This window comes from Gossypium arboreum, chromosome 6 (assembly GCF_025698485.1).
Source record: "Gossypium arboreum isolate Shixiya-1 chromosome 6, ASM2569848v2, whole genome shotgun sequence".
NCBI classification, from domain to species: Eukaryota; Viridiplantae; Streptophyta; class Magnoliopsida; order Malvales; family Malvaceae; genus Gossypium; species Gossypium arboreum.
The window spans coordinates 27,591,742-27,663,830 of record NC_069075.1 but is presented as its reverse complement, the minus strand read 5'-3'; positions in this window follow the sequence as shown (position 1 = coordinate 27,663,830).

The following is a 72,089-nucleotide window of genomic DNA, read 5'->3' as shown; positions in this document are numbered from 1 at the left end:
TCGATGTTGTTCCCGGTATTAAATCAATACCAAATTCTACTTCCCTGACTGGAGGCAAACCGGGCAATTCTTATGGAAATACGTCCGCAAATTCACACACAACCGGCACTGATTCAACTTTCTTTTCAACTTCTTTTGTATTAATTACATACACCAAATAAGCTTCATAACCCTTTCTCAAATATCTCTGAGCCGACATCGAAGAAATCATACTAGATAATGCCTCTGATTTTTCTGGCTCAACCCGCAGAATTTCACCACTTTCACACTTTAATTCTATAACCTTTTCTTTGTAATTTATTATAGCATCATGCAATGTCAACCAATCCATACCCAAAATAACATCAAATTCATCAAACGGCAACAACATCAAGTCGGCCGGAAAGTAATGACCGAATCATTAAAGGGCATTTCTTGCTTACTTTATCAACTATCACGCATTTGCCTAACGGGTTCGACACTCTAATCATAAATTCGTGTTCTCACGGTATATTCATACTAGACACCGTTTAATGCATACGTATGAATGAGTAGAACCAGGATCAATCAAAGCAATAACATTAATATCATAAAGAGAAAATGTACGGTAATCACATCGGGTGAGGAAACATCTTCACGCGCTTTAATAGCATAAGTTCTAGCCGGAGCTCTTCCCTCGATTTAATCTGCTGCATCTCGGCTACATTCTTCTGCTTGTTTCACTTCCACTTTTCTCGGATACCTTCCCTCGAGTTTGCACCACAAGCTTTTACACTCAAATTTTTCTTTCTCGGCTCTCTCAGGCGTCTCTAATAAAATGATCCGGAGAACCACATCGAAAACATTCATTTGCTCGCACGGACCAAAATGATTTCTACCATACCTTGGCACTCGGGTTTAACAAATCTCGAGTTCCCTACATCGGTCTGAAGTATTTCGAGATTTAGGACCCACATTCGCTTCTTAAAATTTCCATATGATTGCCCAGCTGAAACTTGGGAACGAGGATTCATATTTCTTGACTTTCCGGGTTGCTTTGAAGGTGCCTTACTCATTGGCCTTTTCTTCCAATTTCGTGTCTCAACCTCTACCTTCCTCTTCTCTTTAAGTAGTTCTTCAGCCTTACAAGCTCGATCAACTAGAACTACCATTTCTTTCAGTTCAAGGATCCCGACAAATACTTTAATGTCTTCGTTGAGCCCATCTTCAAATCGTCGGCACATCTTGGCTTCGGTAGAAACATATTCCCTGGCATACTTACTCAATCGAACAAACTCTCTTTCATATTCTGAGACTGTCATATTACCTTGCTTTAGCTCAAGAAACTCTTTACATTTCTGATCAATAAATCTTTCACTAATATATTTCTTCCGAAACTCTTCTTGAAAGAATTCCCAAGTTACCCTCTCTTTCGGTACCACCGAAATCAAAGTCTTCCACCAATTATAGGCTGAATCTCTCAACAAAGATGTAGCACATTTCAAACATTCTTCAAGTGTACAAGATAATTCATCAAATACCGGATGAATTTTCAAGCCGAACTCGCTTTCTGCATCATCATCAATATTTGCTCTAAATTCTTCAGCCCCTTGTTTACGAATTCTATCAACGGGGTTCTGTGAAATTTTATCATATCCACTCCTTGAGGCATTAGAGGCATAGGTTGAGGAATTGGGGGAGGTGGGGGAGGTCGTACATTTGGGTTCGTCATTGAATGAACTCGATGTACCATGCACTCATCATTTGGAGAAAGGCTTCCCGATCCTTTCTCCTCCTCCCCGACCAACAACAAGAGGAGGTGGGTTTTCGATCGTGCGCCCTTCAAATGAGTGGCGCATTACTCTCTACTTCATCGCGCTTTGCTGGATCGGGATCCATTTACTATATAAAAATCATTTAAAAGGTCAAGTCGTCACACTATCACAATTCATACATATGGCATGTATAGCAAAATCCGTACATACAACACGTAGTCTGAGAACCGACTAAACCTACTCTGATACCACTAAATGTAACGCCCCCACGCCCTAGACCATCACCGGAGTCGAGCTTGAGGGGTTACCGAACATAATTTATCAATTTAAGAACTTCAAACCATTTGTTTCTACATTCATAGCTTTCTAGCTACTCGCATCACAGTTACAAGAAAAATTATATCTCAAGTTAGGAAACTCGAAATCAAGATCCGTAAATTTTTCGTGAATTTAGACTCATATATCTATTTACTAATTTTTTTATAAAATTTTTTATTGGGCCAATTAGTACAGTTTATTAATTAAATTTTTCCCTGCTTTGTGGTTCAATCGCTCGACCTCTGTGTATTACGAATCAGATATATCTCCATAAAAATTTCAATGACTATGAGGTTTGTTTCTATTAAAATTAGACTCAATAAGGAATCTGTAAATATAAATAACAACTTATAATTATTTTAGTAAAAGTTATTATAAATTTTTAAAGTCGAATAGGGATCCAAATCACTCGCCCTGTTTCGTAAAAGTTTAAATATCTCATAAAATATAATTTATATTCTGTTTTGTTCAATCCATATGAAAATAGACTCATTAAGCTTCAATTTCATAACTTACTCATCATTTAGTTCCATTTATACTATTTTTAGTGATTGTTCAAATTCATGTCATTGCTGCAGCAACATTCTGTTTTAAGGCAAGTTTCATCTTTCCATGAATTTTTATGAACTAGATAACCTATTAAACTTCTATGATATCAAACATGATCTAAATTAGCCATCACCATGACTTATCAATATCAAACATTTTCTCAACCAAACATGGCCATATCATAAAACTATTTACACAAAATAAGTATATTGCTATACATGCCATACTTAAGTAGTTGTACAAGCCATTTACCAAGATAAAAGTCCTTTGGATAGTGTGATCGAACTTTCGACTGTCCCGATTCTTGAGTGGCTTGTTCAAAACTACTGATGAATGAAAAGAAAGGAGTAAGCATAAATGCTTAGTAAGTTCATATGTAAATAACAAGTAACATAACAATACAAATATACCAAACAACTTTAGCATGGTACCACCAAAACATATATCACATCTTTAAACATCATTCAGCATCTTACCACCTTATCGTTGTTGTATCTATTTTCAACCCGAGGGTTAAGAACATACTTGCCCAAAGTGTCCATTTCACAACACTTACCCAAAACGTCACTTATATCTTAAGTGCTCTTCCATTAAACTAGAAATTTCACCCGTTGAACACAGCGGAATACAAATCGGATACATGGATAATTTGCACATAAGTGCCACATATGTAATCAAGAAATCATGTAACCCGCCCCTAAGTGAACTCGGACTCAACTCAACGAGCTCGGGCGTTCACATCCATAAATGAACTCGGACTCAACTCAATGAGTTTGGATGCCTAGTTACATCTTACGAACTCGGACTCAACTCAACGAGTTCGGATGCTCAACCATCCTAGTGACATGTCACTTGTATCCTAATCTATTCCAAAGGTTCAAGCGGGCTTTTTCCCTCGATCTCACATTTGCCGTCTTCCATGGAATATCGGAACCGATACTCAGTAGCAATTCATATTTATCAAATAGTAAACATAATTTGCATATTACTCAACCTTAACCACAAAGCATAATATTTCACGATTAAAAATCAGCATATCATATAATTAACATTAATAACTTAAAAATAACATTTATGCTACATTATTTACAAATGAACTTACCTTGGTACCAAAATATAAAGATTTTGCAATTTAGTCCACAATCTTTTCTTTTCCTCGATCACGACTTGAATCTCGTTTTCTTGATCTATAATACCAAATTAATCTTATTTAATACATACATTCATCAAAACAAAGATTTAATACTGAACTTTAAAAAATTACACTTTTGCCCTAAACTTTTGCATAATTTAGGCTCGGAATTAAACTTTATTCCTTATTCTTATGTTTTATAACATGCTGATCACTTTTCCTTCTATGGCAACATCAAGTTCTCTCTCTAACATATACTTGTGACTATTAGGTATTTTTGCCGATTAAGCCCTTTTACTCGTTTTCACTAAAACCGAGTAGCACAAGTTGTCTAACATAATTTAAAACCCCATATTCTATCATAAAACATCAAAATACACAAATTTCACCTATGGGTATTTTTCCAAATATAAACCCTAGGTTGAATTATTGCTAGCATAAGCTTAATCGAGCTTCGAGATTCCAAAACGTAAAGAACATTAAAACGGGCTTGGAATCACTTACTATGGAGCTTGGAAGCTTGAAACAAACCCTAGCTATAGAGAACCCATGAAATTTCAGCCTAATGAAGAAGATGGACAAAAATTGGCTTTTAATTTTGTTTTTAATTCATTTTAATAACTAAATGACCAAAATACCCTTACTACTAAACTTTCCAAAAATTCCTTCCGTGTCCTAATTTTGTCCATGAACTTAAAATTGGTCAAATTGCTATTTAAGACCTCCTCATTAATATTCCAAAACAATTTCATACTAAAAACTTCTAGAATGCAAGTTTTGCAACTTATTCTATTTAGTCCCTACTTTCAATTTAAGCACTTTAGGCATAGAATTTCATCACGAAATTTTCACACAATCATGCAATCATATCATAAACATCAAAATCATTGTAAAATAATTATTTCTATCTCGGATTTGTGGTCACGAAACTACTATTCCGATTAAGCCCTAATTCAGGATATTACACGAAATATAATGGTCCAATTGCCATTTAAGGACCTCCTCTTTAAACCCCCATTTCAATCAAGTACTTATGAATTAGAACACATATTTTGCAACTTTTGCAATTTAGTCCCAAATGTCCAATTAAGACTTTATCAGTAAAATTACTTAACAATATTTTTACACAATATTTTAATCAATAAATAAACCTTAAAACTTAATCGGAAAAAATTTTTTGACTTCGAATTTGTGGTTCTAAAACCATCATTCCGTTTAGGCCCTAAATCAGGCTGTTACAGTAACTTCTGCAAATAAGCCCTAATAGGCAAATTAAACATGCAATCTATAAAATTTCTTATCAATACTCTAACACATGCATCTAACCACTCGGTAAATCATAAAAATTAATTGAAATAAACTTTTCTATCTCAGATTTGTGGTTTCGCAACCGCTATTCCATTTAGGCCCTATTTCGAGATGTTACATGTATTCAATTTCTTGATAACCCAAGCCTAATCGAACCACTTTCATGCTTATAGTAGCCCATATTTTCCATTAAATAAGATTTTTACTACCCAATTTACAACTTTTTACAAATAAGTTCTTTTAAGCATTTTCATCAAAAATCACTTACTAAAACTTATTTATCTAACATCAAACATTCATTTTCTACCATTAGGCATCAAAATACACAAAATTCTAACATGGGTCAAACCGTAGACATCAACTATAACTCAAATTAATGGTATAAATAGATGGATCAGATGATAACAACTTCAAAAACGTAAGAGCATTAAAAACGGGGCTAGGATGCACTTACAATCAAGCTTGGAAGTTGAAGAAACCCTAGCTATGGTGAGCATGGAAATTTCGGCACATGAAGAAGATGGACACCAATTTTGACTTAATTTTCCCTTTTTATTCTTTTATTATTCAAATGACCAAAATGCCCTTAATGCATGTAACAGGCCGGTTTAGACCCTAGTCAGAATAGTGGTTTCGGGATCTCAAATCTGAGTCAGAAAATTATTTTAATATTATTTTCTGTGTTTACAGTATGTGTTTAAGCATGTGTGAAAGTTTCATATGAAAATTTATCATTTGTGTGCTTAATTTGCAAAAAGAGACCTAATCGCTTAAAATGCAAAAGTAAGGTTCCATATGTTAAAAGTGTCTATTTGCTATGTCTTTATAAAAGAGAGGTCCTTATGTTGCTAATATGCCATTTACATGGTAAGTGGACAATAATGACCCTATATGTTAATGTTTTGAATGTTTATTAATGATGGACAAAATGGTAAATGATGTATTAATGTAATTTAATTAAAAAAACATGAAATTAGCCATTATGTTCGTCATCCTTACTGAAATTATCAAAGAAAAAGAAAGAAAAACTCAAGCTAGGGTTCAGCGAAGGAAATTTATGATTAAGGTTTGTGTTTTGATCTGTTTTTGATAATTTCTATGTTTTTGTGATTGTTGCTTAGTGTTCTATCAAGCCCATGTCTCAATTTCTAAAATTGTTAATGATTTTGAGTTGAGCCATTTATGAAACTATGAGTTTTATGAAGTTTGATGATAGTATATGGAAGCTTGATGTTGGGTTAACATGTTTTATCTTTGAATTTTTGATGAATTTGAGTAATTTGGGATAAAATGTAAAAATGAGATTTTGAGGGAGTAAAATGTGAAATAAATGAAATATGTGGACTTGTATGAATACTATAAAAATTCGGTTAAGCATGGGTATAAGGAAATTTTGTGTATTTTGTGATTTTATGAATTAGGGGCTAAAATGTCAATATGTGAAAATGTGAGGGCTAATTTGTAAAATGCCCTAAATATGAATATATGGATTGAATTGAATGATTTGGTGAATAGAAGAGTTAAATTTGATTATGTTTAGATCAAGAACCAAACAAAATAGAATTAGATCAGGGAAAGTCGAAAGTCGTCGAGTAGTTGATTCCGTTCGTTCAAATTCGTACGAGGTAAGTCGATATACAAATAAATGTGTTTGAATCAATTTATTTATGCTTATATGCTATTCAAATGAAATGAATGGCTTTGGAAGATGAATATGTGAAATTTTGAAAGCATCGACAGTGTTTCGATGTCTGAAAAGCCCCATACGAACTATAGGAATAGTTAGGATACATATGTCATGACATAGGATCCGATATGTGTTTTCGTATAAGACCACGTCTGGATGTTGGCATCGACTTATGATTTATGTGTAAGACCCATGTCTAGGACATCAGCATCGTATTTGATTTCGTGTGAGACCCTGTCTGGGACAATGGCATCGATATTTATTACATGTAAGACTACATCTAGGACGTTGGCTTTGTATGAGCTTTTCGAGCTATCTGAGTATCCTTATTGATACGGAAAACATTACTAAGGCTAAGATCATACAAGTATTCCATTCTTCATGATAACATACTTTCACTCAGATAAAATCATCATTCATACTTGCATATAAACTATCTTATTATAAAAAATATCTCTAAACATTCATTTATTAAAACATATTTACGAATGAAATGATTGAAACATACTTGAAAATTTTTTTAGAAATTTGAGCAATTTATTTACCTTACCCCCCTTTAAAAAGAAGCAATGTCCTCATTGTAAGAACAAAGTAATGAATGAAAACTGAACACCAGTTAAGGTTGTAAAGAAAGTGAGGTGAGTCATTAAGACTGCTTAAATACCAAGTCTTTCCTAATAACCCAATCCTAGACATGTTCATTCCCATTACCACATCACTTATTCTTTTTCTTTCTAAAGAAGTGTTAAGTTTATTCATGCTTGCTATGTTTTATTTTACAGAAATTAAATCCTAATTACGAAAGAAATAAATTCCTAAGGACCTAAACATAAATAAATAATAAGACAAGAGTCCCACTTTTTATTTTCTTAATTCATTTCCCTTGTCTTTTTCAGCTTTATCTCTGCTTGCATCGTCAGTATCTTCCCTCCATGTCTCAAAGATAGCATCTAGGAACTTAGGAAAAAAAGTATTAGAGATATTCTTAAAAGAATTTCAAATTGAGTCATCTCTAATTTTTGCATATTTCCAGTAAGTTTGTTGTTGATTATGCATGAACTTGTACATATCCATCAAAATTGACAACTCCGATTTCTTTGAAGCACTTGCAGAAGTCGGCATAGGAGTTGCAGATTCAGGTTCAACACTAAGCCTGACTGGTTCTTCTGGCTGAACCCTTGGCTCAGGGTTTCCAAATCCTTCAACTGTTTAGGATTGTTAAGTTCCTTACCAAAATCTTCCTTTTCAATGTCTGTAATTGAATTAGCTTCAGTCTTGGTTTCATTTGTTCACTCCTTGGTATTTAGCTCAGTTGGCTCTTCTTGCTCGCCTTGATTCAGCTTATGTACCCTCTCTACTAACCTTTCAAGATCATAAGTTGAAATGAAACATTGAACATATCGCCCCTTCAGATTTGCTTTTGTTTTAACACGAACCCTTAAGCAAAGTGAAGTAATTAATGATGGGAAATAAGCTCTTCCTGCCTTCTTTTTAACACAATAGTGAATCTCCTTGAGGATAATTTTCCCAACATTAATGGACTTTTCTATCAAGATTTCATATAACAAGAGCATTCATTCCATTGATATGGTGGAACTATGTGAGATAGGCATAAAACTGTAGTGAACAAAACAAAACCACACATTTGCTACTGGTTTTAGGTATTCCCTTCGGCAAGAATGGCTCCCATACTTTCTTATAATCCATTAGGATCCTGGATTTGTCACAACACCAAGAACTTGTTAAAGAAAATCCCAATTGATATTGTTCATCATAGGGTAGTACTCATCTTTTTCAACATCAGGTAAGTTAAACAAATCATTGATAGACTTAGAAGTAAGAGGTACCTTTTCCTTTCGAACGATGACCTCAGTAGCATCTTGTGTCGTCAAACTTGCATAGAATTCTTGAACTAATTCATCATCGGAAAGTGAACAAGGATTACAAAATCGTTCCTATTTGAGAGCATTGATTATCTTTCTAATTGGCATAGGAACAACCATCAAATCCTTACTCTTCAAGTTAAAGCCTTTTTCCGGCATCATAAGTTGATGCTTGAAAATTGAATCAAATCTCTCTTTCACTTCTTCATTGATCAAAATCAAGTTTTCAGGAGTAGTCTTTGATGATCTAGTTCTTTTACGAGACATGGTATCTTTTCCAGAAAATTTTGGCAAAGTTTTTGCACAAAAGGAAAAAGAAAGAAATCAGCAAGGTGGTTAAGACTTGCTACGGAAAAAATCGTGCGACAGCAAGGATGGTGTTTCAAAAAAAGGGGAAGGCAACTAGGGTTTCTTTCAAGATTTGAGGTTGACGGCATAAGAGATAAATTTAGGGATTTTTAAGGTGTAAGCAAATTGCTTTGAGGAATATGAAATTTAGTAGAATGGAGAGGGGTTTATATAGGGAAAAATTAGGGCAACATGTATTAAAAAATTAGCTACATTAAGGTTACTTGGGCAGCAAGTAATAGGAGTGGTGGCATTAGGTTTGAATTTTTCCCTCCTTTATGTTGTCTTAGGCCTCAAATTCAATCTGTATTTTCATGCTTACTCAAGAGAAAAAAAAACTAATTAGTACTTGGGCCAAATTTGACCCCCTTTAAAAATTTAAAATTAAACAAAACAAATTGAACTTAAAAATTTTAAATCTTAATTAGAAAATTTCTTCTTAACAAATTACATTAAATTAATTCCCAGGAAAGTTTGGAGGGGTCACAGCCCGTTTCCGTCACCGGAATAGGGTTACGAGGCATTACTGAATACTACACATCAGTCACTTACATTTATGCATTCATAATCAATATCCATTCAACTCATCGACATTGTCCCTTATAAGGTCCTAAGAGACCTTAAAACATGCCTAAAAGTGGTTCGGGACTAAACCGATAACATTTGCAAACTTTGGGAAACTTAGAAAATTTTCAATCATTTAAGGGTCACACACCCGTGTGAACAGGCCATGTGCCTCACACAGCTACCAGACACGCCCGTGCCACAGGCCGTGTCAAAACAGGGCATACATTCTAACTTGCACCACACGGCCGAGAACACGCCCGTGTGCCAGACCGTGTTAAAACTGGAGGGGTTACTGACTTGGGTCACACTGCCGGTCACATGCCCATGTGCCAGCTCGTGTGTCACACACGGCCAGTAGATAGCCCGTGTGCCTAGGACGTACCAAACCTGTAGGGTATACTGACTTAATTCAAAAGGGTACCCTAGGGGACACATGGCCATGTAGCATGACCGCGTGTCGCACACAACTGAGACACATGCCCATGTCTCTGCTTGTGTGGACAAAAGTAGGCTATTTGCAAAGCCAATTTGCCACCCTTTTCATAAGCAGAGCTAGCAATTGATATGGTACCATTTCAATACATTTATAGGCAGCCAAAAAATGTCAATTCATACACATTTCATGCCATTTATAAACCATTCTCTTAACTACTCAAATCCATAACCAAAACATACCAAATCAATATGCCAAAATCATCAAACTTACATAATTTCTAAATGCATTTCCTCATCATCTTATCATCTATTTCATGTTTCAAATCATACCATTTCATCATCTGAAAACCAAGCCACAACATATCATCATTCAAGCATTAACTCACCAAATAACAACTAGTTACTTGAGCAACCATATAACCATACCAAACAGACCAAAACATATGACAACTTATGCATCATGAATTACTTACCAAACACATAATTCAAGCAAACTTAAATGGCCATACACACTAACATTTACATCATTTCACAAGCCAAAACAAATGGCTAATATCATATCTTAAAACTTATCATCAAACTACTAGCCTATACATGCCATATACCATATGTACAAAGCTTCAAAAATACCAACAAGATGATCGATAATGTGATGACGTTTCCCGAAGATCCCCAAGTCTGAGCTAGCTTCGATAATCTATAAAAATAGGGAAAGAACACACAAAGTACGCTTTAAAAGCTTAGTAAGCCATATACAAATAAAGTCATCATATGAATATTTGCATATCAATTAAAATATGCTAAGCATAGCTAAGCACATACAAGTTCACAAACCTTTCTCATTGTACACATATTAAATATCATAATTGAATTCATCTAATACTTCCCTTTTCAATACTCGTATAAATCTCATATGTACCTGAGTCACTTAACTCATTCACACATTCTTTCTTGACTTAACTCTGCCTGTTGAACTATTCGAAATCGTTAAGAATACTCGACAATCATGTATAGCTTGTACAATGCCATATCCCAGATATGGTCTTACATGTTATCACATATCGATGCCACTGTCCCAGACAGGGTCTTACACAAAATTGATTAACGATGTCAATGTCCTAGACATGGTCTTACATGTAGTCACAATACAATGCCAATGTCCCAGACATGGTCTTACATGTAATCACATCTCAGTAACCTAATGTTATGACATTCATATCCTATACTATTCCTAGGGTTCATACGGGACTTTCGGATATCATAACTTTGTCAATTCTTGCTCGTAATTGCTCGTTCAACATTCATAGAAATTCAATGACAAATGAACATTTATAAATCAATTTAAAGGTATTTATTTGCATATGAACTTACCTCGTAGTCAGAATAGAGGGACTAGATCGACTATTCGATAACCTTTGATTTTCCTCGATCTATATCCGATTTATTTTTTTCTTGATCTATATACATTCAAAATTAACTCATTTAATTACCTATTCATTCAATTTCATCCAAAAAATACATATTTGAGCATTTTTACAATTTAGCCCTTAAAGTTTCACATTTATTCAATTTAGTCCTAATCTCATAAAATTGCAAATTCATTCAATTGGGTACAAACCCATGATAGTAGAATATAATACTTGTTACTAGCAGCCCATAATTTTAGTTTATTCACACTTTTTACCATAACTTTTCACATTTTCACAATTTAACCCCTAATTAACATTTTTGTCAAAATTCACTTTACAAAACTTATATGTCTGTATCAAACATTCATAAACCATCCTCAATCATCAAATTACAGACACTTTCATTAATGGCAACTATTGACTTCTTTAACAACTTTACAAATGGACATACGGCCTAGCTAGTACTCAAAGCAACGATCACAAAAATGTAGGAATCATCAAAAACCGAGCTAAACAAAGCTTACTATTGAATCATGCATGAAATGAACACTTGAAGCTTTGATAATGGTTTCTCCTTCTTGTAATTTCAGTTGGAGGATGATGAAAAAAATTGTAACACCGCTAACTCGTACCCGTCGCCGACAGGGTTAAAGGCATTACCGGACGAATCAAAACATTTTACGAACAATTCATCTACATTATCCACAATCACAGTCAAACATGATCATAATGTCCCATATATAGGTAATTAAAACCTTAAACATACATTAAAAAGGGGTCAGGACTAAATCGAGCTCATACAAAATTTTTCAGAACTTAAACATTTTTGAAAGTTGTACAGGTCACACGCCCATGTGAATAGGCTGTGTGCCTCATACGACTTTAGACACGCCCATGTGTCTAGACCGTGTCAAAACAGGGCATACATACTGACTTAATCACACGGCCACAAGACATGCCCGTGTACCTTGGCCGTGGTCGAAACTGACTTGGATCACATGGCTAGCCATATGCCTGTGTACCTTGGCCGTGCTCAAGACTGACTTAAAATCGCAGGGTACCCCAGGGGACACACGACTGTGCAACATGACCATGTGCTACACACGGCTGAGACACACGCCCCTATGGACACAAATAAGCCATTTGAAAAGCCAATTTTCCACCGCATTTGGGTCAATCCTACAAGCATCAAACCAAGCACATTTGCACTAAAATTTCAGCCAATTTCAATACCAAAATATACATCATTCATGCCATATCATTGACAACAAATTTATATTTGTAACACATACCAAAACATGTCATCCCATAAGTTAAAATCATACTAAACATATGGTTTCGTAATCTCTAATCATATAATCAAATCTCATGCCAAAACCTTACCAAATTCCATACAAGGCACTTCCCAAAAACTTATCAAATTGACCAACTCTCTTGGCCATCTAAAACACTTCACATAGATAATATTGCATCACATAATTCATACCAAAAACTCATTTATATACATAACCAAAATAAAGCGAAATCACATGCCTAGATATATTCATTTCACAACACATATTCAACTACTTCTAGCCTATATATGCCATACTCCCATATTTACACTTTCAAAATGTACCACAATAGATTTTGATAGTGTGGTGATGATACTCGAAGATCCTCGAGCTCTCGGCAGCTACAATATCTATAAAACAATGCAAACACACACAAAGTAAGCTTTAAAAACTTAGTAAGCCATATACAAATAAACTTATCATTTAAAACATATAAACAACATAAAATACATATGTTCCATAGCCAAATACTATCACAAATTACATAGTTCATATACATTTCTCATATTTCCAATTCATTTACACATATAGCATATTTTCTCATACTTTTATCACATATCAACAATTTCATATGTACTTACCTTTTATTCTCAAATATAGTATACATATCAAACATACTTGAATCAGATTCACAATTTATATATTTATTCTTTTCTCAGAATGCCTGTTGAACCATTTGGAGTCATAAGGATACACGGACAGCTCGGAAAAATCATACAATGCCAACGTCCCAGATGTGGTCTTACATGTAATCAAATATCGATGCCACTGTCCCAAACAGGGTCTTACACGAAATCAGATATGATGTCCTTACCCTAGGCATGGTCTTACACGTAAATCAGAAGTCGATGCCAACATCCCAGATGTGGTCTTACTCAAAAACACATATCGGATCCTATGTCATGACATATGTATCTAACTATTCCTAAGGTTCGTACGAGGCTTTTTAGATGTAGGAACTTTGTCAATACTTTTTCGGATATCTCATATTCAGCTCTCATATTATGTTTCATCACAATACAATGACATATATACATGAATAAATCAATTCAAACAAATTTATTTGTATATCGACTTACCTCGTACGGATTCGGATAGACGGAATTGGCTACTCCACAACTTTCGACTTTCCCTGATCTAATTTCGTTTTCTTTGGTTCTTGATCTATTTAAATTCAAATTTAACTCTTTTATTCACCAAATCACTCAAATAAATCCACAAACACACATTTAGGGAATTTTACAAATTAGCCCTCATATTTTTACATTTTGACAATTTAGTCCCTAATTCACAAAATCACAAAATACACAAAATTTTGTTTTACACATGCTTAGCCGAATTTTTATGGAGTTCATACAAGTCCATATATTTCATTTATTTCATATTTTAGTCCCTCAAAATCTCATTTTTACAATCTAGCCCAAATTACTCAAATTTATCAAAAATTCAAAGACAAAATATACTAACCCAACAGATATCTTTCATTTACTAACATCAAACTTCATAAAACTCATAGTTTCATCAATGGCTCAACACAAAATCATCAATAAAATCATAAATTGAGGTATGGGCTTAGTAAAACACAAAGCAACAATCACAAAAACATAGAAATTATCGAAAACAGAACAAAAACTAACCTTCAATTGAGCTTTTGCATGGCCGAACCCTAGCTAACTCTTTTTCTTTCTTTTGTTCTTCAATTTTTGGCATAAACAAACATATAATGTCACACCCCGAACCCGAGACCATCGCCGGTGTCGGACACGAGGGGTTAGCAAGCCAAGTTCACTTGTTTTGCCCATCCATTGGACATTTCCAGTCAGGCTGGAAAAACTGCGTCACTGTCGCCTTAAAAATCATATCTCGAGTTTCAAAACTCAGAAACTGGTTTCGTAAATTTTTCCTGAATTTAGACTCATATATCCATCCATGGATTTATTTCTAGAATTTTTGGTCGGGCCAATTGGTACAGTTTATTAGTTAAAGTCACCCATGTTACAGGGATCGACTGCTCTGACCTTCGCGCGGTATAACTTGAATATCTCTCTGTACAGGGCTTTAATGCTGGTGCCGTTTGTTTCTAATGAAACTAGACTCAAAATGGAATCTTTACATATAAGGTATGTCTCCTAATTCTTTCTGGATAAATTATAGTAAATTTTTAAAGTTGCGACAGGGAACCCAGAAACCGTTCTGGCCCTGTCTCACAATAGCTTTAATATCTCTTAACATGTAACTCCTATGACCATTTCGTTTCTTCCATATGAAAATAGACTCATCAATGTTCATTTACATAGCTGATTCACTATTTAATACCATTCCTACAAATTTTGGTGATTTTTCACATTCACGTTACTGCAGCTGGCAGCATCTGTTTTAAGGTAGGTCTTACCTATTTTGTAGTCTCCATGAACCAACTAGTCTTGCCTTACATAGGTCCACATATGATCATTTTAACCATGCCAATGGCTGATCATGTGACCAACATTCCCATTTCCAATTCATAGTCACATCATGACACCATATATATATATACAAACCGCAAATAGTTTAAGTTGATACTTCACTATTACGAGCCATTTTCGCATGGCCGTACACATATACATCATAACATATTTAAACCAACAAGGGTAGTCCTATACATGCCATTTCAAGTTCAACCAAGAATTTATACCAAAATGGGGGCTTGATAGTGTGGATGACTTCGACTTCAACGATCCCGAATCCGATTGCTATCGGCGAAATCTAGAAAAGCGAGAGCCAAAGCGGCGGAGTAAGCATTTTTATGCTTAGTAAGTCTCAAGGAATATAATCAACTCTAATTACAGCAATACATTCACATAGTTAAATGCATCATTTCATTAATGCACATTCACATAATCATACTTACTTCACCATCCCAACTCTTATGTTCATACACAAATAACGGCTTCATTAATGCCGATAACTCGTTCCATCATAGGAGCGGATATTCACACTCTTACTCCAAGCGCATAAAGCACACACTGCACTTACCTTGTCATTGGGAAATTTCACAAGTGCATTAGCTGAAATTTTCCAGCAAGCTTATAATTTTCAAATCACTTACCTTCGGAGTTTAACCGGATGTCGCTACTCGATCAATCGCCGGGACATAGCCGGTTATGGTAACCCGCACCAAGGCCTCACGGGACTTAACCCGGATATCACGATTTGCACAAATGCCTTGGTCTTAGCCGGATAGAATGACTTCATACGAATGCCTTGGTCTTAGCCGGATGTAGCACTAGCACAATTGCCTTGGTCTTAACCCGGTTATAATTTCCAGCATAATTGTCTTGAGGCTTAGCCGGATATCATTCAATTTCTCATGCACACATACATCAATAATCATTGGACATACATATTTATTTTCGTTACTAAGGCTCAAACACAATTGTAATCACTAACATAATCGCCGGGACTTAGCCCGGGTATCATTCAATACTCATACACACATAAATCAATAATCAATACATCTATATTTCATTCCACATAATTCAAGTAAGGTCACTTCTTGAGGACTTACCTTGGATGTTGTCGAACGGCTTTTACGGCTATTCGATTACTTTTTCCTTCCCTTGTCCAATTGTGGCCCTCTTAGCTCTTGAGCTAATTCAAACAAATTCAATTTATCAAAACCTCATTGTGCTAGCTTATGGCGAATATGACAAGGAATTTAAATGGTCATATGGCCACCCTTTAGCTTGAATACACAATGGTCATGCACATTTTATACTACATCAAGCAATTCAATACAATTTATTCGAGCATCAAGGAAAAGCTAAGGCCTTCAATAGGCTACCCAAGGCGAATATACTTGTCCATGTTGAGGCCAATTATGCACTTAATACCACACAAAAACAGCATGCATTTTACTAGTTAATGCTTTGCATATTGTAGCTCAAAACTTACAATATAGCATCAAGCACTCATATGTGTGCTAGGCGAATGTGCTTACAATTTCACAATTATTCTTCAACATCTTCTTCTTTAAACAAACTTATTCATCACTTCCTTCATAACCAAAACATCATGTGCAAACATATATATACATATATGAGCATGGCCAATTTCAAGGTGTCCATAGCCATCCAAAACACAAATTTTAACTAACATGCAAGAAGCATGAACCATGCTCATGAATGCATCATGGCGAATATGACAATCATGCTCCTTTTCAACTTCAATCATGATAAAACAAAAGAAAGCTCAAAATCTTACTCAAGAGTAGACAATCCATCATTGCATGCATCATCATCAAGCTTCACACTTAGCATGCAATGGCTTTATCACCATAACAACTTTGGCCAAATACCATTTCCATGGCTTAACAAAGATTTGAGCCATGGCTAACATGCACATCAAGTTAGCAACCAAAACATGCATGAAACTCCTAACACAACCTCATACATACCTTAATCTTGATGCAAACTTAGCCAAATCTCCTTCTAGATCTCTTCCAAACCAAGCATGAAGCAAAAATCCTCCTTCTTCCTTAGTTTTGGCTCAAAGAAAGGATGAACAAAATTTTTTCTTTCCTTCTCTACAACTCACGGCAATGGGGGATTACCACACTCACACACATTTTTTTTCATTTTTTATCACCCATACACCTTTGTTTATTATTTCACCCTAATGCACCAACAAAACATGTTTCATGACATGTTTAGCCCATCCTCCTTGTCATGGCCGCCACCACCTATAAAGGGGAATTTGACATGCAAGTCCATTATTTTGCATGCATGCTTTAATTAGTCATCACACATTTCCTATCATACTTTCAAAGTTCATTACTAAGTCCTTTCTTGTGGAATTCACCCTTATAACACTAAATCAATCATCATAAAATGTCATACATGAGCACACACATATTATAGGCATCAAAATAAATTTTTAATTATTTTTATGCCTCGGTTTTGTGGTCCCGAGACCACCTTCCGACTAGGGTCAATTTTGGGCTGTCACATATAATGACCTATTTTCATGTTTTGTTTTATTAATATAACTTAAATTACTAAATTCCAATTTTACCCTTGATTAATAACATATAAAAACATTAACATATAAGTCCATTTTAGTCCACTTTCAATATAAATGGCATATTAACAACATAAGGACCTCATAATCAATAAGCCATATCAAATAGGCACTTTTAACAAATAGCAAGCCACTTTTACATTTTATGCGATTAGGTCCTTTTATCAAATAGGGCATACAAACGATAAAATTTTCATACGAAACTTTCACACATGCTTAGTCACATACTATAAAATAGAAAATAATATTTAAATTTTTTTGACTCGAATTTGTGGTCTCAAAACCACTATTTTGACTAGGGTCTAAACCAGACTATTACACAAATAATTTTATTATTTGTTTTAACTGTTTTAACTATTATAACTTATTAACCAATTTACAATATTAACCTTTAATATAAACATAAAATAACACTTAATTGATGGTCATTTATGTCAAATTCAACTATCAACGGTTTAATTACATCATAAGGACCATTCATTTAATGTCTCATAGCAATTAAGCACTTTTAACTTATAGCATGCTACTTTTGCATTTTACGCGATTTAGTCCTTTTTCTCAAATTGAGCTATTAAATGACAAAATTAGCTCATGAAATTTTCACACATATATAATCACATGATATAAACACTGAAAATAATATTAAAATAATTTTACAACCTCAAATTTATGATTTTGAAACCACTATTTTGATTTAGCTAAAACCGGGCTGTTACAACTCTCCCCTTAGGGATTTTCGTCCCCAAAACTCTTACTAGTGAATAGGCTTGGATATTGTTCTCTCATTGCATCCTCGGGTTCCCACGTAGCTTTTTCAATCCTATGTCAGTTCCATAATACTTTCACTAATGCAATTTTCTTATTCCTCATCTCTTTGATCTCACGAGCTAGAATCTGAATCAGTTCTTCACTATACGACATATCTGATTGAACTTCAACCTTAGTCGGGGAAATTACTGAAGGGTCGGATCGGTATCGTCGAAGCATTAACACATGAAATACATTATGTATCTTTTCTAACTTAGACGGCAATGCTAGCAGATAAGCAACTGGTTTGACTCTCTCGATAATCTCATATGGTCCTATAAATCTCAGACTTAATTTGCCTTTACGAACAAATCAAAGTATTTTCTTCCACAGAGATACTTTCAAAAACACTCTATCCCCAATCTGAAATTCAATATCATTTCATTTCAAGTCTGCATATGATTTCTGACAATCTGACGCTGCTTTCAAACTATCATGAATTACTTTCACTTTCTATTCGGTCTCTTTAATCAAATCGACCCCGTGAATCTTATTCTCGCTTAGCTCAGTCCAGTACAATAGTGTTTGACACTTCTGACCGTATAAAGCTTCATATGGTGTCATTTTTATACTCGATTGAAAACTTTTATTATATGCGAATTCAATCAACGACAAATACTTTTCCCACAGACCTTCGAACTCAAGAATACAACATCTCAACATATCCTCGAGTTTCTGTATAATTCGCTCGATGAGACCATCCATCTGCAGGTGAAATGCGGTACTAAAATGTAGTTTTGTACCTAGCGCATTTTACAGTTTGTTCTAAAACCTTGATGTGATCCTCGAGTCTCTATCTGAAACAATAGAAATAGGTACTCCATGTAATCTCACAACCTCGAAGATATACAACTCAGCTAACTTTTCAAGCGAATAGTCCATTCGTACCGGAATAAAATGAGCCGATTTTGTCAATTTGTCAACTATAACCCATATTGCATCTTTATTTCTCAAAGATAAGGGCAATCTTGACACAAAATCCATAGTCACTCTATCCCATTTCCACTCAAAAATCATAATCGGCTATAATAACCCAGACGGTACCTGATGCTTAGCTTTAACTTGCTGACAAATCAAACATTTAGAAATGAACTCTGAAATATCTTGTTTCATACCATGCCACCAATAAAACTGTTTTAAGTCATTATACATTTTCGTGCTTCCCAGATGAACAGATAAACGACTATTATGTGCTTCATTCAAAATCATCTAAATCAAATCTGAATTTCTCGAAACATATATTCGGTCTCTAAATCTTAAACAATCATCAACGTCAACTTGAAATTCTAAATCAGGGTTTGAATCACACCGGGGTCGTTTTGCTAACATTTAATTATCAACTTTCTGAGCTTCACAAATCTGTTGTAAAAATGACAGTATCGCTTTCAACTCAGCTACAATTGAGCCACCGTCAGATAGAGCCAACTGAGTATTCATTGCACAAAGAGCAAAAAAAGATTTACAACTTAATGCATCAGCAACAACATTTGCTTTTACCAGATGGTAGGCAATCACTAGCTCGTAATCTTTTAGTAATTCTAACCATTTACGTTGTCATAAATTCAAATCTTTCTGAGTTATCAAATATTTCAAACTCTTGTAATCTGAATAAACACGGCATGTCTCACCCAATAGATAATGGCGCCAAATCTTTAACGCAAACACAATGGCTGCTAATTCTAAACGTGCGTCGGATAATTTTTTTTATGCTGTTTCAACTGTCTCGAGGCATAACTTATGACTTTACCTTCCTGCATCAAAACGCAGCCCAGACCATTCAACGATGCATCACTATAGATCACAAATTCTTTACTCGATTCTGACTGTACTAAAACTGGAGCTTCAGTTAATAAAGCTTTTAACTGCTCAAAGCTTTTCTGACATTTATTTGACCACACAAACTTAACATCTTTTTGAAGCAATCTTGTCATCGGAGTTGCAATCATCGAAAAGCCTTTTACAAACTGTCTATAATATCCCGCTAGTCCCAGAAAACTACGGGCCTCAGAAACATTTCTCAGAGGCTTCCAATCTATAATTGCAGATATCTTACTCGGTCAACTCGAAAACCCGCATCTGAAATAATATGCCCCAGAAAACCAACCTCGCCAACCAGAATTCACATTTGCTGAATTTTACATACAACTGCTTATCTCTCAAAGTCTGTAATAAATTCTTAGATGCTCAGCATGCTCAGATTCATCATGTGAATAAATCAAAATGTCATCTATGAACACAAAAACAAATCGATCTAGGTACGGTCTAAAAATCTGGTCCATTAAGTCCATAAAGACAGCAGGTGCATTTGTTTGTCCAAAAGGTATAACTAAGAATTCATAATGACCATACCTCATTCTAAATGCGGTCTTTGGCACATTAGAATCTTTAACTCACAACTGGTAATAGCCCGATCTCAAATTTATCTTTGAAAACACTATAACCCCTTTTAACTGATCAAACAAATCATCTATTTTGGCAGAGGATTTTTATTCTTGATCGTTACTTTGTTAACCTGTCGGTAGTCTATACACATTCTCATCGTGCCATCTTTCTTTTTCACAAACAATACAGGAGCACCCTAGGGCGAGAAACTCGATCCTGCAAATCCTCTATCTGTCAACTCTTGCAACTGAGATTTCAATTCTTTTAATTCCATCGGAGCCATTCTATACAAAGCTATCGATATAGGAGTTGTTCCTGGCACTAATTCAATACCAAATTCAAGTTCTTGAATAGGTAGTAATCCCGACAATTCTTCAGGAAGCACATCTAGATATTCACACATAATTGGCACAGATTCGATCTTCTTTTCAGTCACTTTCGTATCAAGAACATAAGCAAAGTAAGCTTCACAACCCTTTCTCACATATTTCTGAGCTAACATTGTTGAAATAAACGTTAGTAAACCGTTCAAATCATCTGACTCAATCCAGATAATCTCATTATTTTGACATTTTAGATCAATCATCTTTCATTTACAATTCACAATAGCATCATGCAACGTTAGCCAATCCATACCAAGAATTATATCAAATTCATCAAATGGAAACAACATCAGATCAGCCAGAAAATAGAAATCTCAAATCATCAACGGACAGCTCTTGCTCACTTTATCAACCAACACACACTTGCCTAAGGGGTTAGATAGTTTAATTACAAATTTAGTAGACTCTACAGGCACAGTCTTACTGGATACTAAATTCACACATATATACGAATGAGTTGATCCTATATCTATCAATATAATAACTTTAGTATCATAGAGAGTAAAAGTACCGATAATAACATCTAGAGATAACGCTTCTTTGCAAGCGCAAATAGCGTAGGCTCGTACAGGTGCTCTGACTTCAGACCTCACAGCAAAGTCTTTGGTCATTCTCTGACTACCACTCACTTAACAGCATTTCTGGGTGGTCTATCTCTAGCTGTAGTGTTACTCGGCCTCGTGTTTTGTACTGAATCTTGCTCAACTAAATGAGGACAGTTACGAATAAAATGATCTAATTATCCACATTTAAGATAGGTCCAATCATTCAATCTACAATCACCGGCATGCCATTTTCCACAATGTTACACTCAGGTCGGTTTTGTAACATCTTAATTTAGGGTCTAGTCAGAATAGTGGTTTCAAGATCATAAATCTGACATAATAAAATTTATTTTTATTATATTTTTATGGTCTACAATTTCACCGGATGATTCTGTGAAAATTTCATTCGAAAATTTTGACGTTTGGGCATTCAATTTGGTCAAAAGGACAAAATTGTAAAAAGTACAAAACTTGAGTTCTAGAGGCTAGAGGTGTCTAATTGATATGAAATTTTAAATTGGAGGTCCTTATATGATAATTAGACCATCGATTAATTTGTTGGACAAAAATAGACATGAAATAGGTGAAATAGAATATTTTTAAGTTAGGGGCATTTTGGTCATTTAGTAATTAAAATGAATTAAAAACAAAATTAAAAGCCAATTTTTGTCCATCTTCATCCTTTGGCTGAAATTTGCATGGAAGCCATGGCTAGGGTTTTGTTCAAGCTTTTCAAGCTTAATAGTAAGTCCATTCTTGCCCTGTTTTTAATGATTTTTACGTTTTTGAAATCCTTGTAACAAGATCTAGCTCTTTCTACCATTTATTTGAGCTAGGTTTGATGTTTAAAAATTTAACCATGAGTTATATGCATGTGTTTTGATGTTTAATGGTAGACTATTCAAGTTTATGAATAGAGAAATGACTTTTACAAAGTGATTCTCAGAAAAAATGCATAAAAGGACTAAATTGTAAAACTAATAAAATTTCTCATAAAAGTGTGAATTAATGGAAAGTGAGGGCTGATGCAGTTATGAAATTTGTTTGGCTAGGCTTAAAGTACCAAGAAATTTAATAAAAATCATTTTACGAGCCTAGGGGCTAAATTGCAAATATATGAAAGCTTAGTGGTAAAAATGAAAATTTGTAAAAGTATGATTTTTGGGTCAATTTTAATAATGTGAGTCAAAAATAAGTTATATTTGAAATGTTAGATCAAGCAAATCGAGATTCGGGCATAAATCGAGAAAGTACGAGATTATGGACTAAAATGGAATAATTAGCTGTGCTTGGATTTGAGGTAAGTTTGTAACACCCCGAACCCGAGACCATCGCCGGTGTCGGACACGAGGGGTTAACAAGCCAAGTTCACATATTTTGCCCCCCAATTTGACATTTCCAGTCAGGCTGGAAAACTGCGTCACCGTCGCCTTAAAAATCATATCTCGAGTTTCAAAACTCGGAAACTGGTTTCGTAAATTTTCCCTGAATTTAGACTCATATATCCATCCATGGATTTATTTCTAGAATTTTTGGTCGGGCCAATTGGTACAGTTTATTAGTTAAAGTCACCCATGTTACAGGGATCGACTGCTCTGACCTTCGCGCGTTATAACTTGAATATCTCTCTGTACAGGGATTTAATTCTGGTGCCGTTTGTTTCTAATGAAACTAGACTCAAAATGGAATCTGTACATATAAGGCATGACTCCTAATTCTTTCTGGATAATTTATAGTAAATTTTTAAAGTTGCGACAGGGGACCTAGAAACCGTTCTGGCCCTGTCTCACAATAGCTTTAATATCTCTTAACATGTAACTCCTATGACCATTTCGTTTCTTCCATATGAAAATAGACTCATCAAGGTTCATTTACATAGCTTATTCACTATTTAATACCATTCCTAAAAATTTTGGTGATTTTTCACATTCACGTCACTGCAGCTGGCAGCATCTGTTTTTAAGGTAGGTCTTACCTATTTTGTAGTCTCCATGAACCAACTAGTCTTGCCATACATAGGTTCATATATGATCATTTTAACCATACCAATGGCTGATCATGTGACCAACATTCCCATCTCCAATCCATAATCACATCATGACACCATATATATATATACAAACCGCAAATAGTCTAAGTTCAGTACTTCACTTTTACGAGCCATTTTCGCATGGCCGTATACATATACATCATAGCATATTTAAACCAACAAGGGTAGTCCTATACATGCCATTTCAAAGTTCAACCAAAAATTTATACCAAAATAGAGGCGTTGATAGTGTGGATGACTTTGACTTTAATGATCCCGAATCCGATTGCTATCGGCGTAATCTATAAAACAGAGAGCCAAAGCAACGGGTAAGCATTTTTATGCTTAGTAAGTCTCAAGGAATAAAATCAGCTTTAATTTAAGCAATACATTCACATAACCAAATGCATCATTTCATTAATACACATTCTCATAATCATTCTTACTTCACACTTCATCATTACATACTTTCACAAAGTATCAACCATTCCAATAGCTGAAATTGTTAGTCGATTGAGCGAATGTTGCTCAAATATGTCGACTTTCCAATGCACATATAAACGTACCTTATTCTTTGGGCTTTTCGAGCGTACTAATTGAATTTATTACAGCAACCAACACTCACCTCCAGCCCAAGCTTCTTCGGAATACAACCGGATATAACCACGTGCACGAATGCCTTCGGGTCTTAGCCCGGATAGAATGACTCGCACGAATGCCTTGGTCTTAGCCCGGATGTAGCCACTAGCACAATTGCCTTCGGGTCTTAACCCGGATATAATTTCCAGCATAATTGTCTTTGGGGCTTAGCCCGGGTATCATTCAATTTCTCATGCACACATACATCAATAATCATTGGACATACATATTTCATTTTCGTTACTAAGGCTCAAACACAATTATAATCACTAGCATAATCGCCTTGGGACTTAGCCGGGTATCATTCGAATACTCATACACACATAAATCAATAATCAATACATCCATATTTCATTCCACATAATTCAATTAAGGTCACTTCTTGAGGACTTACCTCGGATGTTGTCGAACGGCTTTTACGGCTATTCGATCACTTTTTCCTTCCCCTTGTCCAATTGTGGCCCTCTAAGCTCTTGAGCTAATTCAAACAAATTCAATTTATTAAAACCTCATTGTGCTAGCTTACGGCGAATATGACAAGGAGTTTAAATGGTCAAATGGCCACCCTTTAGCTTGAATACACAATGGTCATGCACATTTTATACTACATCAAGCAATTCAATACAATTCATTCGGGCATCAAGGAAAAGCTAAGGCCTTCAATAGGCTACCTAAGGCCGAATATACATGTCCATGTTGAGGCCAATTATGCACTTAATACCACACAAAAACAGCATGCATTTTACTAGTTAATGCTTTGCATGTTGTAGCTCAAAACTTATAATATAGCATCAAGCACTCATATGTGTGCTAGGCGAATGTGCTTGCAATTTCACAAGCATTCTTCAACATCTTCTTCTTTAAACAAACATATTCATCACTTACTTCATAGCCAAAACATCATGTGCAAACATATATATACATATATGAGCATGGCGAATTTCAAGGTGTCCATAGCCATCTAAAACACAAATTTTAACTAACATGCAAGAAGCATGAACCATGCTCATGAATGCATCATGGCCGAATACATCATAATCATGCCCTTTTATCTTCAATCATGGTTAAACAAAAGAAAACTCAAAGTCTTACTCAAGATGGCTACAAAGAAATTTCAAGAGTAGACAATCCATCATTGCATGCATCATCATCAAGCTTCACACTTAACATGCAATGGCTTTATCACAATACCAACCTTGACCAAATACCACTTCCATGGCATAACAAGGATTTGAACCATGGCTAACATGAACATCAAGTTGGCAACTAAAACATGCATGAATCTCATGACACAACCTCATACATACCTCAATCTTGATGCAAGTTTAGCCAAATATCCTTCTAGATCTCTTCTAAACAAAGGAAATGAAGCAAAATCTCTTCTTCCTCTTAGTATTTTTTGGCCAAAAGGAGAGAACAAGGATGAACAAATTTTTTGTTTTCTCTTCTTGGTTGCACGGCAATGGGGAATGCTACTCTCTCACACATTTTTTTTTTCATTCTTTTCTTACCCATGCTTATTTGTTTATTATTTCTCCCTAATGCTCAACAAAACATGTTTCATGACATGTTTAGCCCATATCTCTTTGTCATGGCCAGCCATCACTTGTAAAAGGGAATTTGACATGCAAGTCCATTATTTTGCATGCATGCTTTAATTAGTCATCACACATTTCCTATCGTACTTTCAAAGTTCACTACTAAGTCCTTTCTTGTGGAATTCACCTTTATAACACTAAATCAATCATCATAAAATGTCATACATGAGCACACACATATTATAGGCATCAAAATAAATTTTAATTATTTTTATGCCTCGGTTTTGTGGTCCCGAAACCATATTCCGACTAGGGTCAATTTTGGGCTGTCACAACTCTCCCCACTTAAGAAATTTTCGTCCCCGAAAATCTTACCGTAAATAGGTTTGGATATCGCTCTTTCATAGAGTTCTCGGTCTCCCAAGTAGCTTCTTCTATCCCGTGCTTGAGCCATAACACTTTCACTAGCGGAACCCGCTTGTTTATAACTCTTTCACTTCTCGTGATAGGATACGAATCGGTTCTTCCTCATAACTCATATTAGCTTGAATTTCAATTTCGATGGACTAATCACGTGCGATGGATCGGATCTATAGCGTCAAGCATCGAAACATGAAAGACATTGTGAACCTTTTGAGTTCGGGGCAAAATCAAACGATATGCCACTGGACCGACTCGCTCGGATATCCCATATGGCCCAATGAACCTCGGGCTCAGCTTGCCCTTACGGCCGAATCTGAGTATCTTTTTCCAAGGCGATACCTTGAGAAACACTTTATCACCCACCTGATACTCGATATCCTTACGCTTCAGATCCGCGTACGACTTCTGACGATCGGAGGCTATCTTCAGACTTTCACGGATTACTTTCACTTTCTGTTCAGCATCTCTAATCAAATCCACCCCGAAAATCTTGCTTTCACCAAGCTCAGTCCAAAACAATGGTGTACGGCATTTACGACCGTACAAAGCCTCGTAGGGTGCCATCTTAATACTCGATTGAAAGCTGTTGTTGTAAGCGAATTCAATCAACGGCAAATACCGTTCCCATGAACCACTAAACTCGAGGATGCAACATCTCAACATATCCTCAAGTATCTGAATTATCCGCTCGGATTGACCATCGGTTTGGGGGTGAAAGGCGGTGCTAAAATGCAACTTGGTACCCAAAGCTTCTTGCAACTTTTTCCAAAATCGCGAGGTAAATCTCGGATCTCTATCCGACACGATGGAAATAGGCACCCCGTGTAATCTCACAATCTGAGAATGTAACACCCCTAACTCGTGCCCGACGCCGGTGTCGGACACGAGGGGTTAACGAGACAAATCCTCTTAAATACCGACCAATTTGGCATTTCTGGACAGGCTGGAAAACTGCGTCACCGTCGCCTTAAAAATCATATCTCGAGTTCCAAAACTCGGAAACTGGTTTCGTAAATTTTCCCTGAATTTAGACTCATATACCCATCCATGGATTTATTTTTAGAATTTTTGGTTGGGCCAATTGGTACAGTTTATGAGTTAAAGTCACCCATGTTACAGGGATCGACTGCTCTGACCTCCGCGCGTTACAACTTGAATATCTTTCTGTACAGGGCTTTAATACTGGTTCCGTTTGTTTCTAATGAAACTAGACTCAAAATGGAATCTGTACATATAAGGCATGACTCCTAATTCTTTCTGGATAATTTATGGTAAATTTTCAAAGTCGCGACAGGGGACCCAGAAATCGTTCTGGCCCTGTCTCACGAGAACTTTAATAATTCCCGGTATACTGCTCATATGGTCGTTTCGTTTCGTCCATATAAAATAGATTCATCAAGGTTCAGTTCCATAATTTACTCACTATTTAATTCTACTTCTACTATTTTTAGTGATTTTTCAATCTCATCTCACTGCTGCTGTCCGCAACAGTTACTGCAGTAGACTATGCAAATTTCATGAATTTTTCCTTGGCCTTAATCATCCATCATACATGACACAAATTATGGCCACCTTAACAAAATTTGAGTTTCTAAGACTCGTGGCTATAGGTTCTAGCATCCCACTCGACGACCACATAGGCCATTTTCACATGGCTTAAAGTTTACAATCCCACAAATCGACAAAATATAATAGCCTATACATGCCAAATGTTCTTCAACAACAAAAAAAAAGCAATACCACAAGATTTCAGCCGGTGTGATGACTTCAACGACGGTTCCGAGCACGCAAAAGACGAGTCCTAGAGACCTAAAATGGGTGACAAGAAAACACCGAGTGAGTTTACAACTCAGTAAGTCATAAGCATTCGTCAATCCACTGATAAAATTACTACTACATGTACAACAAATGAAACTAGGTACTCGTCCATATCGAATCTATACCATAATACCTCGAACCTTTCGGTCCAATCTCGTACCAATTCATACATCCACATTTCATATTCTACACAACAAGATAATCGAAGCATTTTTACACATTAACTCAATTTCCAGCACAACCATACAATTTCAATCATCACATAGATTTAAGGCTTACCGAATTCAACCCCAAGCATGAACGTATTCTCTATTCGTCATGAGCTCGAGGTACTTACCCGATCCGCTGTCCGTGATCAACTCGATAATATCGCACACTCAGTGCCAATAGTGATGCAAAAGCATATAATAAGTCCGCACACTTAGTGCTATATAATCAGCTCGCACACATAGTGCTATATAATCAAATTCGCACACTTAGTGCTGTACAAATTTTAAACCCGCACACTTAGTGCCAATCTTGTCACCGTGTCCATTTATACCCGCACACTTAGTGCCAAGACCCATACGTTATGCATTTTACTACCTTTATACATTCAACGATGGCATCATTCCATACACATACATTTCCACTTACACATCAATTCATTAAACACAATTGCATATATATTATGATCATTTAAATCAATGCCAAATATATGCTTTATGACTTACCTCGGATGTTATCGCACGTCTTCAACGGCTATTCAATTACTTTGTCTTTCCCCTTGTCCAACTTTGATCCTTTGAGTTCTTGAGCTAAATCAAACAAATTTACTTCTCAATCAAACACACACATACGGCAACCATATTTTGCTTTTAACACATTCGGTCACTTGGGTGACCTATTTAACTTTCAAACATTCATTTTAAATTCTTAGTTAAAATAATGCGAATACCATTAACTACTAATGCCACACACTCACGTATGCATAAAATTAATCCTTACATGACCTATAGCTAATTCGGTCATTCGTCTTTCAAGCTTATCAAGCTTCATATCATGCTTCCTTGGCGAATATACATATAAGCACAATGTAGCATTTTATTCATTTCATGATACATTCGGCCTTGGCATAATTTTCATTAAAATCCCTATTAGCCACTTTTAAAATGCTAATGTTACAAGAAAGGTTACCCAAATTCACATTCGGCAACTACACATACACAAGCCAATTTTCTTCCTATCATCAAATTTAACACGAATCACAAACTTAAACCCTCAATAGCTACTATGGTCGAATAGATCCTTTCAATTCCATTTAACTACCATAAATTTAAAGTATTTAAATCAAGTTCATGAGTTCCTAATGCAAGAATTAGGCCAACCTACTAACCTTAACACCCACATTGGCAAGTGACCACATGCACACTCTCATAGCCAATTTCCATATTACCAAAATCCTCAATACTCATATTCCCCTTATTCAACTTTAATCTAAGCTCCCTACTCACAAAACACAAGGAATAGAAATCATCTTCTAAGTTTCCTACCTTAGTCGAATGGCCAAATCACCACAAGGATCTAAATACACACATGGGCTCAATCAAAAACCTATCCATCAACTAAATTTTTTTATGAAATCTCAAAGAATTTACTTAAAACTTACCTCAATCAAACAAGTAGAAGACCGAATACCTAGCTTCTTCTCCCCCCTTTTTCTCTTCCTTTAGTTCATGACAAGAAGAACAAAACATAACCAAATTTCTCCTTTCTTCCTTTTATCAATTTCCCCTCTTCTATTCGGCCAAGACACCAAGGATGAGCAACAAAACTTTTTTTTTCTTTCTTTCTTTGCTTTTGTTTCTCTCATGTACGGCAAGGGGGGAAAGCATCCACACTTTTTTTTTTGTTATCATCATTTTCCTTTTTCCATTTCTTTAATGCTAACTTTCTTATTTTATTGTTTCCTACATGCATCACTAGTCTAACATGTTGGAGACATGTTTCCACCCATAGCATGGCCGGCCACCTTGCTTCATTTTGGCTAATTTGACATGCAAGGACAACACCTTCCCACATGTATTAATAGGCCACCTTACATTTGCCTAGCACATTTCTAAATTTTCTCACATAAGTCCTATTTGATAAAAATTCACTTACAATTAACAAAATCCAAACATGAAATTTTTCACACATGCATGTATACATATAATGAGCATCAATTATGATGGTTAATTATTCTTATGACTCGGTTTAGTGGTCCCGAAACCACTTTCCGGCTAGGGTCAATTTAGGGATGTCACAACTCTCCCCCACTTAAGAAATTTTCGTCCCCGAAAATCTTACCGGTAAATAGGCTCGGGTATCGCTCTTTCATAGAGTCCTCAAGTTCCCAAGTGGCTTCTTCAATTCCGTGTTTATGCCACAACACCTTCACTAACGGGATTTTCTTATTGCGTAACTCTTTTACTTCACGCATCATAATGCGAACCGGTTCCTCTTCATAGCTCAAATTAGGCTGAATCTCAATCTCGGATGGAGCAATTACGTGCGATGGATCAGACCTATATCGTCGAAGCATCGAGACATGAAAAACGTTGTGAATCCTTTCGAGCTCAGGGGGCAAAATTAATCGATATGCGACTGGCCCAACTCGTTCGGATACTTCATATGGCCCGATAAACCTCGGACTCAATTTGCCCTTACGACAAAATCTAAGCACCTTCTTCCAAGGTGAAACTTTGAGAAAGACCTTGTCTCCAACCTGATATTCAATATCTTTTCTTTTCAAATCCGCATACGACTTTTGGCGATCCGGCGACTTTCAAACTTTCACGAATTACTCGAACTTTTGCTCGGCATCCTTAACCAAATCAACCTCAAGAATTTACCTTCACTAAGTTCAGTCCAGAATAATGGGGTACGGCATTTACGACCGTATAAAGCCTCGTAAGGCGCCATCTTAATACTTGATTGAAAGCTATTGTTGTAGGCGAATTCAATCAAAGGTAAATACCGTTCCATGAACCACTAAACTCAAGGATGCAACATCTCAACATATCCTCGAGTATTTGAATTATCCGTTCGGATTGACCATCGGTTTGGGGATGAAAAGCGGTGCTAAAATGCGCTTGGTACCCAAAGCATCTTGCAATTTCTTCCAAAATCGCGACGTAAATCTTGGGTCTCTATCCGACACGATAGAAATAGGCACCCGTGTAATCTCACAATCGAGAAACGTACAATTCCGCTTAATTTGTCCATTGAAAATCCGTGCGACGGGGATAAAGTGAGCCGACTTAGTTAGTCTATCGACAACGACCCAAATCGCATCCTTCTTACTCACTGACAATGGCAGTCCGGATACAAAGTCCATTGTGACTCGATCCCATTTCCATTCGGGTATCATGATCGGCTGAAGTAATCCCGATGGCACTTGATGTTCCGCTTTCACTTGTTGACATATCAGACACCTTGAAACAAATTCAGAAATGTCTCGTTTCATACCGGCCACCAAAATTGGCGTTTGGTCATTGTACATTTTAGTACTACTCGGGTGGATTGACATTCGACTACAATGGGCTTCATTTAGAATTATCGAAATAAGTTCAATTCTTTGGAACACATGACGACTTCGAACCTCAAACAATCGTCATCATCAATTTGAAACTCGATTCCTTGTTCAGAACACACTCAGCCCGTTTTGCAAGCAACTCCTCATCAACTTTCTGAGCTTCCCGAATTTGATGAGCCAACAATGGTTTGGCCTTCAATTCGGCTACTAACACATTGTCGGGTAGAATAGACAAGTGTACATTCATCGCTCGCAAAGCAAATAGTGATTTCCGGCTTAAGGCATCCGCAACCACATTAGCCCTTCCCGGGTGATAATCAATGACGAGCTCATAATCCTTTAACAACTCGAGCCATCGCCTTTGTCGCAGGTTCAAGTCTCTTTGGGTCATCAAATATTTGAGACTTTTGTGATCCGAATACACATGGCACTTCTCACCAAATAAGTAATGTCGCCATATCTTTAAGGCGAATACGATGGCAGCCAATTCGAGATCATGGGTCGGATAATTTTTCTCATGTGGCTTTAGTTGCCTCGACGCATAGGCCACAACTCGCCCTTCTTGCATCAATACGCAACCCAACCCAAGTAGGGATGCGTCACTATAAATGACAAACTCTTTGCCCGATTCGGGTTGCACTAGAATTGGGGCTTCAGTCAAATAAGCTTTCAGTTGATCGAAACTTTTCTGACATTTCTCCGTCCATTCAAACTTAACATCCTTTTGGAGTAGCTTTGTCATTGGCGTGGCTATTGTCGAGAAACCTTTTACAAATCGTCGGTAATAACCGGCAAGCCCCAAAAAGCTCCTAACTTCGGTAACATTCCTTGGTGGTTTCCAATCGACTATGGCCAGAATTTTGTTCGGGTCCACCCTGACACCCGATGCGGACACCACGTGCCCCAAAAAGCTAACCTCTTTCAACCAAAATTCACATTTACTGAACTTTGCGTATAACTGCTTATCTCGTAAGATTTGCAACACTAGCCTCAGGTGTTCAGCATGCTCAGTTTCATCTCTCGAATAGACCAAAATGTCATCGATAAATACAACTACGAACCGATCCAAGTATGGCCTGAAAATTCTATTCATTAAATCCATAAACACCGCAGGGGCATTAGTGAGCCCAAACGGCATCACCAAGAATTCGTAGTGACCATACCTCGTTCTAAAAGCGGTTTTGGTATGTCCGATTCTCGGACCCTCAACCGATAGTACCCGACCTCAAATCTATCTTTGAAAACACCGAGGCTCCCTTTAATTGATCAAACAAATCGTCAATTCGTGGCAATGGATATTTATTCTTTATCGTCACTTTATTGAGTTGACGATAGTCGATGCACAACCTCATGGTTCCGTCCTTCTTCTTCACAAACAATACAGGTGCGCCCCATGGAGAAAAACTCGGTCGAGCGAAACCTCTATCCGTCAGTTCTTGCAATTGAACCTTCAATTCCTTTAATTCCGTTAATGCCATACGATACGGGGCTATTGAAATCGGCGTAGTACCGGTACAACCGATGCGAATTCCACTTCTCGAACCGGTGGCAATCCCGGTAACTCCTCAGGAAAAACATCTGAATACTCACAAACCACTGGTACCGATTCGAGTTTCCTTTCCGTCTCTTTACTTCCAAACACATACGCAAGGTATGTTTCACACCCCTTTTTCACATACCTCCGAGCGGTCATAGAAGATATTATCATTGGCGCTCCTTTTAAATCGATGAGACTCGACTCGGACTACCTCATTATTTGCACTCCTCAAATCAATGGTTTTCCTTTTGCGATCCACCTTTGCATCATGTACGGTCACCAATCCATACCAAGAATAACATCGAATTCATTAAATGGTAAAAGCATCGATCGGTAGGAAAACAAGATTCTCGAATTATTAGGGGCATCTCTTGCACACTTTATCAACGAAGTACGTATTGACCCAAAGGGTTTGACACTGAATTACGAACTCGAAGAGACTCAACGGTAGAGTCTTCTTGGATGCTAAAGTTTCACATACATATGAATGAGTAGAGCCGGGGTCAATCAATGCAATCACACTAGTATCAAAGAGAGTAAAAGTACCAGTGATAACGTCAGGGGAGGATGCCTCCTCTCGTGCGCGGATGGCATATGCTCTAGCAGGAGCTCGGGTCTCGGATCGAACAGCCGTATCAGTGGCTCCCCTCTGATTACCACCCCTACCTCCTGAAACCCTCGGGGGTCTACCTCTAGCTGTCGCCCCACTAGATCTCGCACCTTGCATCTTATTCTTCTCATCTAGCTCCGTGCAATCCCTAATGAAGTGGTCCTTCGAACCGCATCCATAACAGGCCCTATTAACAGACTTACCCCAACATTCACCTAGGTGTCGTCTTCCACATTGGGGGCATTCAGGTCTCTCTTGACGATTATTGCCCACACTAGCTACTGAAGTAGCTCGGGAGTCCGTCAGTGGTCGGGTTCTAATGGAAATTCCCGCAGTCGTCCTCGACTTACTGGTGTCCTCCCTGAACCTCTTTACAGCCGAGAACGGAGCTTTACTCGTCGATCTTTTACGGTAATCTCTTGCTTCAAATTCAGCCTTCTTCTTCTCCTTCCCAAGTTCTTCCGCCTTTGTGCTCGTTCGACTAGTGTCACGAACTCCTTTATCTCCAAAATTCCCACTAGTAACTTTAACTCTTCATTCAATCCTTCTTCAAATCTTTTGCACATCGCAACCTCATCAGCCACACACTCCCGAGCATACCGACTAAGTCTTACGAACTCATGTTCAGATTCGAGATCTGATCATCCGGCCTTGCTTGAGTTCCAAGAATTCCTTACGCTTCTGATCGATGAACTGTTGACTAATGTATTTCTTTCGAAATTCGGATTGGAAGAAATCCCAAGTAACTCGTTCATTTGGGACTATGGAAATTAAAGTCCTCCACCAATAGTAAGCTGAGTCTCGCAACAAGGATATAGCACACTTAAGACATTCGTCGGGTGTGCATGACAATTCATCTAACACTCTAATGGTGTTATCGAGCCAGAACTCGGCCTTTTCGGCATCATCAGTAACTATGGCCTTGAACTCCTCGGCCCCACGCTTCCTAATCAAGTCCACAGGTGGTTTACTCAGCCTCACAGGATCAGTAACTGGAGGCATTGCGGGCTCTTGGGGTGGAGTGTTTAAATTCGGGAATGGTTGGACAGCCGGGTTGGTTCGGGCATATTATGCGACCCACTCATTCATCATAGTGAAGAAGGCTTGTTTCGCCCCTTCATTTTGATTATTCGCGGATGACTGAGGCTCAACAGGCGGTGTCCCTTGCGCAGGAGCAGCCGCTACACTTTCAACGTCATCCGCCAAGGGTCTCTCTACCCCGGGTTCCATCGCTAATTAAAACAAAAATTTCAACCGTCAGAAGTCATCACATTATTAAGCACTATCAATTTGGCATGTATAGCTAGACTCACACGCGCTATGGTAGTCCTAGAACCGACTAAACCATAGCTCTGATACCAATAAAATTGTAACACCCCTAACTCGTGCCCGACGCCGGTGTCGGACACGAGGGGTTAACGAGACAAATCCTCTTAAAGTACCGACCAATTTGGCATTTCTGGACAGGCTGGAAAACTGCGTCACCGTCGCCTTAAAAATCATATCTCGAGTTCCAAAACTCGGAAACTGGTTTCGTAAATTTTTCCTGAATTTAGACTCATATACCCATCCATGGATTTATTTTTAGAATTTTTGGTTGGGCCAATTGATACAGTTTATGAGTTAAAGTTACCCATGTTACAGGGATCGACTGCTCTGACCTCCGCGCGTTACAACTTGAATATCTTTCTGTACAGGGCTTTAATACTGGTGCCGTTTGTTTCTAATGAAACTAGACTCAAAATGGAATCTGTACATATAAGGCATGACTCCTAATTCTTTCTGGATAATTTATGGTAAATTTTCAAAGTCGCGACAGGGACCCAGAAATCGTTCTGGCCCTGTCTCACGAGAACTTTAATAATTCCGGTATACTGCTCATATGGTCGTTTCGTTTCGTCCATATAAAATAGATTCATCAAGGTTCAGTTCCATAATTTACTCACTATTTAATTCTACTTCTACTATTTTTAGTGATTTTCAATCTCATCTCACTGCTGCTGTCCGCAACAGTTACTGCAGTAGACTATGCAAATTTCATGAATTTTTCCTTGGCCTTAATCATCCATCATACATGACACAAATTATGGCCACCTTAACAAAATTTGAGTTTCTAAGACTCGTGGCTATAGGTTCTAGCATCCCACTCGACAACCACATAGGCCATTTTCACATGGCTTAAAGTTTACAATCCCACAAATCGACAAAATATAATAGCCTATACATGCCAAATGTTCTTCAACAACAAAAAAAAAGCAATACCACAAGATTTCAGCCGGTGTGATGACTTCAACGACGGTTCCGAGCGCATAACATGAGACGAGTCCCAGAGACCTAAAATGGGTGACAAGAAAACACCGAGTGAGTTTACAACTCAGTAAGTCATAAGCATTCGTCAATCCACTGATAAAATTACTACTACATGTACAACAAATGAAACTAGGTACTCGTCCATATCGAATCTATACCATAATACCTCGAACCTTTCGGTCCAATCTCGTACCAATTCATACATCCACATTTCATATTCTACACAACAAGATAATCGAAGCATTTTTACACATTAACTCAATTTCCAGCACAACCATACAATTTCAATCATCACATAGATTTAAGGCTTACCGAATTCAACCCCAAGCATGAACGTATTCTCTATTCGTCATGAGCTCGAGGTACTTACCCGATCCGCTGTCCGTGATCAACTCGATAATATCGCACACTCAGTGCCAATAGTGATGCAAAAGCATATAATAAGTCCGCACACTTAGTGCTATATAATCAGCTCGCACACATAGTGCTATATAATCAAATTCGCACACTTAGTGCTGTACAAATTTTAAACCCGCACACTTAGTGCCAATCTTGTCACCGTGTCCATTTATACCCGCACACTTAGTGCCAAGACCCATACGTTATGCATTTTACTACCTTTATACATTCAACGATGGCATCATTCCATACACATACATTTCCACTTACACATCAATTCATTAAACACAATTGCATATATATTATGATCATTTAAATCAATGCCAAATATATGCTTTATGACTTACCTCGGATGTTATCGCACGTCTTCAACGGCTATTCAATTACTTTGTCTTTCCCCTTGTCCAACTTTGATCCTTTGAGTTCTTGAGCTAAATCAAACAAATTTACTTCTCAATCAAACACACACATACGGCAACCATATTTTGCTTTTAACACATTCGGTCACTTGGGTGACCTATTTAACTTTCAAACATTCATTTTAAATTCTTAGTTAAAATAATGCCGAATACCATTAACTACTAATGCCACACACTCACGTATGCATAAAATTAATCCTTACATGACCTATAGCTAATTCGGTCATTCGTCTTTCAAGCTTATCAAGCTTCATATCATGCTTCCTTGGCGAATATACATATAAGCACAATGTAGCATTTTATTCATTTCATGATACATTCGCCTTGGCATAATTTTCATTAAAATCCCTATTAGCCACTTTTAAAATGCTAATGTTACAAGAAAGGTTACCCAAATTCACATTCGCAACTACACATACACAAGCCAATTTTTCTTCCTATCATCAAATTTAACACGAATCACAAACTTAAACCCTCAATAGCTACTATGGTCGAATAGATCCTTTCAATTCCATTTAACTACCATAAATTTAAAGTATTTAAATCAAGTTCATGAGTTCCTAATGCAAGAATTAGGCCAACCTACTAACCTTAACACCCACATTCGCAAGTGACCACATGCACACTCTCATAGCCAATTTCCATATTACCAAAATCCTCAATACTCATATTCCCCTTATTCAACTTTAATCTAAGCTCCCTACTCACAAAACACAAGGAATAGAAATCATCTTCTAAGTTTCCTACCTTAGTCGAATGGCCAAATCACCACAAGGATCTAAATACACACATGGGCTCAATCAAAAACCTATCCATCAACTAAATTTTTTTATGAAATCTCAAAGAATTTACTTAAAACTTACCTCAATCAAACAAGTAGAAGACCGAATACCTAGCTTCTTCTCCCCCCTTTTTCTCTTCCTTTAGTTCATGACAAGAAGAACAAAACATAACCAAATTTCTCCTTTCTTCCTTTTATCAATTTCCCTCTTCTATTCGCCAAGACACCAAGGATGAGCAACAAAACTTTTTTTCTTTCTTTCTTTGCTTTTGTTTCTCTCATGTACGGCAAGGGGGGAAAGCATCCACACTCTTTTTTTTGTTATCATCATTTTCCTTTTTCCATTTCTTTAATGCTAACTTTCTTATTTTATTGTTTCCTACATGCATCACTAGTCTAACATGTTGGAGACATGTTTCCACCCATAGCATGGCCGGCCATCTTACTTCATTTTGGCTAATTTGACATGCAAGGACAACACCTTCCCACATGTATTAATAGGCCACCTTACATTTGCCTAGCACATTTCTAAATTTTCTCACATAAGTCCTATTTGATAAAAATTCACTTACAATTAACAAAAATCCAAACATGAAATTTTTCACACATGCATGTATACATATAATGAGCATCAATTATGATGGTTAATTATTCTTATGACTCGGTTTAGTGGTCCCGAAACCACTTTCCGGCTAGGGTCAATTTAGGGATGTCACAGAGAAACGTACAATTCGGCTAATTTGTCCATTGAAAAATTCGTACGTACGGGGACAAAGTGGGCCGACTTAGTCAATCTATCTACCACGACCCAAACCGTATCCTTCTTACTTGCTGACAATGGCAGTCCGAATACAAAGTCCATTGTGACTCGATTCCATTTCTACTCGGGTATCGTGATTGGCTGAAGTAATCCTGAAGGCACCTGATGTTCCGCTTTCACTTGTTGACATATTAAACATCTCGAAACAAAGTCGGAGATGTCTCGCTTCATACCATGCCACCAAAACCAGCGTTTCAAATCATTGTACGTCTTCGTACTCCCCAGGTGGATTGCCATTCGGCTACAATGGGCTTCATTCAGAATTATCGAAATGAGTTCCGAATTCTTTGGAACACACAGACGACTTCTGAACCTCAAACAATCGTCATCATCGATTTGAAATTCTGAGTCCTTGTTCGGAACACACTCAGCCCATTTTGCAGCCAATTCGTCGTCGACTTTCTGAGCTTCTCAAATTTGATGTATCAATAGTGGTTTGGCTTTCAATTCAGCTACTAACACACTATCGGATCGAACAGACAAGTGCATGTTCATCGCTCGTAAAGCGAATAATGATTTACGACTCAAGGCATCCGCAACCACATTCGCCTTTCCGGGTGATAGTCAATGACCACTTTCGTAATCCTTTAACACTCGAGCCAACATCTTTGTCGCAGATTTAAGTCTCTTTGGGTCATCAAATATTTGAGACTTTTGTGATCCGAGTACACATGGCACCTTTCACCAAATAAGTAATGTCGCCAAATCTTTAAGGCGAACACGATGGCGGCCAATTCGAGATCATGAGTCGGATAATTTTTCTCATGTGGCTTTAATTGCCTCGACGCATAGGCCACAACTCGACCTTCTTGCATCAATACACAACCTAACCCAAGTAGGGAGGCGTCGCTATAGATGACAAACTCTTTGCCGGACTCGGGTTGCACTAGAATTGGGGCTTCAGTCAAATAAGTTTTCAGTTGATCGAAACCTTTTTGGCATTTCTCCGTCCATTCGAACTTAACATCCTTTTGGAGTAGCTTCGTCATCGGCGTGGCTATCGTTGAGAAACCTTTTACAAATCGTCGGTAATAACCGGCAAGCCCCAAAAAGCTCCGAACCTCAGTAATATTTCTCGGAGGCTTCCAATTAAGTATGGCTGAAATTTTATTCGGGTCGACTCGAATACCCGATGCAGATACCACATGACCCAAGAAGCTAACCTCTCTTAACCAGAACTCACACTTGCTGAACTTAGCATATAATTGCTTATCCGTAAAATTTGCAACACTAACCGCGGTGTTCAGCATGTTCGGTCTCATTTCTTGAATAGACCAAGATGTCATCAATGAACACGACTACTGAATCGATCCAAATATGGTCGAAGATCCGATTCATTAAATCCATAAATACCGCAGGGCATTAGTAAGCCCAAACGGCATCACTAGGAACTCATAGTGACCATATCTCGCTCAAGGCGGTCTTGGGTACGTCCGAATCTCGGATTCGCAATTGATAATAGCCCGATCTCAAATCTATTTTCGAGAACACCGAGGCTCCTTCAGTTGATCGAACAAGTCATCGATACGTGGTAACGGTATTTGTTCTTTATCGTCGCTTTATTAAGGCGGCGATAGTCGATCTACTGACCTCATGGTTCCATCCTTCTTTTCACAAACAACACTGGCGCACCCAAGGCGAACAACTCGGCGAGCAAAACCTCTATCCACCAATTCTTGCAACCGAGCTTTCAACTCCTTTAATTCCGTTGGTGCCATACGACACGGAGCTATCGAAATTGAGTGGTACGGTACCAATTCGATGCCAAATTCTATTTCCCGAACAGTGGTAAACCCGGCAATTCTTTGGAAAACATCCGGGTATTCACAAACCACGAGCGCAGATTCGGGTTTCTTTTCGATTCCTTGTCATCGAGCACATACGCAAGGTACGCCGCACCCTTTTCTTACATATTTCCGGCCAACATTGCTAATATTACGGTGGCAACCCTTTAAGTCCGTAGACTCAACCCGAATTATCTCGTTATTCGCGCACCTCAAATTGATAGTCTTGCTTTTGCAATTTACAACCGCATCGTGCATGGTCAACCAATCCAAACCAAGAATAACGTTGAATTCATCGAGCGGCAAAAGCATCAAGTCCGCCGGAAAACAAGAACCTCGGAACACTAGGGGACTTTTCTTGCACACTTTGTTGACAAGCACGTAATGACCCAAGGGTTTGACACCGAATTACAAACTCGAGAGACTCAATAGGCAAAGTCTTCTTGGATGCTAAGGTTTCACATATATAAGAATGAGTAGAACCGGGGTCAATCAAAGCAATCACATTAGTATTGAAAAGAGTGAAAGTACCGGTAATGACATCCGAGAGGCGGCATCCTCGGCGTGCGGCGATGGCATAAGTCCTAGCAGGGCACGAGCCTCGGATCGATGGTAGCATCTCTAGATCCTCTCGACCACCACTAACATTGCCCATATTTCTAGGTGGCCTACCTCGAGCAGTGGTAGCACCCAGGTTTCCACTCTGACTTACATTTTGTTCAAGCATCCTCGGGCAATCCTTCATAAAGTGGTCGGCAGATCCACACTTATAGCGAGGCGATCACGAAACCAACAGCTCCCGAATGCCATTTGCCACAATGTAGACACTCCGCCTCTCTCGGCGATCATTTCCACCATCTGGCGATCGAAGTGACTCGTGTGGTCACAGGGGTCGATCGCGTCCTCGTCTAGAAAAGCCAAACGCCTCTAGACCGGCTCACATCATCTCAAATCTCTTGATGCTGTTGAAGAGACTTTCCGAGGACCTCTTCGAATTCTCCGGTTCCCACATCAACTTTTGTTTCTCCTTTCTAAGCTCTTGACTTTACAAGCTCGCTCAACAAGTACTACGAACTCTCGTATTTCGAGAATGCCAACGAACATCCTTATATCATCATTCAGCCCATCCTCAAGCGTTTACACATAATGGCTTGAGACGAAATGCATTTTCGCGCGTCTGGCTAAGCCTCACAAATTTTCGTTCAGTAGTCGATGGCGACATAGAACCTTGCTTAAGATCAAGGAATTCCCTTCGCTTTTGGTCGATGAATCTCGACTAATATACTTTTTGAACTCGGTTTGAAAGAATTCCCAAGTCACTTGCTCTCTAGGCACCACAAGTCGAGTACTCCACCAATAGTAGGCGGACTCGCGTAGCAAGGAGATGGTACACTTTAAGCACTCATCGGTGTGCAGGATAGCTCATCGAGCACCCGGATAGTGTTATCCAACCAAAATTCAGCTCGCTTCGGCATCATCATCATCCGTAGCCTTAAATTCAGTGGCCCCATGTTTTGAATCCTATCGATTGGGGCTTACTTGACCTTATTTGGTCAGTCACCGGAGGTATTGTAGGTCTTGGGGTTGCATTTGTCGGGAATGGAGGTTGTGGAACAGCCGTGTTAGTTCGAATGTATTGATTAAACCATTCGTTCATCACACTATAAAAGGCTTGCCTAGCCTCATCATTCGGATTGCTGGCCATAGGTTGAGAGTCCGCCCGGCATTGTCCCCTTGCGCGGAGCAGCGCCACACTCTCCACATCATCAGCTATTGCTCGGTGGGATCGGGATCCATTGCTATAAACAAACACAAAGTCAAATTGTCGAAATCACCACACTATCGATTCATCATTTAATGGCATGTATAGCTAGACCCCAAACACATCACGGTAGTCCTAGAATCGACTAAATCGTGGCTCGATACCAATAAAACTGTAACACCCGAACCCGAGACCATCGCCGATTGTCGGACACGAGGGTTAACAAGCCAAGTTCACATATTTTGCCCCCAATTTGACATTTCCAGTCAGGCTGGAAAACTGCGTCACCGTCGCCTTAAAAATCATATCTCGAGTTTCAAAACTCGGAAACTGGTTTCGTAAATTTTCCCTGAATTTATACTCATATATCCATCCATGGATTTATTTCTAGAATTTTTGGTCAGGCCAATTGGTACAGTTTATTAGTTAAAGTCACCCATGTTACAGGGATCGACTGCTCTGACCTTCGCGCGTTATAACTTGAATATCTCTCTGTACAGGGCTTTAATTCTGGTTCCGTTTGTTTCTAATGAAACTAGACTCAAAATGGAATCTGTACATATAAGGCATGACTCCTAATTCTTTCTGGATAATTTATAGTAAATTTTTAAAGTTGCAACAGGGGACCCAGAAACCGTTCTGGCCCTGTCTCACAATAGCTTTAATATCTCTTAACATGTAACTCCTATGACCATTTCGTTTCTTCCATATGAAAATAGACTCATCAAGGTTCATTTACATAGCTTATTCACTATTTAATACCATTCCTACAAATTTTGGTGATTTTTCACATTCACGTCACTGCAGCTGGCAGCATCTGTTTTAAGGTAGGTCTTACCTATTTTGTAGTCTCCATGAACCAACTAGTCTTGCCATACATAGGTTCATATATGATCATTTTAACCATACCAATGGCTGATCATGTGACCAACATTCCCATCTCCAATCCATAATCACATCATGACACCATATATATATATACAAACCGCAAATAGTCTAAGTTCGTACTTCACTTTTACGAGCCATTTTCGCATGGCCGTACACATATACATCACAGCATATTTAAACCAACAAGGGGTAGTCCTATACATGCCATTTCAAAGTTCAACCAAAAATTTATACCAAAATAGAGGCGTTGATAGTGTGGATGACTTCGACTTTAATGATCCCGAATCCGATTGCTATCGAGCGTAATCTATAAAACAGAGAGCCAAAGCAACGGGGTAAGCATTTTTATGCTTAGTAAGTCTCAAGGAATAAAATCAGCTTTAATTTAAGCAATACATTCACATAACCAAATGCATCATTTCATTAATACACATTCTCATAATCATTCTTACTTCACACTTCATCATTATATACTTTCACAAAGTATCAACTATTCCAATAGCTGAAATTCGTTAGTCGATTAAGCGAATGTTGCTCAAATATGTCGACTTTCCAATGCACATATAAACGCACCTTATTCTTTGGGCTTTTCGAGCGTACTAATTGAATTTATTACAGCAACCAACACTCACCTCCAGCCCAAGCTTCTTGAATACAACCGGATATAACCACGTGCACGAATGCCTTGGTCTTAGCCGGATAGAATGACTCGCATACGAATGCCTTGGTCTTAGCCGGATGTAGCCACTAGCACAATTGCCTTGGTCTTAACCGGATATAATTTCCAGCATAATTGTCTTGGGGCTTAGCCCGGTATCATTCAATTTCTCATGCACACATACATCAATAATCATTGGACATACATATTTCATTTTCGTTACTAAGGCTCAAACACAATTATAATCACTAGCATAATCGCCTTCGGGACTTAGCCGGGTATCATTGAATACTCATACACACATAAATCAATAATCAATACATCCATATTTCATTCCACATAATTCAATTAAGGTCACTTCTTGAGGACTTACCTCGGATGTTGTCGAACGGCTTTTACGGCTATTCGATCACTTTTTCCTTCCCTTGTCCAATTGTGGCCCTCTAAGCTCTTGAGCTAATTCAAACAAATTCAATTTATTAAAACCTCATTGTGCTAGCTTATGGCGAATATGACAAGGAGTTTAAATGGTCAAATGGCCACCCTTTAGCTTGAATACACAATGGTCATGCACATTTTATACTACATCAAGCAATTCAATACAATTCATTCGGGCATCAAGGAAAAGCTAAGGCCTTCAATAGGCTACCTAAGGCCGAATATACATGTCCATGTTGAGGCCAATTATGCACTTAATACCACACAAAACAGCATGCATTTTACTAGTTAATGCTTTGCATGTTGTAGCTCAAAACTTATAATATAGCATCAAGCACTCATATGTGTGCTAGGCGAATGTGCTTGCAATTTCACAAGCATTCTTCAACATCTTCTTCTTTAAACAAACATATTCATCACTTACTTCATAGCCAAAACATCATGTGCAAACATATATATACATATATGAGCATGGCGAATTTCAAGGTGTCCATAGCCATCTAAAACACAAATTTTAACTAACATGCAAGAAGCATGAACCATGCTCATGAATGCATCATGGCGAATACATCATAATCATGCCCCTTTTATCTTCAATCATGGTTAAACAAAAGAAAACTCAAAGTCTTACTCAAGATGGCTACAAAGAAATTTCAAGAGTAGACAATCCATCATTGCATGCATCATCATCAAGCTTCACACTTAACATGCAATTGCTTTATCACAATACCAACCTTGACCAAATACCACTTCCATGGCATAACAAGGATTTGAACCATGGCTAACATGAACATCAAGTTGGCAACTAAAACATGCATGAATCTCATGACACAACCTCATACATACCTCAATCTTGATGCAAGTTTAGCCAAATATCCTTCTAGATCTCTTCTAAACAAAGGAAATGAAGCAAAAATCTCTTCTTCCTCTTAGTATTTTTGGCCAAAAGGAGAGAACAAGGATGAACAATTTTTTGTTTTCTCTTCTTGGTTGCACTGCAATGGGGAATGCTACTCTCTTACACACATTTTTTTCATTCTTTTCTTACCCATGCTTATTTGTTTACTATTTCTCCCTAATGCTCAACAAAACATGTTTCATGACATGTTTAGCCCATATCTCTTTGTCATGGCGGCCATCACTTGTAAAAGGGAATTTGACATGCAAGTCCATTATTTTGCATGCATGCTTTAATTAGTCATCACACATTTCCCTATCGTACTTTCAAAGTTCACTACTAAGTCCTTTCTTGTGGAATTCACCTTTATAACACTAAATCAATCATCATAAAATGTCATACATGAGCACACACATATTATAGGCATCAAAATAAATTTTTAATTATTTTTATGCCTCGGTTTTGTGGTCCCGAAACCACATTCCGACTAAGGTCAATTTTGGGCTGTCACAAAGTTCGCACGTCAATAATAATGCAATGTTATACTTGAATGTTAATGCTTGATATTACATAAATTGTAATACATGTATAAATAATGTGACAATGTAATATATTTTGAGATGTTGACATTATGTGATAAATGTTTTATCATTATTATGTATGCTATGCCTAATGGTAACTTGTAAGCATAAATGATATTATGGCCATTGCATACGACATCACCAGCAAGTACGACAAGGTGTGCCATGTGTAAGTGAGGAAAATCTTGTTTGAACCTTAGGAATAGTCTAGGATACAAGTGACATGCCACTAGGAATTAAGAAGTCCGAACTAGTTGAGTGGTTTAGGTTCATGATATATGTGGCATATGAGCTCATTGATTGGTCCGAGTTCATAATGGATGCGATACATGTGATTAAGTTTCGGGCAATGGTCTTGTGTGTCCTACCAGTAGCTAGGTAATCTTTGAGTGGTCGGATACCTAATAGCTTCTGTGAGCAGCCCATTTAGTTACACCTTGACTGATAGCTTTTATGAGCAAGCCCGTGAGTAGCTCCATTGCGAGCGTTACATGAAATGAGGTAGCTTTGGCTACGTAGGTATATGTGGCACTTATATGCAACTTTTTCGCATATCCAATAGTATTCTGAGTGTTCAACGGGTAATGCAATGGATGTGATGAAAGTTCCGAAGAAGGTATGGTTATGTGATATACTACGAGTGAGTACAGGTATGTACGCTAAACTCATGAGCAATGCCTTGATGAAGATTGACTTATGGTGAGAAAGTTTATGTATATGTATATATATGGACTATGATAACTATACAAAAGGCTGTCATTGTGTAATTGAACATGGAATCCATGAAATGGTAAGTTCATGATTAGTTGAAAATGAACTTATGATAGTTATCACTATATTGCACTAAAACAATTTTGGACAGTAGTAGCAATCCGACTTTGAACATCCACCAAAAATTGTGAAAATTGAATTAGAAAATGAATGAAATACGAAATTAAATCTTATTGAGCCTAGTTTCACATAGAGGAAACAATGTAAACAAAAGAATTTCATATTATGAGATATTTAAAATTTTGTGAGACAGAATCAGAGTGATTTCGGGCTCCCTTATCGTAAATTTGGAAAATCATTAAAACTTGTAAAAGAATAATCATGGGTTAGAATTGATTTTACTAAGTTCTTAATGATTCTATTTTCAAGAGAAATATATGGGAACATCATTCGGATCCCGTACTAAGAGATAAATAAATTTTAGTAAAGAAAGGTCGAAGCTGTCAAATAGCAGAACAGGGGTAAATTTGAAGAATAAACTGTACTTATTGACTTGACAAAAAATTCTAGAAATTTTATGATAGGAAGATATGTGAGTCTAATTTCAGGGAAAATTAGCATATCTTAATTTAGAGTTTCGTAGCTCAAGTTAAAAATAATTTAGTGACTATGATTCGAGTAGACAGCTTGACTGGAATATGAGCAAATAGTGTAATTATGTGTACTTTCGATTGTGATGCCATGAGAACATGTTGTAAGAATTTGGAAAAAGCACGTCAATAAATTGCTTATTATTATTTTCATACGGGCTTAACAAGCTATAAAGCTTACCCCTCTCCTTTCCATTTTTTTTAGTGTTGTCAGGCTAGCTCGAGGTTAGAGATCGTCGAAGGCAATCTCACACTATCAAATTTTCAAGTCGGGGTATTAATAATCTTAAGTGTTTTCAAGTGAGTGGAATGTATAGAGACTTAGTACTTTATGATATGTGTTTCATGATTTGGCCAATTGAGCTGACTTATAATGATTCATTTTTATAGAGCCATGAGATATGGCTTATATTTCATCAATGGGTTGTAAACCTAATTGATTTTTCTTGACTCTTCTAATGTCTTGATGATGTGCATGTTGTGATGGCTTGATATCGATGGATGTATGATATGGTATGTGTATTTTATGGATGAACTTTGATCAATAGATGTGACCATATTCCTAGTATAAAAGTGTAAATTTAGAGTAAGTTAATGATATTGATGAAGAATGAAATTGGTATGGAATGCCTTAAAGAAACATGTTAATGTGAGTGTGTGATATGTGGTATTAAGGTTAAGAATTAGACATGACTATGAATTCTAGATGATTAAGTTGGGAATATTAGCATGAAGATAACCATGGTATAAGGGTATAAGTGGTATTAAAGATGACAAGGCCAAATGAATATTGTTTGGTATGTCTAGACTTGTAATAAAATGAGTATGAGAAATACAAGTTTGATGACATGAAAATGCTATGTTTGTGGCCTAATTGAAGATGTTTAATCATTGTATGGATGTCATGTTATATGTCCTTGATGTTGCATAAATGCATGAGGGTTTATGGTTGACCAAGGCTTGGAAAATAGCCTAAGTGTTGGCCTCATAGGCATAGACACGTTCGTGTGTCTTAGCTGTGTGGGGGACACGGCCTTAGCACACGAGCATGTGACTTGGCCGTGTGACCCTTATTTGTTGAGAGTTACACGGGGCTGAGGACACGGGGGTGTCCCAACCACACGGGCGTATGTGACCACACAGCCTAATCCACACGGGTGTGTGACTCTCTAAACATGAAAATTTTCTCTAAGTGTCGTAAAATTTTTAAAAGTTCTTGGTTTAGTCCTGAACCACCCCCGATGTATGTTTTGCGTCTCACAGGCCGTATAAGGGACAATATGCTTGTAGTTGAATATTTTTGAATTGGTTGAAATTTTATGGCCTGGTTTTACATTTTTGTGTATGTTTAAGTCCAGTAATGTCTCGAACCCTGTCCCGATGTTAGATACGTGTAAGGGGCATTACATTTAGTGGTATCAGAGTTAAGGTTTAGTTGGTTCTCAGACTATCCTAGCATGCATGAGAGTCTAGCTATACATGCGCAAATCTGTGATAGTGTGATGTCTCCCGATGCGAATGGGAACTGTAAACGAGCTAATTTTCCCGGGCCCACTAGAAGCCCAAAATAAATAATAAATAATATAGAAATCCAAATAACAATAGCCTAGTTTTATAACAGTCCAATTACAAGACTCGTGGCCCAATAATGAATGCAACCCAAAATCAAATATCCTAAAACCAGATTAACCCCAATGACCCAAGACCCAAAATACAGGCCCGATAGGCCCAGAAAATTACAACTCTAGAACCCTAGGGTTTTCTCCCTTGCGCCGCAACCAGACAACGCCTCCAACAGCCACGCCACGCCCCCGTACCCGAGCACGAGCACACAGCACTCGTACACCACGCCCGTACATCCGTACGATGCCAGCGGACTCCGTACCTGCAAACAAATACGAAAACACCAGCACAGCAAAGAGAAAGAAAAAAAAACAAGAAACTTGTATTTTCTTTTTCATTTTTTCTCTCTATTTTCGGCTATAAAAGCCGTGTAATAGCTGTTGTATTTTTTTGACGCACATTTACGAACACAGAGACAATAGAAAGCGATTAAAAACAGAAGGTGATTACCACTTCTGATTTCTATAATCTTTTTTACTGATATTTACCCAAATCTTTCAATATTGTATTTTAAAAACAAAAAAGGGGAAAAAGGGCTATACCTTGCGATTTGGTCGGCGATCCTCCCTTGCTTCGTCGAAATCAAAGTTAAAAGGGGGGTTTTGAGGCCAACGAGTAGTAAACTGAATCCGGAAGCGCGAGACGTCATTTCAATGGCGGTTTGGTGCCTAAGAAGGGAGACCTAAGGTTCAGCTAAGTGGAAAAGGGGGAGCTTAGCTTCCTTTTTGTTTTTGGTTCCAAAAGAGTCAAGTAGATTAGTCCTAGGGTTTTTTTAGTTTTAATGACAGACATAAAAACGGTGCCGTTTAGGCTAAACTGTCTCGACCCGACCCGATGGCCCCTTGGGATCCGCGTGCTCTTGGCTTTGAGGGGATATTTTCAATATGAGTCCTTTCTCTTTTGCGCAGTCTTCCAATTAGCTATTTTGTATTTCTCTTGTTTTTAAATTCGCCCTATAAATTTGCGCATGAGTGCAATTTAATCCGTGCTTAAACACTGCGTTTTGGGGGATGGATTATTTCCAACTTGGGTCCCTACGCGTTTGCGCGTGTTGCATATTGGTCCTTTTTAGCATTATTGATTTATTTTCAAATTACCCCTTTTGTTTTAGTTTAATTTTAATTAAGTCTTTTTATTTTATAGCCTTTTTTATTCTTATTTATTTATTTGTACATTTCAAACAACTTTGGTAATTGTTTCTTCATTATTGTAAATTTGTTTTCATAACGTCATTATCACATTTTGTATACTTTAAATGTTTATTTCCTTTATATATTATACATATACATATATATTATAATGAAGTTAATGTATTTTCATACTCATAATAGCTTTTGACTCCATCCATGTATTTTAGCATATATTTTTGTTATTCTAACATGTTTTATATATATGTTTTGCATAAAATTTAAATTACTTTTATACTTACATATACTGGTATACATATTTGATTTACATACATTATTGAACCTATACACATTATCATTTCTATGTTATTTTTCATGTACTTATTTTTAAATTTATATGTACATATATTAATACACTCATCACTTTAATAGATTTTTCTATTTTAAAAACATTTTCTTTTTTGCTTTATGATTTGTCAAGTATTTTCTTTATGTATATATATATATATAATAATTTTAGAAACTTCATTTTTTGTAATTATAAAATTATTATTCTTGAATATATCTTTATATTATATTGCTTTTTGTGTTTTATATAGCCTATTATTTAAATGTTTTGATATAAGGATACGTATAATTTTTAGACTAATTTAAAATTTTATATATATCTTATTATTAATCTCATGTTTTTTTTTCACAATAGATTTACATGTGCATATGTCTTTTAAATCTATTCTGTGTTATGTCTCGTCTTGTATCCTTATTATTCTTTTGCATTATATATTATTAAAGTTAGCATGTAGTTTGTCAACTTTTAGATATATTTGTGTTTAAAATATTTTACATGCAATTTGATTCAAACTTTCATTTTATAATATCTATTTCAAAAATTATATATCTATCCTAGTTTTTTTATACAAATTTGTCAACCTACATTCTATGTGTCCATTTATTAAATCGTTATTTTAAAATAGTTTTATACCATATTACTTCTTTGATTTGCATTTTGTTTTGTGTATCTAGTAGTAGTCATATTACATCATGCCATGCATGTTATCGTTGCATTATTTATTTATTCATTGTTTTATATTGTCATGTTAGTTATTCTCCATGCATGATTGAAATTGAGCTATATTTCCAAGGTAGTTATACTTAGTTGTAAGTGTTTGTTAGTTGGTTAAATAAATTGTATTGCCTCCACTCTTCCATTGTCGTATTTTATGCGTACACATATTGCCCCATATCATCGTTTTCCACTTGGTTTATGAAATGTGGTTTTATAAAATCCCAATTTTTATGATTAATTTCGTCTTATTTCGAGTCGCATTAATATGTTTTAAGCTATTTTTATATTTATTTGTTTAAAAATTCTTTAAAACGAAGGCGGGATTTGATATTTGGCAATTCGCGGAATCGTGCCCTAACGTGTTGGGTTGCAATTTCTCGTTTGCTCAAAATAAGCGAATATCCCTTCAAAATTTCACTCATGTCTTCTAAAAATCCTTTAAAACGAAGGCGATGTTTGATATTTGGCAATTCGCAGAATCGTGCCCTAATGTGTTGGGTTGCAATTTCTTATTTGATCAAAATAATCGAATGTCCCTTTTGAATTTCACTTATGTTTTCTAAAAACTCTTCAACACTAAGGTAATATTCGATGTTTGGCAATTCAGGGAATCGTGCCCTATCATGCTGGGTTGTGATTTCCTATTTGTCCAAAATGATCGAAGATTCCTTTAGAATTTCACTCATGCTCTCTAAAGTCTAAAATAAGGCAATGTCTGACATCTAGAAATTCGAGGAGTCGTGCCCTACTGTGCTGGGTTTCGATTTTCTCGTTGGACTAAATAATTGGGCATCCTTTTGCGGTTTTCAATGTATAAATTTTTGGAAGTCAAAATTTGTCATGCTTTCGAGGGCATAAAAGATCATGTCCTATCGTGCTGAATGTGGTACTATATTCCTCTTAAGCAAGAGAATTTTGATGACTAACTCGGGTTATTCAAATATTATCGAAAAGGGAACCACATTTCAAAAACATTTTTAAATCTTAGACATAAGGATAGTATTTAATAGATTTGGTACCAATTTTGGGCGTAGTGAGGATGCTAATCCTTCCTCATGCGTAACCGACTCCCGAACTATTTTTCTCAAAAGGTCGTAGACCAAAATCGTTGTTTTAGTAAACCAAAATGTTTTATTAAAATAACCAAATCCTTAGGTGATCTGAACACACCAAAACAGAATGATCGGTGGCGACTCCATGTTTTATTTTCGAAAGTCGATTCTCCCTCGATCACACCAAACCAAAATGCAAAAGGACATGCAGGAACAAATGCAGTCTCAGATGCAAGAGCAGCTAGCCAAGATTCAGCGAGAGATGAAGGAGCAAATGATGTAATCTCAAAAAGAAATGATGAGTCAGTTATCTCAATTGCTAATGGGAAGAACCGATAAAGGAAAGGGCCCCATGGACAATGTTGAAGAAACTAATGAGGATCCTCAATACCCCCCTGGCTTCACTCCGACATATGTACCGACAAAGCCCGAGATTAATTTACAAAAACCATCTGTTATGATCATGCCCCAGTAGATTCAGGCCGGAGCCTCAATACCGATGAATTTCCAAGCCGGCTCAGGCTCTAACCTCCTTAATAACCCGAATTATCTGCCCGTTCCCGATTTGGATGAAGTTGCTGAAGAAGAAATGGCGAGGATAGATTCTCAAAAACAATTGGAAGAACGGTGTAGATGGCTTGAGGAGAAATTCAGAGCTATGGAAAGCGCAGATAATCATCAAGGGATTGATGCTAAGGACTTGAGTTTGGTCCCAGACTTGGTCCTTCCCCCTAAATCTAAAATACCTAAATCTGATAAATACAATGGAACGAGCTTCCCTGAAGCTCACGTCACGATGTTTTGCAGGCGAATGACGGGATATTTCCACAATGACGAATTAACACAGGCGAATGACGGGATATGTCCATAATGACCAATTATTAATTCACTGTTTTCAAGATAGTCTGGTTGGGGCGGCATCTAAGTGGTATAACCAATTAAGCAGCGCTAAAGTTAACTCATGGAAGGACCTGGCTTAAGCCTTTATGAAGCAATACAATCATGTGACGGACATGACCCCCGACAGAATCACTCTCCAGAACATGGAGAATAAGTCAAATGAAAATTTCAAACAGTGCGCACAAAGGTGGAGAGAAGTGGCCATACAAGTTCAGCTGCCGCTTCTAGAAAAAGAAACGACGATGCTCTTTATCAATAGCTTGAAGGCCCCTTTTATCACTCATATGTTAGGAAGCGCCACCAAGAGCTTCTCAAACATAGTGATGACGGGTGAAATGATTGAAAATGCTGTAAGGAGCGAAAAGATAGAAGCGAGAGAAAGTACCAAGAAAAAAGATAATGAAGTGAACAACACGAGCACATTCGGTAAGGGTCAGACCAAGTCATTCACCGTAAATTAACCAAGGACGGTGACCACCAATCAACACAGCACTGTAAGACAAGAATCTAACGCGAGGGAGAACACAGAAAGGCCACAGTTCACCCCTATACCCATGACGTATAGAGAGCTGTACCAGAACCTATTCAACGCTTATATAGTATCCCCTTTTTACCTGAAGTCACTAAAGCTCCCGTATCCCAAATGGTATGACACAAACGCCCAATGTGAATACCACGCGGGAATCACTGGGCAGTCAATCGAAAACTGCACCGCGTTCAAGAAAGTAGTCGAAAGACTCATTAAGATAGGGATCGTGAGGTTTGACGACCCAGCCGTACCCAATGCAGCAGGAAATCTGCTCCCCAGTCATACTGACCAAAGAGTGAACGTGATAGTCGAAGGTAGGAACAAGAAGATCAAAAGTGAGGTTGCAAAAGTCAGGACCCCGTTGAGACAAGTGTGGAAGGAGATGGTCAAGAGAGGATTGATCGCCTTGGATTCGAGAAAAGAATCCAAAGAAAAGAGGAACTACTGTGAGTTCCACAATGAGGTGGGGCATGAAATCCAAGAGTGTGTGGAGTTCAGGGCCCTCGTACAAGACATGATAAACAATAAAGAGATGAAGTTTTATGAAGAAGTTAAAAACCCCGTAGAGGGAGATATATGCGCATCGGAGGGAGAATCGATGGCACAGAATCAAGCAGTTAATTACCCTGTGGTCATCATATCGCGACCCAAAAAATAATGAAGCTAGAGTGCAAATGCCATCGAGGGTCATAATCCAAAGACCTGTAGTCTTCGCCTACAAAGACAGCAAAAGGGTCCCATGGAATTATGATTGTAACGTGACGATTCTGGGAAAGGAAAGTCTGGCTGATGCTTCAAAAGAGGACCAAGATAGGGGCTCCTATACACGTAGCGGGAGACATTATGATACCGCAAGCGAGAAGGCATAACCCGTAAAAGGAAAAGCCCCAGTGGTCGAAGAAACAAAGGAAAAAGCGACCAAATCTAAACTTCTTGTCAATGAGCCAGTTAACGAGGAGGAGGCCAAGAAGTTTTTAAAATTCCTAAAGCACAGCGAATACAGTGTAGTGGAACAGTTACGTAAACAAGCAGCCTGTATCTCAGTGCTGGCCTTACTTCTATGCTCGGAAGTTCACCACAGCGCGCTGATGAAGGTCCTGAATGAAACATATGTTGCCAATGATATCTCCATCAACAAGATGGACTGTTTGGTTAGCAACATAAGTGCCGACAACTATATCTTCTTCAATGACGACGAGATACCACCCAGTGGCACAGGGTCGACCAAAGCATTGCATATCACCACGCGCTGTAAGGGGTATACGCTACCAGACGTACTGATTGACAATAGCTCGGCTTTGAACGTCCTACCATGGACCACGCTAAATAGATTGCCTATAGACAGCTCTCATATGAAGGAGTACCAGAACATAGTGAAGGCATTCGATGGCACGGAGAGAAGAGTGATGGGCAGAATCGAGGTACCTCTTCAGATCAGGCCAAACACGTACGAGGTGGATTTCCTAGTAATAGATATCAAGCCTTCATACAATTGATTATTGGGGAGGCCCTGGATACATTCAGTTGGGGCAATTCCTTCATCGTTGCATCAAAAGTTGAAGCTGGTATCAGAGGGGCGGTTGATAACGATAAATGCTAAAGAGGATATCATTGCAACTGTAAGCAAAAATGCGCCCTATTTGGAGACAGATGACGAAGCAATAAAATGCTCATTTCGATCTTTGGAATTTGTTAATGCGACGTTCATCACTGAAGGAAGCAAGATTCTGATACTGAAATTGTCCAAAACTACGAGGATGAGCTTACAGTTGATGGTTGGAAAAGGGGCTCTACCCGGAAGAGGACTTGGGAGACACCTCCAAGGAAGGGTTGAAACGTCAGCATTGAAGGATAAGAGAGACCGCTTCGGCTTAAGATTTAAGCCAGATGCAAGACAAAGGAGAAAAGAGCTGAAAAAGAACCAAGAGAGAAGGAGAGCACAGTTAACGGGGGAGGAAATAAAATGGGAACCAATGATATTCCCTCACATATCGAAAACCTTTGTGTCCAGAGGAATCATTCATCCTGAGAGAGGCACGCCAATGGAGGGAGCCATAGAAGAAAGGTTGGAAAGCTTGGACATCAACACCACATACGACGAAGAGACTAGAAGAGAAAATTTGTCGGGCAGTTGCCCCTACATACCTGGAAGTGTTCTGGATAACTGGACTGTAGAAGAGATTCCTGTATTTTTTAGAACTGATTCAGAGTAATGTCTAAAACACACTTATTGCTCTAGGCCTAGGAGTAATAAGAATCTTTTGTGAAATAGGATGATGTTTAAAAACGTTATTTCAATGAAATGCACAGTTATTATCATTTTGAGCAGATGTTCTTTCATTCTTTCAATTTCATTCATAATCATATTCTACAAACGATTACTTTCGGATTCTTTTGTTCTAAATATTTTTTCATTCTTCATTTATAATCATACCATACAGATAAGTGTTCTTGAATTCTTTTGATTCTTTGTATCTTCCTTCATCCTCATAACAGGTCCCTAGATATCAATGATACGAGTGACACTGCTAGTGGCTCAGAATCTCATTTTGAGTGAGATGTGTGTATGAAGGATTCTCAGGATTCCGAAGATGACCAAGGCTGTAACCTATCTCCTGATTTGTTGAGAATGGTAGAACAAGGTGAGAAAAAAATCCTACCTCACAAAGAATCAGTAGAAATTGTGAGCTTAGGAGAGGGACAAGAGGTGAAGATCGGAACGTGTATCACCATGAAGCGAGACTTCATTGAATTACTTCAAGAATTCAAAGACGTCTCCACATGGTCATATCAAGATATGCCCAGGTTGGACACTGATATCGTGGTGCACTGACTCCCCATAAAGGAAGAATGTAAGCCAGTTCAGCAAAAACTCCGAAGAATGAGGCCCGATGTCTTGCTAAAAATAAAAGAAGAGGTTCGAAAGCAGTTTGACGCTGGATTTCTAAAGGTGGTAAAATACTTAGATTGGGTAGCCAACATCGTCCCCGTCCCTAAGAAAGATGGAAAAGTACGCATGTGTGTAGACTACAGAGAATTGAACAAAGCCAACCCAAAAGATAATTTCCCACTGCCTCATATTGACATCCTAGTGGACAACATGGTCGGACACTCACTATTTTCATTCATTGACGGTTTCTCCGGATATAACTAGATCAAGATGCATCCCAAGGACATGGAGAAGACCACATTTGTAACCATGTGGGGCACATTCTGCTACAAGGTGATGCCGTTTGGACTGAAAATGCGGGGGCAACATATCAAAGGGCCATGGTAATCCTATTTCACAACATGATGCATAAAGAGATCGAGGTTTATGTCGATGATATGATCACAAAGTCTTGAACAGAGAAGGAGCACATACAAGTCCTGAGGAAATTGTTCTTGAGGTTGAGGAAGTTTCAACTAAAACTCAACCCAGCCAAATGTATTTTCGGAGCTAAGTCCTAAAAGCTTCTCGAATTCGTGGTTAGTGAGAAAGGGATCGAGATCGATCCAGACAAAGTCAAAGCCATACAATAGCTATCTCCACCGCATACTCAGAAAGAGGTTTGAGGCTTTTTAGGAAGATTAAATTACATCGCTCGGTTTATTTCACAATTAACCGAGAAATGCGACCCTATTTTTCGCCTCCTCAAGAAACACAACCCGGGTGTATAGGATGAAGAATGCCAAAGGGCTTTCGACAAGGTCAAACAGTACTTATCCCATGCTCCAGTGCTAATCCCACTTGAACCCAATAAGCCATTGATACTGTATCTGGCAGTATTTGAGAATTCCATGGGATGCGTACTAGGTCAGCATGATGAGTCAGGGAGGAAACAAAAAGCTATTTACTATCTCAGTAAAAAGTTCACTGAATGTGAGAGAAGGTACCCGCCGATAGAAAAGTTTTGTTGTGCCCTAATTTGGATAACCCGAAGGCTGAGGCAGTATATGTTGTGTCACACTACTTGGCTCATCTCAAAGCTGGACCCTTTAAAGTACATGATGGAGTCAACAGCTTTGAATGGAAGGATGGCCCGATGGCAGATTCTGCTCTCTGAATTCGACATAGTTTATATGAACCAGAAAGCAGTAAAAGGGAGTGCAATAGTAGATTTTCTGGCCAGTAGAGCTTTGGAAGACTACGAGCCTTTGAAATTTGATTTTCCGAATGAAGACCTGATGTGTGTTGCGACCGCTGATGAAGGTGATCTGGAAGAACTTCCTTGGAAACTGAACTTCGATGGGGCGTCAAATGCTGTGGGTAATGGAATCGGGCAGTCTTGGTATCCCCAAACGGAGATCATTATCCATTTACTAGTAAATTGGATTTTGATTGCACGAATAATATGGCAGAATACGAAGCGTGCATCATGGGTATCCGTGCAGCCATAGAATGTAAGATTAAAGTGCTAGAGGTGTATGGCGATTCTGCGCTAGTGATTTATCAACTCAAGGGAGAATGGGAGACCAGAGACCCTAAGTTGATCGACTATCAAGAACTAGTCCTTGAATTGGTTAAAGAGTTGATGACATTACCTTCTGCTACCTTCTATGAGATGATCAAGGTGAACAAACAAGAAGATGTCAAACCCATCTGGATAAGCATTTATAAAACTTCGGCCTATTGTTACAGCATTGAAGAAGATGAGGAAAAAGATGATCACCCTTGGTATCACAATATATTACAATACATGAAGAATCGTGAGTACCCGGACCAGGCAATCGAGAATGACAACAGAACGCTGAGAAGATTTTCCATCGACTATGTCTTAGATGGGGAGATCCTATACAAAAGAAAAAAGGATCAGGTACTATTAAGATGCGTAGACGCTATAGAGGCTAAGAAAATCTTGGAAGAAGTCCATGAAGGCGTCTGTGGGACACACGCTAATGGCTTTACAATGGCCAGGAAAATTATGAGATTCGGGTATTATTGATCCACTATGGAAGGAGATTGTGTCAATTACGCCAAGAGATGTCATAAATGCGAAATTTATGGAGACAAAATCCATGTGCCTCCTTCACCGCTGCATGTTATGACTTCCCCATGGCCTTTCTCTATGTGGGGTATGGATGTGATTGGACCAATATCGCCGAAAGCTTCCAATGGGCATCGGTTCATCTTTGTGGTTATCGACTACTTCACCAAATGGGTGGAAGCCTGTGACAGCCCAAAATAGACCCTAGCCGGAATGTGGTTTCGGGACCACAAAACCGAGGCATAGCAATAATTTAAAATTTATTTTGATGCCTATAATATGTGAGTATTCATGTATGACATTTTTTGATGATTGATTTAGTGTTATAAAGGTGAATTTCACTAGAAAGGACTTGTGTGAGAAAATTTAGAATTTGAGATAGGCAAATGTGGAAGTGGCCTATTGATGCACACTAGGAAATGTTGTCCTTGCATGTCAAATTCCCCAAATTTGACTATAGTGGCGGCCATGGTGATGAATATGGGCAAAAGAAAACATGTCTTAAACATGTTTTGCTAGTGGTGCATGTTTGAAATAATAAAATAAGAGTATGAAAAAAAAGAGAAAAAATGTTCATCCTTCTCCATAGGCTTGGCGAATGTACTAAGGAAAGAAAAGAAAATTTGTTCATCCTTTCTCATCTTCTTGGCGAAATTACTAAGGGAAAAGGGGAGGATTTTTGCTTCATGCTTGGGTTGGAAGAGACCTAGAAGGAGATTTGGCTAAGTTTACATCAAGATTAAGGTATGTATGAGGTTGTGTTAGGAGTTTCATGCATGACTTGGTTGCTAACTTGATGTGCATGTTAGCCATGGCTCAAATCTTTGTTATGCCATGGAAATGGTATTTGGGCAAAGTTGTTATGGTGATAAAGCCATTGCATGCTAAGTGTGAAGCTTGATGATGATGCATGCAATGATGGATTTTCTACTCATGAGTAAGATTTTGAGTTTTCTCTTTGTTTTATCATGATTGAAGTTGAAAAGGAACATGATTGTCATATTCGCCATGATGCATTCTTGAGCATGATTCATGCTTCTTGCATGTTAGTTAAAATTTGTGTTTTGGATGGCTATGGACACCTTGAAAATTCGCCATGCTCATATATGCATATATATGATTGCACATTATGTTTTGGTTATGAACTAAGTGATGAATATATTGGTTTAAAGAAGAAGATGTGGAAGAATGCTTGTGAAATTGCAAGCACAATTCGCCTAGCACACATGTAGGTGCTTGATGCTATATTATAAGTTTTGGGCCACAATGTGCAAAGCATTAATTAGTAAATTGCATGCTGTTTTTGTGAGGTATTAAGTGCAAAATTGACCTCAACATGTACATGAATATTCGCCTTGGGTAACCTATTGAAGGCCTTAGCATTTCCTTGATGCTCAAATAAATTGTATTGAATTGCTTGATGTAGTATAAAATGTGCATGACCATTGTGTATTCAAGTTAAAGAGTGGCCATATGACCATTTAAAATCCTTGTCATATTCGCCATAAGCAAGCACAATGAGGTTTTAATAAATTGAATTTGTTTGAATTAGCTCAAGAGCTAAGAGGGCCACAATTGGACAAAGGGAAGGAAAAGGTGATCGAATAGCCGAAAAAACCGTTCGACAACATCCGAGGTAAGTCCTCAAGAAGTGACCTTACTTGAATTATGTGAGATGAAATATGGTTGTGTATGATTATTGATTATGTGTGTATGAGTATTTGAATTTTACCGGGCTAAGTCCGGCGAATATGCTAATGATTATAATTGTGTTTGAGCCTTAGTAATGTGAAAATGAAATATGTATGTCCAATGATTATTGATGTATGTGTGCATGAGAAATTGAATGATATCCGGCTAAGCCCAAGACAATTATGCTGGAAATTATATCCGGTTAAGACCCAAGGCAATTGTGCTAGTGGCTATATCCGGGCTAAGGCCCGAAGGCATTCGTGCGAGTTATTCTATCCGGGCTAAGACCCGAAGGCATTTGTGCACGTGATTATATCCGGTTATATTCCGAAGAATCTTGGGCTGGAGGTGAGTGTTGGTTGCTGAAATGAATTCAATTAGTACACTCGGTAAGCCCAAAGGATAAGGTACGTTATATGTGCATTGGAAAGTCGACGTGCTTGAGCAACATTCGCTCAATCGACTAATGAATTTCAGTTATTGAATTGATTGATGCTTTGCGAACTTATGTAATGATGAAGTGTGAAGTAAGAATGTGTATTAATGAAATGATGCATTTGGCTATGTGAATGTATTGCTATAATTAGAGTTAATTATATTCCTTGAGACTTACTAAGCATAAAAATGCTTACCCCGTTGCTTTGGCTCTTAGTTTTCTAGATTTCGTCAAGCAATCGGATTTGGGATCGTTGAAGTCAAGTCATCCACACTATCAAGCCTCCATTTTGGTATAAATTTTTGATTGAACTTGAGATGGCATGTATAGGACTACCTCTTGTTTGTTAAATACGTTGTAATGTAAGTATGTATGGCCATGCGAAAATGGCTCAAAAGGGAGCATGAACTTAGACTAATTGTGGGTTGTATGTATATATTTGGTGTCATGATGTGGCTATGGTTTGGAAATGGGAATGTTGGTCATATGATCAGCCATTGGCATGGTTAAAATGATCATATATGAACCTATGTATGGCAAGACTAGTTGAATCATGGAGACTACCAAATAGGTAAGTCCTACCTTAAAACAGATGCTGCCAGCTGCAGTGGCGTGAATGTGAAAATCACCAAAATTCATAGGAATGGAATTAAATAGTGAATAAGCTATGTAAATGAACCTTGATGAGTCTATTTTCATATGGAAGAAACGAAATGGTCATAAGAGTTACAGGTTAAGAGTTATTAAAGCTATTGTGAGACAGGGCCAGAATGGTTTCTGGGTTCCCTGTCGCAACTTTAAAAATTCACTATAAATTATCCAAAAGAATTAGGAGACATACCTTATATGTACGGATTCCATTTTGAGTCTAGTTTCATTAGAAACAAACGACACCAGCATTAAATCCCTATACAGAGAGATATTCAAGTTATACCGCGCGAAGGTCAGAGCAGTTGATCCCTGTAACATGGGTAACTTTAACTAATAAACTGTACCAATTGGCCCGACCAAAATCCTAGAAATAAATCCATGGATGGATATATGAGTCTAAATTCAGGAAAATTTACGAAACCAGTTTCCGAGTTTTGAAACTCGAGATATGATTTTTAAGGCGACAGTGATGCAGTTTTCCAGCCTGACTGGAAATGTCAAATTGGTGGGCAAAAACATGTGAACTTGGCTTGTTAACCCCTCGGGTCCGACACCGGCGATGGTCTCGGGTTTGGGGTGTTACAATTTTATTGGTATCAGAGCCACAGTTTAGTCGATTCTAGGACTACCGTGATGTGTTTGGGGTCTAGCTATACATGCCATTAAATGATGAATCGATAGTGTGGTGATTTCTGACAATTTGACTTTGTGTTTGTTTATAGCAATGGATCCCGATCCCAACCGAGCGATAGCTGATGACGTGGAGAGTGTGGCGCTTGCTCCCGCGCAAGGGACAGCGCCGCGGACTCTCAACCTATGGCCAGCAATCCTAATGACGAGGCTAAGCAAGCCTTTTATAGTGTGATGAGCGAATGGTTTAATCAATACATTCGAACCAACACTACTGTTCCACAACCTCCATTCCCGACAAATGCAACCCCGCACCTACAATACCTCGGTGATCGACCAAATAAGGTCAAGTAAGCCCCAATCGATAGGATTGAAAACATGGGGCCACTGAATTTAAGGCTACGGATGATGATGATGCCGAAGCGCTGAATTTTGGTTAGATAACACTATCCGGTGCTTGATGAGCTATCCTGTACACCCGATGAGTGCTTAAAGTGTACCATCTCCTTGTTACGCGAGTCCGCCTACTATTGGTGGAGTACTCGACTTCGTGGTGCCTAGAGAGCAAGTGACTTGGGAATTCTTTCAAACCGAGTTCAAAAAAGTATATCGATCGAGATTCATCGACCAAAAGCGGAGGGAATTTCTTGATCTTAAGCAAGGTTCTATGTCCGTTATGACTACGAACGAAAGTTTGTGAGGCTTAGCCGACGCTGCGAGAATGCATTTCGTCCGAAGCTATTATGTGTAAACGCTTCGAGGATGGGCTGAATGATGATATAAGGATGTTTGTTGGCATTCTCGAGATACGAGAGTTCGTAGTACTTGTTGAGCGAGCTTGTAAAGTCGAAGAGCTTAGAAAGGAGAAACAAAAAGCTGATGTGGGGATTGGAGAATTCGAAGAGGTCCTCGGAAAGTCTCTTCAACAAGCATCGAAGAGATTTCGAGATGATGCGAGCCGGTCTAGAGGCGTTTGGGCTTTTCTAGACGAGGACGCGATCGACCCCTGTGACCACACGAGTCACCTCGATCACGGTGGCGGAAATGATCGCCGAGAGAGGGCGGAGTGTCCACATTGTGGCAAATGGCATTCGGGAGCTGTTGGTTTCGTGATCGCTCCTGCTATAAGTGTGGATCGGTGACCACTTTATGAAGGATTGCCCGAGGATGCATGAGCAGAATGCAAGTCGAGTGCAAACCCGGTGCTACCATTGCTCGAGGTAGGCCACCTAGAAATATGGGCAATGTCGTGGCGGTCGAGAGGATCTAGAGATGCTACCATCAGATCGAGGCTCGTGCTCTGCTAGGACTTATGCCATACGCCGCACGCGAGGATCTGCCTCTCCGGATGTTATTACCGGTACTTTCACTCTTTTCAATACAAATGTAATTGCTTTGATTGACCCCGGTTCTACTCATTCATATATGTGAAACCTTAGCATCCAAAGAAGACTTTGCCCATTGAGTCTCTCGAGTTTGTAATTCGGTGTCAAACCCTTGGGTCATTACGTGCTTGTTAACAAAGTGTGCAAGAAAAGTCCCCTAGTGTTCCGAGGTTCTTGTTTTCCGGCGGACTTAATGCTTTTGCCATTCGATGAGTTCGATGTTATTCTTGGTTTGGATTGGTTGACCATGCACGATGCGTTGTAAATTGCAAGAGCAAAACTATCGATTTGAGGTGCGCGAATAATGAAATAATTCGGGTTGAGTCCACGGACTTAAAGGGTTGCCACCGTAATATCGCCGATGTTGGCCCGAAATATGTAAGAAAAGGTGCGAAGCGTACCTTGCGTCACGTACTCGATGAAAAGGAATCGAGAAGAAACCCGAATCGTGCTGTGGTTTGTGAATACCGGATGTTTTCTCAGAAGAATTGCCGGGTTTACCACTGCTCGGAAATAGAATTTGGCATCGAATTGGTACCGTACCACTCCAATTTCGATAGCTCCGTATCGTATGGCACCAACGGAATTGAAGGAGTTGAAAGCTCGGTTGCAAGAATTGGTGGATAGAGGTTTTGCTCGCCCGAGTTTTTCGCCTTGGGTGCGCCGGTGTTGTTCGTGAAGAAGAAGGATGGAACCATGCGATTGTAGATCGACTATCGTCGACAACAAAGCGACGATAAAGAACAAATATCCATTGCCACGTATTGATGACTTGTTCGATCAATGAAGGGAGCGGTGTTCTCGAAAATAGATTTGAGATCGGGCTACTATCAATTGCGAATCCGAGATTCGGACGTGCCCAAGACCGCCTTGAGCGAGATATGGTCACTATGAGTTCTGGTGATGCCGTTTGGGCTCACTAATGCCCTGCGGTATTTATGGATTTAATGAATCGAATCTTTAGACCATATTTGGATCGATTCGTAGTCGTGTTCATTGATGACATCTTGGTCTATTCAAGAAATGAGACCGAACATCTTTGAACACTGCGGTTAGTGCTTGCAAATTTTACGGGACAAGCAATTATATGCTAAGTTCAGCAAGTGTGAGTTCGGTTAAGAGAGGTTAGCTTCTTGGGTCATGTGGTATCTGATCGGGTATTCGAGTCGACCGAATAAAATTTCAGCCATACTAAATTGGAAGCCTCAGAAATATTCTGAGGTTGAAGCTTTTTGGGGCTTGCTTGGTTATTACCGACGATTTGTAAAGGCTTCTCAACGATAGCCACGCCGATGACGGTTACTCCAAAAGGATGTTAAGTTCGAATGGACGGAGAAATGCCAAAAAGCTTCGATCAATGAAAACTTATTTGATGAAGCCCCAATTCTAGTGCAACCCGAGTCCGCAAGGAGTTTGTCATCTATAGCGACGCCTCTCTACTTGGGTTAGGTTGCGTATTAATGCAAGAAGGTCGAGTTGTGGCCTATGCGTCGAGGCAATTAAAGCCACATGAGAAAAATTATCCGACTCATGATCTCGAATTGGCCGCCATCGTATTCGCCTTAAAGATTTGGCGACATTACTTATTTGGTGAAAGGTGCCATGTATACTCGGATCACAAAAGTCTCAGTATTTGATGACCCAACGAGACTTAAATCTGCGACAAAGACGTTGGCTCGAGCTGTTAAAGGATTATGAGCTGATCATTGACTATCACGGGAAAGGCGAATGTGGTTGCGGATGCCTTGAGTCGTAAATCGTTATTCACTTTACTGACGATGAATGTGCACTTGTCTATCCGATCCGACGGTGTGTTAGTGGCTGAAATGAAAGCCAAACCATTATTGACACACCAAATTCGAGAAGCTCGGAAAGTCGATGACGAGTTGGTTGCAAAACGGGCTGCGTGTGTTCGAACAAGGACTTGGAGTTTCAAATCGACGATGACGATTGTTTGAGGTTCAAAAGTCGTCTGTGTGTCCCAAAGAATTGAACTCATTTCGATAATTCGAATGAAGCCCATTGTAGCCGAATGGCAATCCACCGGGAGTACGAAGACGTACAATGATTTGAAACGTCGATTTTGGTGGCATGGTATGAAGCGAGACATCTCCGACTTTGTTTGAGATGTTTAATATGTCAACAAGTGAAAGCGGAACATCGGTGCCTTGAGATTACTTCACCAATCACGATACCCGAGTGGAAATGGGATCGAGTCACAATGGACTTTGTATCCGGACTGCCATTGTCAGCAAGTAAGAAGGATGCGGTTTGGGTCGTGGTAGATCGATTGACTAAGTCGGCCCACTTTGTCCCCGTACATACGGATTTTCAATGGACAAATTAGCGGAATTATCGTTTCTCAGTTGTGAAATTACACGGGTGCCTATTCCCATCGTGTCGGATAGAGATCCGAGATTTACCTCGCGATTTTGGAAAAAGTTGCAAGAAGCTTTGGGTACCAAGTTGCATTTCAGCACCGCCTTTCACCCCCAAACCGATGGTCAATCCGAGCGGATAATTCAGATACTCGAGGATATGTTAAGATGTTGCGTCCTCGAGTTTAGTGGTTCATGGGAACGGTATTTGCCGTTGATTGAATTCGCTTACAACAATAGCTTTCAATCGAGTATTAAGATGGCACCCTACGAGGCTTTGTACGGGCGTAAATGCCGTACACCATTGTTTTGGACTGAGCTTGGTGAAAGCAAGATTTTCGGGGTGGATTTGATTAGGGATGCTGAACAGAAAGTGAAAGTAATCCGTGAAAGTTTGAAGATAGCCTTCGATCGTCAGAAGTCGTACGCGGATATGAAGCGTAAGGATATCGAGTATCAGGTGGGTGATAAAGTGTTTCTCAAGGTATCGCCTTGGAAAAAGATACTCAGGTTCGGCCGTAAGGGCAAGTTGAGCCCGAGGTTCATTGGGCCATATGAGATATCAGAGCGAGTCGGTCCAGTGGCATATCGTTTGATTTTGCCCCCTGAACTCAAAAAGGTTCACGATGTCTTCCACGTTTCGATGCTTCGACGTTATAGATCCGATCCATCGCACGTGATTAGTCCATCAGGAATTGAAATTCAAGCTAATATGAGTTATGAAGAAGAACCGATTCGTATCCTATCACGAGAAGTGAATGAGTTGCGAAACAAGCGGGTTCCGCTAGTGAAAGTGTTATGGCTCAAGCACGGGATAGAAGAAGCTACTTGGGAGACCGAGAACTCTATGAGAGAGCGATATCCGAACCTATTTACCGGTAAGATTTTCGGGGACGAAAATTCCTTAAGAGGGGGGGCGTTGTGACAGCCCAAAATAGACCCTAGCCGGAATGTGGTTTCGGGACCACAAAACCGAGGCATAGCAATAATTTAAAATTTATTTTGATGCCTATAATATGTGAGTATTCATGTATGACAGTTTTTGATGATTGATTTAGTGTTATAAAGGTGAATTTCACTAGAAAGGACTTGTGTGAGAAAATTTAGAATTTGAGATAGGCAAATGTGGAAGTGGCCTATTGATGCACACTAGGAAATGTTGTCCTTGCATGTCAAATTCCCAAAATTTGACTATAGTGGCCGGCCATGGTGATGAATATGGGCAAAAGAAAACATGTCTTAAACATGTTTTGCTAGTGGTGCATGTTTGAAATAATAAAATAAGAGTATGAAAAAAAAAAGAGAAAAAATGTTCATCCTTCTCCATAGGCTTGGCGAATGTACTAAGGAAAGAAAAGAAAAATTTGTTCATCCTTTCTCATCTTCTTGGCGAAATTACTAAGGGAAAAGGGGAGGATTTTTGCTTCATGCTTGGGTTGGAAGAGACCTAGAAGGAGATTTGGCTAAGTTTACATCAAGATTAAGGTATGTATGAGGTTGTGTTAGGAGTTTCATGCATGACTTGGTTGCTAACTTGATGTGCATGTTAGCCATGGCTCAAATCTTTGTTATGCCATGGAAATGGTATTTGGGCAAAGTTTTTATGGTGATAAAGCCATTGCATGCTAAGTGTGAAGCTTGATGATGATGCATGCAATGATGGATTTTCTACTCATGAGTAAGATTTTGAGTTTTCTCTTTGTTTTATCATGATTGAAGTTGAAAAGGAACATGATTGTCATATTCGCCATGATGCATTCTTGAGCATGATTCATGCTTCTTGCATGTTAGTTAAAATTTGTGTTTTGGATGGCTATGGACACCTTGAAAATTCGGCCATGCTCATATATGCATATATATGATTGCACATTATGTTTTGGTTATGAACTAAGTGATGAATATATTGGTTTAAAGAAGAAGATGTGGAAGAATGCTTGTGAAATTGCAAGCACAATTGCCTAGCACACATGTAGGTGCTTGATGCTATATTATAAGTTTTGGGCCACAATGTGCAAAGCATTAATTAGTAAATTGCATGCTGTTTTGTGAGGTATTAAGTGCAAAATTGACCTCAACATGTACATGAATATTCGCCTTGGGTAACCTATTGAAGGCCTTAGCATTTCCTTGATGCTCAAATAAATTGTATTGAATTGCTTGATGTAGTATAAAATGTGAATGACCATTGTGTATTCAAGTTAAAGAGTGGCCATATGACCATTTAAAATCCTTGTCATATTCGGCCATAAGCAAGCACAATGAGGTTTTAATAAATTGAATTTGTTTGAATTAGCTCAAGAGCTAAGAGGGCCACAATTGGACAAAGGGAAGGAAAGGTGATCGAATAGCCGAAAAAACCGTTCGACAACATCCGAGGTAAGTCCTCAAGAAGTGACCTTACTTGAATTATGTGAGATGAAATATGGTTGTGTATGATTATTGATTATGTGTGTATGAGTATTTGAATTCTACCCGGCTAAGTCCCGGCGAATATGCTAATGATTATAATTGTGTTTGAGCCTTAGTGTGAAAATGAAATATGTATGTCCAATGATTATTGATGTATGTGTGCATGAGAAATTGAATGATATCCGGCTAAGCCCAAGACTATTATGCTGGAAATTATATCCGGGTTAAGACCCAAGGCAATTGTGCTAGTGGCTATATCCGGGCTAAGGCCGAAGGCATTCGTATGAAGTTATTCTATCCGGGCTAAGACCAAGGCATTTGTGCACGTGATTATATCCGGTTATATTCAAGAATCTTGGGCTGGAGGTGAGTGTTGGTTGCTGAAATGAATTCAATTAGTACACTCGGTAAGCCCAAAGGATAAGGTACGTTATATGTGCATTGGAAAGTCGACGTGCTTGAGCAACATTCGCTCAATCGACTAATGAATTTCAGTTATTGAATTGATTGATGCTTTGCGAACTTATGTAATGATGAAGTGTGAAGTAAGAATGTGTATTAATGAAATGATGCATTTGGCTATGTGAATGTATTGCTGTAATTAGAGTTAATTATATTCCTTGAGACTTACTAAGCATAAAAATGCTTACCCGTTGCTTTGGCTCTTAGTTTTCTAGATTTCGTCAAGTAATCGGATTTGGGATCGTTGAAGTCGAAGTCATCCACACTATCAAGCCTCCATTTTGGTATAAATTTTTGATTGAACTTGAGATGGCATGTATAGGACTACCTCTTGTTTGTTAAATACGTTGTAATGTAAGTATGTATGGCCATGCTAAAATGGCTCGAAAAGGGAGCATGAACTTAGACTAATTGTGGGTTGTATGTATATATTTGGTGTCATGATGTGGCTATGGTTTGGAAATGGGAATGTTGGTCATATGATCAGCCATTGGCATGGTTAAAATGATCATATATGAACCTATGTATGGCAAGACTAGTTGAATCATGGAGACTACCAAATAGGTAAGTCCTAACTTAAAAGCAGATGCTGCCAGCTGCAGTGGCGTGAATGTGAAAAATCACCAAAATTCATAGGAATGGAATTAAATAGTGAATAAGCTATGTAAATGAACCTTGATGAGTCTATTTTCATATGGAAGAAACGAAATGGTCATAAGAGTTACAGGTTAAGAGTTATTAAAGCTATTGTGAGACAGGGCCAGAATGGTTTCTGGGTTCCCTGTCGCAACTTTAAAAATTCACTATAAATTATCCAAAAGAATTAGGAGACATACCTTATATGTACGGATTCCATTTTGAGTCTAGTTTCATTAGAAACAAACGACACCAGAATTAAATCCTATACAGAGAGATATTCAAGTTATACCGCGCGAAGGTCAGAGCAGTCGATCCCTGTAACATGGGTAACTTTAACTAATAAACTGTACCAATTGGCCCGACCAAAATCCTAGAAATAAATCCATGGATGTATATATGAGTCTAAATTCAGGGAAAATTTACGAAACCAGTTTCCGAGTTTTGAAACTCGAGATATGATTTTTAAGGCGACAGTGACGCAGTTTTCCAGCCTGACTGGAAATGTCAAATTGGTGGGCAAAAACATGTGAACTTGGCTTGTTAACCCCTCGGGTCCGACACCGGCGATGGTCTCGGGTTTGGGGTGTTACAAAGCCACTTTATATGCCAATGTTACAAAGTCGGCAGTGAGCAAGTTCCTGAAGAAGGAGATCATATGTCGATATGGAATGCCGGAGAGGATCATATCTGACAATGCATTCAACCGGAACAATAGTACGATAGCAGAAGTCTGCAGTCAATTCAAGATCAGACACCACAACTCGTCACCATATCACCCGAAAATGAATAGGGCAGTAGAAGCAGCCAATAAAAACATTAAGAAGATTGTGGGGAAGATAACTGAGACCTACAAAGATTGGCATGAGGAGTTACCATTTGCCCTCTTTGCTTATCGAACATCAGTCAGAACCTCAACTGGGGCAACGTCTTTCTCTTTGGTCTAAGGAATGGAAACGATCTTGCCAATTGAAGTCAAGATCCCGTCCCTTCGAGTGTTGTCAGAAATAAAGTTGGATGAAGCAGAATGGATCCAGTCTCAATATGATCAATTGAACTTAATTGAGGAAAAAAGGCTAAGAGCCATCCGTCATGGTCAGATGTACCAAAAACGAATGATGCTGGCATATGACAAAAAGGTTCACCCTAGAGAATTCCGCGAGGGAGACCTAGTTTTGAAAAAGATCCTTCCCATACAGAAGGATTTTCAAGGAAAATGGATGCCTAATTAGGAGGGGCCTTACGTGGTGAATAAAGCTTTCTCCGAAGGAGCATTGATTCTAGCCGAGATGGATGGTAAAAACTTGCCCCATCCCGTAAATTCGGATTTCGTCAAGAAGTATTTTACCTAAAGAAGGAAGGGCCAAGGCAAAAACCCGCAAACAAAAAAAAATATAGAGGCCAAGGTGAAAACCCGCAAAGGGCACTTTGAGACCAATGGGGTTTTTGAGTTGAAAACCCGAAAACGGGTAGCTCGAATTTTGAATATGGGGTATGTGGTAGTCTTGTCCTCCCAAAATTAATAAGAGGGAAGACCAGTACATCTTGGAGCATCAACAAAATACACGGGATCTTCTGAACACACATTTGGTTCGAAAGAGCCTTTGAGAAATTAGAATAGTGAAGCTCGTGCTGCGATATCTGGGGCACCTTTTTTTTCTCATCTTATTTTGTGCCTTAGCAGATTCACTATTCTGTTTAATTTATTCACTTCAAGTTTTTGATCAATAAAATTCAATCTTGTCCATTATGATAGTCTCTTTCAAACATTTCGTTGAAATCATGATTTTTGGACTTATAATATTCATACAAAAGAGGTTATGCATATTACTCTGGAAGGTTTCTAAATAATACAAGGACCTGAAACAGGGCCACTAGGCAGAACTAACCAAACTCAAAAGCGAAAAACATTGAAAAAAGAATAGTCCAAGTTGTGACTATTTCTTCAAATTTTCTGTCAAAGATAACGGCTAAGCAAGAAGAAGCGATAGCGCATCAATGATAGAACCCGGATGAACTATGAGCAATGATACCTTAAGCATTTAAAAAGGAATTACTCTCATGACATTCATAATCATTCATTTAGTTAGAAGCACTTGATTCACTTCGATCATACCATTCTAATTATTTGACATAAGCACCACATCTAGTTAGGAGCATTTGACTCATTTTGAGCATGGCATCCTAATTATTTGGCACAAGCATAGATACGAGAAACCAATTCTACAAATCATGTCTTTAGAAGATGATGTAGCGACATTGGTGAATTCTACAGATCTAGTCTCCCTGAAGTTGCAGTGGAGCAGATCGAAGACGGTAAATCTTGTCTTCCTGAAGTTGCAGTGAAGTAAATTTAAGCCACCATCCTATCTCCCTAAAATTGTAGAGGAATAGGCTGAAGATTGCAGATCTTGTCTCCCTGAAGTTCCAGTGGAGCAGATCGAAGAGAACAAGCCTTAACCCCCTAAGTAGTAGGGTAACAGGCTGAAGACCGCAGATCTCGTCCCCAGTGGAGCAGATCAAAGAAAATGAGCCTTAATACCCTAAGTCATAGGGTAACAGGCTGAAAATTACAAGTCTTATTTCCTTGAAGTTGCAGTGGAGCAGACTGAAGATAGAAGATCTTATCCCCCTGAAGTTGCAGTAGAGTAGATCGAAGTCACAGTCCGTATCTCTCTGAAGTTGTAGTAGAGCAGGATAAAAACATGCAAACCATGTCTTCCTGAACTTGCAGTGGAGCATATTGAAGTTACTTGAAGAAAAGAAGCACAAAGAAGCCATGATTTCTCTAAATCGAGCAAAATTGGCCCACTTTAAAGTCTTTGCTCTATTCTCGTTACACGACAATGAGCAAAGAGGGGCAGCTGTAAATGGGTCAATTTGCTCGGGCCCACTAGAAACCAAAAATAAAAAATTAATAATATAGAAATCCAAATAACAAAAGCCCAATTTTATAACAGTCCAACTACAAGACTCATGGCCCAATAATGAATACAACCCAAAATCAAATATCTTAAAA